This window comes from Labeo rohita, chromosome 12 (assembly GCF_022985175.1).
Source record: "Labeo rohita strain BAU-BD-2019 chromosome 12, IGBB_LRoh.1.0, whole genome shotgun sequence".
NCBI classification, from domain to species: Eukaryota; Metazoa; Chordata; class Actinopteri; order Cypriniformes; family Cyprinidae; genus Labeo; species Labeo rohita.
This window is the reverse complement of record NC_066880.1, coordinates 4,208,966-4,280,654: the sequence shown is the minus strand read 5'-3', so window position 1 is coordinate 4,280,654 and position 71,689 is coordinate 4,208,966. Positions and strand designations below refer to the sequence as shown.

The 71,689-nt window shown below is 36.7% G+C and overlaps 4 protein-coding genes and 1 long non-coding RNA gene across 20 annotated transcripts in view; 2 read left to right on the top strand and 3 right to left on the bottom strand.

The window, feature by feature from the left end:
- Window positions 1-14,012: 14,012 nt before the first annotated feature.
- zgc:111868 (uncharacterized protein LOC556628 homolog) lies at window positions 14,013-17,994 on the bottom strand. The gene is made up of 3 exons (XM_051124859.1): window positions 17,861-17,994; window positions 17,720-17,775; window positions 14,013-17,645 (listed from the first exon to the last, which is right to left on the bottom strand). The coding sequence occupies exons 1-3, from the start codon at window positions 17,893-17,895 to the stop codon at window positions 14,122-14,124; spliced, it is 3,615 nt and encodes a 1,204-aa protein (XP_050980816.1). The 5' UTR covers window positions 17,896-17,994; the 3' UTR covers window positions 14,013-14,121.
- Window positions 17,995-19,343: 1,349 nt separating this feature from the next.
- glrx3 (glutaredoxin 3) lies at window positions 19,344-36,697 on the bottom strand. The gene is made up of 11 exons (XM_051124901.1): window positions 36,591-36,697; window positions 35,618-35,726; window positions 33,763-33,837; window positions 31,963-32,164; window positions 26,380-26,552; window positions 25,841-25,902; window positions 25,705-25,762; window positions 23,300-23,352; window positions 23,107-23,146; window positions 22,778-22,870; window positions 19,344-20,179 (listed from the first exon to the last, which is right to left on the bottom strand). Exons 1-11 carry the CDS (start codon window positions 36,653-36,655, stop codon window positions 20,129-20,131), a joined length of 981 nt encoding a protein of 326 aa, XP_050980858.1. The 5' UTR covers window positions 36,656-36,697; the 3' UTR covers window positions 19,344-20,128.
- A 661-nt stretch (window positions 36,698-37,358) lies between these two features.
- Window positions 37,359-41,117, top strand: si:ch211-221j21.3 (uncharacterized protein C10orf143). 2 transcript variants are annotated; one of them, XM_051123698.1, is made up of 4 exons: window positions 37,359-37,709; window positions 38,039-38,155; window positions 39,929-39,991; window positions 40,420-41,117. In XM_051123698.1, exons 1-4 carry the CDS (start codon window positions 37,638-37,640, stop codon window positions 40,447-40,449), a joined length of 282 nt encoding a protein of 93 aa, XP_050979655.1. In that variant the 5' UTR covers window positions 37,359-37,637; the 3' UTR covers window positions 40,450-41,117. The 2 variants fall into 2 exon arrangements, with proteins under 2 accessions (XP_050979655.1, XP_050979654.1); XM_051123697.1 differs by having other exon boundaries at window positions 39,926-39,991.
- A 7,187-nt stretch (window positions 41,118-48,304) lies between these two features.
- Window positions 48,305-57,591, bottom strand: LOC127173728 (uncharacterized). Its single transcript, XR_007828794.1, has 2 exons — window positions 56,879-57,591; window positions 48,305-48,646 (listed from the first exon to the last, which is right to left on the bottom strand). It is a non-coding gene; the product is annotated as an uncharacterized LOC127173728 (long non-coding RNA).
- Window positions 57,592-57,715: 124 nt separating this feature from the next.
- The window catches only part of ebf3a (EBF transcription factor 3a), a 104,545-nt gene continuing 90,571 nt past the window's right edge, over window positions 57,716-71,689 (top strand). For 8 of the 15 annotated variants that reach the window (XM_051123657.1, XM_051123656.1, XM_051123663.1 and 5 more), the window contains exons 1-6: window positions 57,717-58,771; window positions 59,023-59,179; window positions 59,509-59,572; window positions 59,852-59,907; window positions 62,381-62,454; window positions 63,956-64,024. In XM_051123657.1, coding sequence (XP_050979614.1) covers window positions 58,638-58,771; window positions 59,023-59,179; window positions 59,509-59,572; window positions 59,852-59,907; window positions 62,381-62,454; window positions 63,956-64,024 — 554 coding nt within the window. In that variant the 5' untranslated portion in view covers window positions 57,717-58,637. Of the gene's footprint in view, window positions 58,772-59,022; window positions 59,180-59,508; window positions 59,573-59,851; window positions 59,908-62,380; window positions 62,455-63,955; window positions 64,025-71,689 lie in introns of all 15 variants that reach the window. The other 7 variants (XM_051123665.1, XM_051123660.1, XM_051123664.1 and 4 more) reach the window with 2 other exon arrangements.

The window sequence follows — 71,689 nt, the reverse complement described above, 5'->3', positions numbered from 1 at the left end:
TAGTATTCATTTGCTTGTTTAACCTGTTTTCCACAGTGGCATTATATCGCCATATGGTTGTTTGCCCAGGTGGCGTTATTTAACTGACCTACTGTATGTCTGATCCTCACACATTTGTTTTTCAGCCTTGATGATGCGAACAGTCCACATATGTGTTGCTACATGGAGTTCTGCAGGGACAAAAACAGTATTATTAGTCATATTATAAAAATATCCAATCGCTATCCAATGAATCAGTAGTAATTTCTGCCTTCAAACGCTATGAAATGTCTTCCTCCATCCACTTCCACGCTTATGTCAAGTCCTCTCATTATCAATGTAAGTGTGAACAGAGATCAGCTCATTCCTGATGATTTCTTCTCTTGACAATATGACATCATGGATTTAATGGTCTATAAGGGAATAATAAGATTAAATCTAATGAACAGCGCCAATCCTAATTTTCTAATTATCAAATCCCCCCATTGATAACCATGTGGACAGAATCCCTATTACTGTGATGATAAGCTTAGTTAAAAACTATAATGAAAAAATGTAATAAGGCAAATGGACTTTGGACTTAAGAGCTGGAACTGAGCACTTTGACTTAAAGAGTCTAATAGATCACAGGCTGTTATTCATCTCGTTGTACCAGCGGTTAACCGGGCGTGATCCCGCTCAAGACACGCTATTTCTTAAAAAACTACAAGCACTTATATCCCAAGAGTTGATTTTTATTAAAAAAAAACTCACAGATTTTAGCTTTCTTGTTTTAGATAAGTCATATTAAAGCTATCTAACTTTTTAAAATGCCTTTATTTTATTTTTTTATATACTATTCAGACTTTTATAAATTTACACAGCAAATGTGTTATCCTTGACTTTTATTTTTTTTAAATGAAAATCCATCATAAAAATACAAATTGTTACATTTTAAAATTGTGGCTACCTCCATAAATAAATAAAATTGGTGTTTACCTCCATAAATAAATAAATATCCATACTGACTGTGTGAAGCAATTTAAAAATAATAATAATAATTATTATTATTATTATTTTTGTATCTGTACTTGATTGTCAAGGAGACAGTATCAATAAAATCAATACAAGTGTGAATGTTTTAAAATGCCTTTATCTATTGTATACTGTTCAGACTTTTATAAATTTACACAGCAAATGTGTTATCCTTGACTTTTATTTAAAAAAATTAAAATTTAAAATTATTTTTAAATTTTTAAATTTAAAAAAAAAATAATAATAAATTTAAATTTAAAAATATTATTATTATTATTATTATTATTATTATTATTATTGTATCTGTACTTAATTGCCAAGGAGACAGTATCAATAAAATCAATAAAAGTGTGAATGTTATCTATTTTATACTGTTCAGACTTTTATACATTTACACAGCAAATGTGTTATCCTTGACTTTTATTTTTAAAAATAAAAATCCATCATAAAAATACAAATTATTACATTTTAAAATTGTGGCTACCTCCATAAATAAATAAATAAAACTGTGGTTAGCTCCATAAATCAATCAATAAATAAATAGATAGATAAACAGACAAATATCTATATTGACTGTGTGAAGCAAATTTAAAAATAATAATAATTATTATTATTATTTTTGTATCCGTACTTGATTGCCAAGGAAACAGTATCAATCAATAAAAGTGTGAATGTTTTAAAATGCCTTTATCTATTTTATACTGTTCAGATTTTATAAATTTACACAGTAAATGTTTTATCCATGACTTTCATTTTTAAAAATGAAAATCCATCATAAAAATATGAATTCTTATATGAATACATTTTGAAACTGCGGTTACCTCCATGAACTCATCAAAAATAACTAAGTAAATAAATAAATACATAACGAAATTAATAAAGAAAGAAAGAAAAAAAAAAAAAAAAAAAAAATATATATATATATATATATATATATATATATATATACTGACTGTATAAAGCATTTAAATCAATTAAAAAAAAAAAAAAAGTTTTTTTTTTTTTTGGAACTGTACTTGATTGCCAACGAGACAACAGAAAACATTATCAATCAATATAAGTGTGAATGTTTAAAAATGCCTTTATTTTATTCTGTTCAGACCATTATAAAACCATCATAAAAATCAGAATTTTTATACAAATTTAATTATTTAATTATATTAATTTATTTATTGTTTTTTCTTTTTTGTATCTGTGCCTCCCAAGGAGACAACAGAAAACAGTATCAATCAATATAAGTGCAAATGTTTTAAAATGCTAATTTTAAAATAAAAATCCGAATTTTTATATGAATACATTTTAAAATTGTGGCTACCTCCATGAATTCATAATAAATAAATAAATAAATCAAATATATTGACTATGTGAAGCATTTAAATCAATTTGAAAAATTAATTTAGTTTTCTTTCTTTTTGTATCTGTACTTGAATGCCAAGGAGACAACAGAAAACAGTATCAATCAATAGATGTGTGAATGTTTTAAAATGCCTTTATTTTTTTATACTGTTCAGACTTTTATGAATTTGCACAGTAAATGTTTTATCCCTGACTTTCATTTTTAAAAATGAAAATCCATCATAAAAATCCGATTTTTTTCTACAAATTAAAATTGTGGTTACCTGCATGAATTAATAAAAATAAATAAATAAATAAATAAATAGACCGTGTGAAGCATTTAAATGAATTAAAAAAAAAAAAAAACACCTTTCTTTTTTTGAATCTTTACTTGATTGCATTTTGCATTTGCATTCACAATTCATTTGAATGACCTGAGATATTTAATGGCTTAGTAACACTGCAAGACAAGGGATGAACTCCTCTAGTCTTCAGTCAAGGCTGAATATGAGTCAATCTGCTACTGTCACTAGCGTCCAAGAAATCATTGTGCTCCTGTATTCCCAAATGTATGGTTGTGTCTTATCTCCGTACAGCAGCATTGCCCTCGTTTCTTATAAGCGAAACCAGTTTTAGAATGTTATTGTAAGACAGCTTTGAGTCATAAATGAAACCATTACTTCACTAAGCCTACAAACTCAATGGGATCTGTGATGTCATGTGCCTTTCACTCCAGTGGAAACCAACAGGATACAAATAAAACATCTCCCATGTTCACAGCTATTGAACATACAGTAGCTGTTTTCAAAAACCTTCCTACACAGCTTTGTGAAGCATTATATGCACTCCTGAAATGAAAACATATTTCATTTTGTCCAAATACGAAGGTGGCACTGCATGCATTCATCAGGGAGAAGGCATTTTAAATAATCAAAAAAATAATCATTATATTTTTTGCATAAGTTTGCTTGATCACATGCACACAAACATTTGTAGCTGACTCAATAAAACAAGCATGTAAGCACTAAATAATAATTCCACGACTAGTACTCACCTACCAACATCTGCTGTTGAGCAAATCAAGGAAACGTCACATAATGTAATCAATATTCATGACCAAAGTCGCGCCTGGCACAGCTTGTGTGCTGAGCTGCTGACAGAAAGTAAACTTCCTGTGGCGAGAAGACAAACATAACAGAAGAACATAAAAGACACCTTTGACAAAAACATGCATCTTTATATTCATGTTGCAACAGGTTTCAGGCATAATTATTAAACTTTTCTAACAACAACAACAACAAGTTCAGTAAAGTTTTTTTTTGTTTGTTTTTTTCCGTGCTAAAAACGTATCAATAAATACAGTTTAAAAAATAATATTTTGCCCTTTTCAACATGTTTTAACTGTATGCGTACACTATCACTTATTCAACATTTAATTGATCAAAACAACAGATAAAATTTACTTACCTTCAGGTTTTCCAACATTTAGCTGAGTTTGCTTCTTTATTTGAACAGACTTCGAGAAATTTAGCATTACTTGCTCACCAAAGGATCCTTTGGAGAGAATGGGTGCCGTCAGAATGTACGGCATGAATGAGTTATATATATATATATATATATATTTAACTTAAAGCAGTTGCATCCAGGCAAAAATACATATTTTCAATACATAATATTGTGGAAAAATGAAAAAGGACTACAATTTTCCAGTAAAAAAGTGATCTCGTCTGAATCAGGGGAGAAATATGCACAGATTAAGCACTATTTACAAGCAAAAACAGTCCCAAACAATCTGTCATTATTTACTTAGCCTCATTGTTTCAAGCCTGCAGAACATGAAAGCAGATTTTAATAAAAAATAAAATAAAATAAAATAAAATAAAAACACTTAGACATTTTTCAAAACCTCTTTTCTGTTTTTCAGAAAGAAGAAAGTCATACAGGTTTGGAATGACATGAGGGTGAACTTTCTTTGAATTTTGTATTTTCTTTAAAAAATAGATAAATAAATAAATAAAAGTTACCACAAAAATATTAGGCAGCAAAACTGCTTTCAGAATTGATAATAATAAGGAATATTTCTTGAGCAACAAATTTAGCATATTATAATAATTTCTGAAGGATTACTGGAGTAATGTTTCTAAAAATTCAGCTTTGCATCACAGAAAGAAAATACATTTTTAAACATTTTAAAACAGAAAATAGTTATTTTAAAGGAAAATATTATTTCATTATTTCTGTATTTTTATCAAATAAATACTGCCTTGGTGAGTATGGTGACTTTTTTCAAAAACATCAAAAACAAAAAAAACAAACAAACAAAAAAACCAATATTAATAATAAAAAGTGTCTAAATCATCACTTCCTATGTAAACAGTAGATACCAAGTCTGCTGGTTCTAGAACAGAGCTTGCAAACGTTGAATTACTATTATCTTTAAATCTCTCGCTGTAAAGTAACCGAAATTGATAACAAGCCCCTCAAATCATGCAAGCACCAGAAACAGCAGGGGAAGCAGCAGGGGTTTTCAAAGATGCCACAGTTGCTTCGACTTGCAGCATACACAGTAATTACATTTTAATAATGATTTATGAATCAAAATCTAAGAAGGCCGAAGGCTGGAACAAAATAAAGCAAAAATTGTTGGAGGCCACCAATAAAGGACTGCTCGTGATTAGATTTCATTGTGCGTGGACATGATTGTCTGTTTTTTTAAATTCCTTTAAACTCTTTTCTTTAAAAAGCCAAATTTTTATTCACTTTTCATATTTAATAGGTAACAATGAGCTGCCAACAATGGCTTTCTGCTCCTTTCATACACTGCAAATATGATTCACCCAGGTTCTCGCTTTTGGATTTAGTAGCTGCTGAACTTCCACTGAACCTTCAAATGAAGATGAAACAAAAAAGCCTGGAGAAAAGTTTTCGGTGTTTTACTGAGGAAGAACAGCATGAAATAGTAAAAGAACCAGAGCTCAGCTCACCATGCCATCTCAAGGATTTGCTAGTATTTCAACTGCTTTTGAACACTTGGCTAATTTGAATGCAAATCTGTAGTCAGTCCTGAGAAGGAGACTGACAGCACCATAATTAAACATCTTTACAGTAGGTCCTGCAGGTAGCCCTGTCCGTCACGATTACGTTGACTGGGAAATTCACTAAGAATGAATCATGCCCAGTGATATTAATTTGCATGTGCTGTCTGTTGTAGTTTTAGCACCTGATTCAATTAAAACCACAGTTCACAAAAAAAAAAAAAAAAAAAAAAAAAAAAACTGTCATTATTTAATCAGACTAATTGTTTCAAGTCTGCAGAACATGAAAGCAGATATTTAATTAAAAAATAAATAAATAAATAAATAAAATAAAAACACTAATTTTTCAAAACCTCTTTTCTGTTTTGCAGAAAAAAGAAATTCATACAGGTTTCGAATGAAGACAGAAATTTCATTTTGGGGTATAATAATATACATATTTTCCCCTGCAAATTTACTCACCTTCAGGTTTTCCAACATTTAACTGTTTGTTTCTTTATTTGAGCAGACTTTGAAAATTTTAGGACTATTTGCAGTGAATGGGTGCCGTCAGAATGAATGGCATGAATGAGTTTAAACAGCTGATATAAACAACTTAAACAAACTTAAAGCAGTTGCATCCAGGCAAAAATACATATTTTCAATACATAATATTGTGGAAAAATGAAAAAGGACTGCGATTTTCCAGTAAAAAAAGTGGTCTCATCTGAATCAGGGGAGAAATATGCACAGATTAAGCACTATTTACAAGCAAAAACAGTCCCAAACATTTTAAAACAAATAAGTTGGTGGATTTTAATGTGAGAAGACAACATGTGATGAACTTTTTTCGCTGGAGCAAGCATTATTATGGATTATAGATTATATTTTGGCCAAAAGTGATGGTTTAAAGTTAATATATCTTAATGGTGGATTTGTTTGTTACAAAGCCAAGCTTTTCACTTCACAAGATGTTAACTGATGGACTGGAGTGGTGTGGATTACTGTGATGTCTTTATGAGCTGTTTGGACTCTCATTCTGACGGCACCCATTCACTGCAGAGGATTGGTGAGCAAGTGATGTAATGCTCAATTTCTCCAAATCTGCTGAAGAAACAATCTCATCTACCTCTTGGATTGTCAGAGGGTGAGTATATATTCAGCAAGCTTTCATTTTTAGTTGAACTATCCCTGTACGGAATAGCAATTGGTTGTGAAAAGTACCAAGTACCGTCATTTTTTTTGCACTGACATAGCATGTGTTAAAATGGCTCAGCTGTTTACTGAGCATTCAAGAAGCTTTAAAATTGCTCTTTAAAAGGGTGGCTGCTAATAAAATCACCATTAATGACTTCTGTTAATCAACACCTTCAATCCCTGACACATCTAGGACTTCCATCTTCTCTTGTGCAATCAGACTGATGAGTTTTTCAACCCGCACTTCTGCATGCCTCCTTCCCAGCATTCCTGAGATCTCGACTCTGCATTCTGAGCAACAACACGGTTCTTTGAAGCCCTTTTGCATCTCCATGGTCCATCGCACCCGAAACCTTGCCGTCCACTCCCCTTCCCCGCCGGGAGCACGTTAGTTCAAGGAGAAGACGTTTCAAAGAGGCTTCTATAGGAAGTGCATGGGAGCAGAACATTAATTGATTTGTTGGTGGCTAAACATTCTTTCCCCAGCTCTCCCGTTGACATCATTGTGCTCTCCATCAGCCGCTCATGTGTCATACAAGGCGTACAGGGATCCGAGTGGAGGAGGAGGGGGACGGGGACTCGGACTCTTCTCTGGAAAGCTTTGAATTCTCAGTAGGTGTCTGCACAGTAAAGATGTGTGGTGAATTCCCACTGGCAATGGAGGAGCACGATCTATGGTTATTTTCTATTCAATGACATGCTGCTGTACCGCCGGCGTGGAACCTCGTGAGCACCGCGTGCTCTGAAAAAACAATATGAGGTAAAGCTCTCAGGAAATGCTCTGAAAATGCAACCCATACAAAAGTGAAAATGCATTAAACAGCAAATATCAGCCCCAGAATAAATTGCTGGATAAAAATGCATTGGGGCATCGATCAGGCAAAAATTACAATTCTGTCATTATTTACTCACCGTTTCATGCCGTTCCCATGTTTTTCCCTTCGTCTGTGCAACACAAAAAGGAGAATGTTTTGAAAACTATTCAAGCTGCTTATTTCTATACAACAAAGATGTGAAAAAAGGTTACTGAGGTACAAAATTGCATCATAAAAGCAAAAGATTCAAGTTTGTGGTAAGATTTGTTAATGGTTTATATACTGTCTTTTGCTCACCAAGGCTACATGTACAAGATCAAGATTTTTAATGTTTTTAAAGAAGACTTTTCTGCTCATCAAGGCTGCGTTTATTTAATTAAAAACACAGAAAAAAACTGTAATACTGTGATATATTATTGCAGTTTAAAATTGTGGTTTTCTATTTTAATATACTTTAAAATATAATTTATTCCTGTGATGAAAAATTTTCAGCAACATTACTTCATTCATCAGTGTCAAATGATCTTTCAGAAATCATTTTAATATGCTGATTTATTATCAAAGTTAGAAACCGTTGTGCTGCTTAATTTTTTATTTATTTATTTTATTTTTTACAATTTTTTTGGGAAACTGTGATACTTTTTTCAGGATTCTTTGATGAGTATAACATTAAAAAGAACAGCACTTATTTAAAACAGAAATACACTACCGTTCAAAGTTTGGTGTTTCTTTCTTTCTTTCTTTGAAATAAATTAATACTTTTATTCAGCAAGGATGTGTTAAATTGTTAAAAAGTTAAAGACTCACATTTTAACTTTTTACTCACCAAGGAATCCTGAAAAAATTATCACAGGTTCCAAAAAAATATTAAGCAGCACAACTGTTTCCAACACTGATAATAAATCAGCATATTAGAATGATTTCTGAAGGATCATGTGACACTTTTGACTGGAGTAATGGCTGATGAAAATTCAGCTTTGCATCACAGAAATAAATTAGATTTTAAAGTATAATAAAATTTAAAATTATTAAATTGCAATAATATTTCATAATATGTGACCCCGGACCACAAAACCAGTCATAAGGGTTAATTTTTCAAAATTGAGATTTATACATTATCTGAAACCTGAATAAATAAGCTTTCCATCGATGGTTTATTAGGATAGGACAATATTTGAGATACAGCTATCAAAATCAAGATACAACGAGAAAATCTGGATTCTGAGGGTGCAAAAAAATCTAAATATTAAGAAACTCACCTTTAAAGTTGTCTAAATTAAGTTCTGAGCAATGCATATTACAAATCAAAAATTAGGTTTTGAGATATTTATGGTAAGAAATTGACAAAATATCTTACTGGAACCTGATCTTTAATTTCTTTTTTCTTTTTTTTTTTTTTTTGATTAAATAAAGGGAACTTTGATGAGCATAAAAAACATTAAAAATCTGACCGATCCCAAACTTTTGAATTGCATTGTACACAGTAAAAAAAAAATAAAAAATTCTGTTGTAAAATATAATTACAACAGAATAACTGTTGTCTATCTGTCACATGATCTTTCAGAAATCATTCTAATATCATGATTTGGTGCTGAAGACACATTTTGTATTATAAACAATGCTGGAAACAGTTGTGCTTCTTAATATTTTTGTGGAAACCTTCCATTCAACTTTAAAATTTAAAATGTAATTTAAATTTGAATTTTTAAAATTCAATTGTGATTTGAAATTGAATATAAGTGTAAAAAATTGATTAAAAATGTAAAGAAATTAAAATATATAACTGTAATTTAGAAGTTTTTCAAGATAAACATTGAATGTTGGAATTACAAAGATTGTTTGAAAGTTCTTTTAAAAAGTTTTAAACACATGTTTTAAACACATTTTTGTAGGTTTATAGGCCAGACAGATAGATAGATAGACAGACAGACAGACAGATAGATACTTGATATTGTGGATTCATTTCTTGCAGTACTACTACCCTGCTAATTAGATACAAATGAAAACATTTAAATGTTCAAACAGGGAAAAGAACACACTGAGAAACAAACACACCTCAGGCAGGGAAAGCCTTGCCTCCATTTTCACACTCCTCTCACGAACAGTACGATTAAAATATATGAGTTTAACACCAGCTTATTAGATGCCACATTTAAGTACAAGAAAAGCAAGATGTTTTATAACAGTTATAGCATTCTCTATTTTTATTTATAGAAGGACTCACTTTACATCTTTTTTTACTGTTATACAACCTCCAATCTCTTGAAATCCACTTACTTACCTAACAACTCCCCATGCCAATATACTATAGCAAATATTAATCTTTCCATATATTTCTGATATTTTTATTACATCACCATCCATTTATGCAGTTATTAAGACGTGCTATTGTCAAACTGAATGATTTTATTGAATACTAAAGTGCTGATTCAGATTTCAAATCAGAAGACCCTTGATACAAGAACATTTGTTCCACAAAATCTCTTATGCTGCGTAGGTTATTCAGAGTACACTTTTACGTTAGTCAAGATCTCCTTGACAAAGTGCACCTAGAATGCCTTATACATAATGAAGAGGGGTCACTCTTGAAAGTAAGGTACATTAGTTTGCTTTTAACTCAATGATGTTCTCTGAGAGATTTTTGTAGAGTAAAAATCAAGGATGTGGATTTATTTGCATTAGAACAAGGAAGGGGTATGTAGCTTTGAAGACTGTGAGCGTTTTACACTTTCAAGGACTTAGAAAGGACTTTCTTTTATGATTGTGATGTCTTATTAAAACAGACAAAGTCTCTTATAAAACTTTGTTAGCTGCGGAAAATATAGTCAAAATTGCAAGCATCATTAGATACAAACAAATGCAGAAGATTGTTGGTTTTTCCCACCTTTTATAAACAGCAATAAATAGGAAACAAGATTGAAATTCTCCCATATGAAGTTTGTAAGACATTTCATGATGGTGGATCATTACAGATGATGTTGGACTCTTTCTGTATTGAGGGTTAATAAACAACATATCAGATACACAACTTAAAACTACATGTAATTATGACACAATGCTAAATGCTAATTTAGCTCAACTATATGTTTAGGCTTAATTAGGAGTGAAATAGGCTTCCTCGACCTAAATCGTTTGTTGTTGACTTCAAAAGACCATGTATTTAAACAATGTTTTGGTCTCCATTTCACTCTTTAACTTGGTCATTTGGATGCGGAGAGGTTGCATTACATGCTTAAAAACCATGACCAAAACTTAAGAAGATAAGGACGACACAATAGACTACAATATCTAGGACAGCATCACATCCTTACCTGTGTATCACCAACTGTGACAAAAAAGCAAAACCAGTGACAGCTCCTATACAGTGAAAAATCCAATGCCTCTACTCCCCTCTTCAGGTCAGCTGTGGTACTACAGATGACTTGCTGCACAGTCTCTGGCGCCATACTGTGGTAAGAAAAAAATGGAACAACAGTAAATGATTCACTTTTTACTTCAGGACCTAGAGAAAACAAAGCTGTTTTTATTTACTCTTTTTCTCCAGCGGGTTTCTCCGCTTTCAGTTTGATTTCTGCTAAACGGTTGCTTAACACTATAGAGAAAAATCCATCTCTCATCTGAAAAGCAATTTTAGCATTCTCCAAAGACAAAACTAAAAGCAGGAAGATGATTGAAATGTTAAGAGGAGAGTCTCCGTTGAGGTTATTCTGTGTTTTGAGGGCCGCCGATGAAACAAATTACAAAAAAAACTCTTGAGTGTTAAATAAAACTTTGATTATCAGCTTAAAGCAAACAGATCTGCCTTTGCATATTAATGCAAAATCATAGTTGTTATCATAAAACCAGGTCTGAAGAGGTTTATTTTGCAAAAATGACAGGGTTATTGCATTACATCCTTAAATACACAGCTACTTATCAAAATATATACTTATACATAAATATTATAGTTTTTATACTATGACAAGAAAGTGACAGTTTAGATGTCATAATGAAATATTTCTCTCATAAAGCCAATGACTGCATAATCAAGCCTTATTATATATATATATATATATATATATATATTTGTGCAAATATATAGTTTATATTCATAATTAACAAGTTATTTTTATATTGTACTGTTGTTATTGGTTTAAGTCATTGGCAATGCTTAATGGTTTTTATTACCTTCGATTTAAAGCTAAATATTATATGCATACTACAAAAAGACAGTTATTAAAGTTATGATTCATCTCAGAGCTTTGTTTTTCACCCCTAAATCTCTGTGAAGAAAATAAATGTGGAAAACTACTTATGAAACAAGGCTGCTGAAAATATCAGCTGTTACTATAAAGGCTTGGAATGTTAGGTGATTTTTATATTGTAAACATCATTCAGCAATTTGCATTCTAATAGCTGTTTTTGGACTTTCGCACGTAATCATATTTCACCAAAACCAAGCAATCTCTTCTATCATAAAAATTACAGGTAATATATCTAGTCCTCTGAACACTGACATTAATCAAAACCATTTTGTTCAGAGCAGATTAACTTCATTTTGAGAAACGATGTCGGGTTCTGTCCCATTTTCCACATGATTATAATAAACCATGGACCCACATTCAGCAATCCAGACCTCCAAGGCTGTCTCTCATCTCAAATGATGCTACAAATTGAGCAACAAAATTCATAGAGTCGTTTCCTTTCACCATGAAACACATGAAAGGATCTTCAGGGAGTCAGGTATCATTGTAGTAGTGTGTCCAACATTGGTCACATCTTTACTTCCTCTAAAGATCAAAGTCACCGCATTGCTGATTGGTTTGTGGAGCTCATTACATGCTTCACTCCATGAATCCATGAATATAAGTCAATCACCTGACTACATTCTAGTCACTCGAATCTGCTCTGTCAGACCCAGGGGCTGCTAGTTTCTCCACGGTCATGGAGCTAAATGCTGAATTGTATTGCTTCAAGGTAATCCAATCAAAATGAGATGGTACACCTTGAGTGGAATTTGTTGCTGTTATTTGAGATAATGAAAGGGGACCAAGCATCTCCGGTAAGGAGATAAAAATGCATTTTAGTGCCTTCTTTAACAAGTAGAAAATGGAAGTATTGATCTGTTCTGCCCCTGTGATTTCTGCTGTTGAGTGTTTGAACAGTGATATTTATGCAGGTGGTCCCAAAGACCCACTGGCTGTGCAAGGTTGGAGAGAGAAAGAAAAAAAAGAAAAAGACGCAGCATAAACTGTTCCAACTGCAGCTTATTCTGGCCAACTACTGCTAAAGTAGTAGGCCTGCCTGACCCTAAAAGGTCAATAATTCTGGAGAAAAGTATCCTATCAAATTTTCTCCCCCAAAAAGTATGCGATTTGTAATCTGAAAGAAAAAAAAAAACAAAACAAAAAAACTGAAGTGTTGGTCCGCATCCTAAAGAACTTAGTCAGAACGGTCCATCCAAAGTAAATACAGATTAGTTTACAAGCATGACTTAAACACTAAGCAGAATTTATAGTTCTGTTACTTGAGTTCCTCAAATAAAACTCGATTTTTTTTTTTTTTGCAGCTAACCTTGGCAAATCCAGTTGTTAGGTCAGTGAACAGATGTCTGAATCTGAGACTAGTGACCGTATGACCTTGCCACAGTAATAACATTCATACTATTTGGATAACACTTTTACAATCCTAGATGATCAATACAGATAAAATACATGACAGGAAAAGGCTATGAAGCAAAATATCTGCTCAATTATTGCACAATTATTTTAAAGCATTTTTTCTTATTTTTGCAATATTTTACAGATAAAATATTTTGCAAATATTTTACAGTAACACCTAAGCAATAAATATTTCCTCATGCCAAAAAAAAAAAAAAAAACACTAAACTGAATTTGTGTGAGAGAGAAAGACGACAGCAAAGGAAAAAGGGCTTGGCACTCATTTGTGGACTGACTGCCCTCTTTTGGCCTCTCTAACAGAAGAATATTAAACTGCAGTCCATCTTCTCATGGCTTTAATGAGGCTCACTAAAGATGCTCAGAGCAAAGACAGGGCAAGGTCATAGCCACCCGAAATGCTTGCTCTTCAACAAAAACCCACTTATCTCTCCTCTATCAGCATAAAGACCCCCTGGCCTAAAGACCTGCCCTCCAGATCCCTTAAGCATTTAATTTTGGAACCCTCTAAAACAAAATGATAGTATAAATTAAATGCTGGAGGCAGTTTAAATAGATTGACACCACACAATAAAAACCCCTTCAAATTCCATAATTTAAATATAGTAATTAACATTTGAAGTGGATCAAAACCTTTCAGAGTTGTCCTAAGACCAAAACAACAGCCACTGTCTTAGGGCAGCTTTGAACTTTTGTTTTTGGACCCACTCAACATGTACTGTAGTCATTTTAAATAGGTAGCAAGTGTATAACTTCAAACCAGGCCACACCGAAACCAATCATACATTGACTAACCTGTGATAAGTCATGTTACTTGCACCTACTGTAGCAAGACATTTAAGCAATTAGGTATAACCAAGTTACCCCACATGTTAAGCAAATATTAGGGATCCCTACATATTGATATAGGCAACCTTTTTAAACATTGAGGGGAAAAAAAAACAAAAAAAAAAAAAAAAAAAAAAAAAAAAAAAAAAAACAAAAAACACACAGAAACAGCATTTCCATTAAATGCAATTTATTGCTTCAAAAATCACATTATAAAAAAGCACCGATTTATACAATTCAGCACTGACATTAGCTCACACTACAAGTGTACGTGGCAGTGCCTTAGCCCTTGACAGATGAGTATCGTCCTGTAGCAGAGGAGCCCTGAGAAGATCTGGAAAAGCCTGAAGCACTCTGGCCATAGTCGGAACCATAGCTACTCGAGATAACTGATGTTGAGTCACTGGACTGACCAGAGAATGTACCTTGTGAAGCTCCTTGGACACTTGAGCCTAGAGATGAAGTCATGGAGTCAGCAGACAGAGCAGGAGACAGTTGGCTACTGATTGTGGAGCCAGAAGCAGCCTGAGCCGTGAGCTTAGAAGGTCTGAGTCCTACACCAAAGAAGCTGGTGGTCTTCCGAGAACTAGAGCTAGAACTTTGGGCCAGAGAATCCACAGAAGGGCTCAGGGCTGGCAGGAAGGAAGACCCACTGGAAGTCTGAGAGCTTTGGGGGGGTACGGCTGCACCAGAGGCCTGAAATCCTTGGCTCCAAGTAGAGGCTGAAGTCTGCCATTTTCCAGATGAGCCAGTCAAGGAGGATCCACTTGGAGAAGCCTGAGTGTATTGACTGGACACAGAAGGGGCATACTGGTTAGAGGTACCTTGAAACTGGAAAGATGATCCCCCAGTAAGCTTGCTTCCTGTCTGAAGAGGCACATAACGACTAGAACCTGCCAGCTGAGTTCCAGATGCATACAGGCCAGAGGAGCTTTGATCACTTGTAGATTGGCTAGAAACAGTAAGGGAAGAACCACGCTTGGCATATGCAAGAGAACCAGAGCCATACTGACTTGAGGTACCTTGAGACAGGCTAGACAAGCCACCATATCTACCACTTCCTTCTTGTGTGGAGGCAAATTGCCCAGGACTTGGTGCAGAGCTAAGGGTAGGGAACCTACTGGGAGTCTTGGAGGCTTGAGATAGAGAGCCACTCTGTGATGCGACTGTATCAGAGGTCTGAAAACCTTGTGACCACCTAGAGGAAGTCTGCCATTGAGCTGGTTGGCTTGGAGACAATGAGGGTCCACTTGGAGCAGCTGGACTGTACACTTTTGCACTTGACAGTGAAGGGGCATACTGGCTTGACGTACCTTGCATCTGCAGAGATGAGCCATCAGTAGAGGTGCCTCCCCTCTGGATGGGTGCATAGGGACTAGAGCCTGCCAGCTGAGGGACAGCTCTGCTCTGGGAACTTGATGTATACTGGCTGTAAGAGCTCGGCCCACTGGTTGACTGACTAACACCTAGGGGTAAGGGAGCAGGCTTGGCATATCCAGATGACCAAGGACTATACTGACTTGAGGTACTTTGAGACTGTATGGACAAGTCACTGTATCTAGCAGTTCCTTCCTGTGTGGGGACAAGTTGACCAGGACTTGGTGCAGAGCTAAGGGTAGGGAACCTACTGGGAGCCTTGGAGGCTTGAGATAGAGAGCCACTCTGTGATGCGACTGTATCAGAGGTCTGAAAACCTGGTGACCACCTAGAGGAAGTCTGCCATTGAGATGGTTGGCTTGGAGACAATGAGAGTCCACTTGGAGCAGCCAGACTATACACTTTTGCACTTGAAAGCGAAGGGGCATACTGGCTAAAGGTACCTTGCATCTGCAGAGATGAGCCATCAGTAGAGGTGCCTCCCCTCCGGATGGGTGCATAGGGACTAGAGCCTGCCAGCTGAGGGTCAGCTCTGCTCTGGGAACTTGATGTATACTGGCTGTAAGAGCTCAGCCCACTGGTTGACTGACTAACACCTAGGGGTGAAGGAGCAGGCTTGGCATATCCAGATGACAAAGGACTATACGGACTTGAGGTACCTTGTATAGACAAGCCACTATATCTAACACTTCCTTCCTGCGTGGAGGCAAACTGGCTTGGACTTGCTACTGAGGCAAGGGCAGAAAACCTACTGGGAGCCTTAGAACCTTGAGAGGGAGAGCTACTTTGTGATGCCACAGTTCCAGAGGTTCCAGTTCCTTGGGACCACCTAGAAGTAGATTTCTGGCTCAAAGCAGAAGACCCACTTGAGGCAGCTTGGCTATACACAGGCACTTTTGCATCCAAAGCAGCAAGTGCATATCGGCTAGAGGTAGAGCCATCAGTAAACGTACTTCCTGTTTGCATGGGTGCAAAGCGACTAACGCCTGCCAGCGGAGTGCCAGCTCTGGTCTGGGAGCTTGATGTATACTGGCTGTATGAGCTTTGTCCACTGGTCGACTGACCAACACCCTGTGGTGAGGCAGCAAGCTTGGCATATGCAGAGGGTCCAGGACTGTACAGACTTGAGGTACTTTGAGACTGTACAGACAATCCACTATATCTACCACTACCTTCCTGGGTGGAGGCAAACTGACTAGGACTTCCTAGTGAGGTAGAGAACCTACTGGGAGCCTTAATTCCGTGAGATGGAGAGCTACTCTGTGATGCCACTGCACCAGAAGTCTGGAAACTTTGTGAGCTAGAGACAGAAGACTGCCATTGAGATGGCTGGCTCAGAGACAAAGAGGGTCCACTTGGAGCAGCTTGACTGTACACAGGCACTTTTGGACCAAAAGGAGATAGGGCATTCTGGTTAGAGGTACCTTGAGACTGTACAGAAGAGCCATCAGCAGAGCTGAAAGAACCTCCTGCAGAGGACAGTGATGAGAACCTACTGGGAGCATACTGGCTAGTGGTACCTTGAGGCTGGACAGACAAACCATAACCACTCCCCTGCCCAGGTTGATACTGAGGGGAAGCTGCTACCCGAGTGCCAACCCTGCTCTGGGAGCTTGATGTATACTGGCTGTAAGAGCTTTGACCACTACTAGACTGGCTAAAACCAAGGGGTGAGGCAGCAAGCTTGGCATACGAGGATCCAGAGGTACGCTGACTTTCAGTACTTGGAGACAGGGCGAGCAATCCACTTGTAGAAGTGAGCTGGCTGGAACCTCCTGCCAGTTGTGGCCCAGAGCTGCCCTGAGAAGAAAACAAACGGCGGGAACTTTCTGAGGATCCTGTTGAAGAGCTACTCTGTGTAGAAAGCAGACTAGAGGTTCCCCCCAACTGAAGGCCAGAGTTGCTCTGAGAGCTTGCTGTAAACATGTTCGAAGAGCTTTGATCACTGGTGGGCAGGCCAGAAATAGCAAGAGGTGAGACACTAAGCTTTGACAAAGAGCCAGGGGTAAACAGACTAGGGGAGCTTTGAGACAGGATGGGAAGCCCACTGGAACTACCACCTTGTGCTGGTGTGGAAGCAAGTTGAGCAGAAACTCCTTGCAGTCCAGAGACATCCTGAGAAGAGAGAGCAGACCAGCTGTAGGAACCCGGTCTACTAGCAGACTGGCTGACTACATTCTGGGCATTTTGACTAGGGGAACCCTGGAGACGTAGCAATGATGAATCGCTGTCCGAAACACTTGGCGCACTTTGAATAGGAGACACAGGTTCATAACTGCTGGAAAAGCCTCCTTTCACAGATTGACGTGAAAGGGAAAACCGAGACCTGCTGGGATTCAGGCTTCCACTCACTGGAGCCTCCAGCATAGAAGACCGGACTCGCCTAAGGGGCCAATTCTGTTGAGGCTGAACATTCGGAGAACGCCAACCTAAACAAATACAAATAAGACTGTAGGAGCAAAGTAAAGAAATATTTAAGTCATTTTGTTTAAATAATACTCACCTTCATGTCCAACAGCATGTTTCAAGAAAATCAAGATGACAACTAAGAGGTGGATCCTAAAGAAAGAAAGAAAATTAGATAAAACTCTGCTTAATACATGTAACTGAAAACACAGAACAAAGATCTTAAATTTTAACTAACCTTTTCCACCCCAGATCCATGGCAGAAAAAGACATTAACAAAGCTGCTTTGTTGAGAAGTGCCTTTGTTACACCAAACCAGACCTGCTACAACCAAAAGAACTACAAATCTATGTATACAAACAAAAGCAGGCATTCTTCTTTTATAAGCCTGATTGTCCAATCAGCTGACATGTCTAATTACATAAAATACTGTTCACCTGTGAACACTTAGCTGGATATTTGATGTCTAAATTTGCCAATAAGTAAATACAATCACCTGTATCATCCATTACACACCCCATAAGGCCTGCACTACAACACATTTTTGTAGCTACCTGAAAATGTAATATATGTATGTATATATATATATATATATATATATATATATATATCTCAAATGTTTTGACAGGCATTAGTGCAAAAAATTGCACTCTTTGCAGAAAACATGCTAATTAGGTCACCAGACTAAGTCTACCCACACTCAAGACTAGGCCTATTTTATGTAACAGCTTCATATACTTGCACTACTACTAATGATATACATTATTATATACATTATTTATTTAGACCACCCTGGCAGATAGATTTGAAATGTACATTTGTACACAAAATTCTTTATTGCATGTTTCATGGGGTCTTTAAAATATTGCCCTTTATACTCAGACAATGCAAATACTTAAAAGCAGGGGTGCAGCTTTCTCAGAAGATTCCTTGAAGGCATTTTACCAGAGCTTACATATCTATACATTGTATGAAGGTTTAAGAAAATAAATGCATAACCCACAGTACATAAAAGAAAAAGCTAACTTTTATACAAACTATATACAGTGGTATCTAATTATTTATTCTACAATATGAAGTGTCTGACTTCATTTTAAACACTTAAAAACTAAAATGGACTTACTATGTGTAACACCACTAGTTTTAACACCACTGGAGACTTACTACTGTTATTAATCAACCCTAATGCTATGCTAAAGTGAACCTTCACAATGTGTTCCTGCTCTTTAAGGCAGTGTGTTTGTTTACCTGCAGTGATAATTCATGACTATGACCAGTGGTTGCCATATGTTTCAGTTCATGCATCAATAAATATTTGAGTGTGCTATTGTGGGGATGTGTTGAAATGTTTAAAAGGTTTCCTCAGTATAACCATCAGGCTATCATGGGAGTGCTGCAATTACCCAGAACCACAGGTGTGAGTGTGTGTGAGAGAGAGGAACATAATGGCCACTCTACACTTTCGGCTCAAAGCCAGATGAGGTGTGGGTCGACTTCCCTCCAACCAACGTCTGCTGATTAATATTTATGGACCTTTAATCACAATAAGAGAGTTCTTCCTGTCCCCAAGAGTTTGGCAGAGTCACTCTGTCTGAAAAGCTTGAGGATTAATTAAAGTGAATGGACGTGATCGTGAATGGTACATCCATCATTCCAGTGCTCATTAAAGAGGTCGCATATCCAGGATAAAAACTCACATAAAGGCGACAAAACTGCCCTAATCTAACAACCTGCAATTAAAAGCAATTGGATGAGCTCTTTAATGAGGGCACAGATTCACACAGAATGGTTTTACATGCCAAATCACTGGTTTTGACTAATGGAGATATTAAAGAAAAACAGGACTTACATTAAGGCCAAGTTTACATGATCTGACCTGGGATATCCAATCACATGTGGATGGCACTAAATATTGGTTTAAAAAAAAGTTGACTCAAACCACATCGAAATATAGTCAAAAAGCCATTTTAAACAAAGATAAATGCATATGGAAGCATCCCAGAAAACAGTAAAGGATCGCCTACCCAACAAACAGTAAAAAGAAAATGCCCATATATATATTTATACATGCATAAGTCTTGGATTTTGCCCAATGCCTCTTTTATTGAAACTGGTTGCAATTGGATGGACATTCTCATTCTAAAAGTATTTGATTGGGCAAAAATTTGTGGTCACAGCAGACATATTTAAAACATGTCAACACCTGGCGGTGTACATTTTAAATCTCTGTTAACCACTTGTAATCAGATCACCAGAGATGTAAACGTAAATACCAGGTATAAACAAGATCTAAAATATGTCAGTGCAACAAAAACAGATTACAGAATAGGCTTTATTGGATTTACAGCAAAGGATCAACATTGTTTTTTGAAAATTAGTAGTTTTCTAATAAAACGCTAAATTGGATGGAATAAGTCTAATCCAGGTCCTCCATTCCTGAGGTTAACTGTGCAGGTTACAGGTATATCAGCAATGTGATCCACATGTTCTTCAGTGCTGGAGTAGTTTAGTTTTCTCCTTTCAACACAGATACCAGCTCACCGTTCTCTTTCAGCTCCTGTTTAACAATATAAACAGTTCCCATTTGTTATAAAACACCTTCACAGTTCATCAACCACAATTCATCTTGCATTGGTTCTCGTCATACTGCCTGCTAGAGCTTCATCTGCCCTCTGCTGGAGAAAAACACATACTGCAGGACACAGTATATCTCTACCTTTACACTACTATTCAAAAGTGTGAGGTCTGATTTTTTTGGAAGGACATTATTACTTTTACTCAGGAAGGATGCATTAGATTGATCAAAAGTGATAGTAAAGAGATGTTACAAAAGTTTTCTATTTCAAATAAATGATGTTCTAATGAACTTTACATTTATCAAAGAATCTTGTTTCACAGCTCACACAATATTAAAGGAGAACTCCACTTCCAGAACAATTTACTCACCTCCTTGTCATCCAAGATGTTCATGTCTTTCATTCTTCAGGCGCAAAGAAATTATGTTTTTTTAAGGAAAATATTTCACCATTTTTCTTCATGATATGATACCCAGATTTTGAACTTCCAAAAGGCAGTTTAAATACCAAACGCTCATCTTGGTTACTCTGCTTGGACTGTTTTTGTTCCGGTTCATGACAGTTAGAGTATGTCGAAAAACTCCCATCTCATGTTCTTCTAAATCATTCTATATCGCTGTTTTACCTTTTTTGTTGAGGGTGTTTGATCTTCTTTGCATGTTCACTTTGCAAAGACTGTGTCGGTACTTTTGCAGCGATGTAGGATGATTCTGAAATGATTTTTGAAGTTGAGAGAGAAAATACGATTGGAGTTTTTCAACATACCCTAACTGTCTTGAGTCAGAATGTTTAAGTTGTTTTTTTTTTTTTTTTAATGAAAATTACAGATCGGTTCGCTAGATAAGACCCTTCTTCCTCGGCTGGGATCGTTTGAAGCCACATTTAAAATGGATTTTGGAAGTTCAAAATCATGGCACCATATCAGTCTATTATATGGAGAAAAATGCTAAAATGTTTTCCTCCAAAAACATAATTTCTTTACGACTGAAGAAAGAAAGACATGAACATCTTAGATGACAAGGGGGTGAGTACTTCATATGTGAATTTTTGATTTGGAAGCAGACTTCTCCTTTAAGCACAAAATATTAAGCAGTTTTTAACATTTTTAAACCCTGGTTGCTGAAAATATGGCTTTGCCATCAGAGGAATAAATTTACATTTTAATAAATATTCAAATAGAAAACAGTTATTTTTAATTCCAATAATATTTCCCAATATGTATTTATGATCAAATAAATGCAATCTTGTGAATTTCTTTCAAAAACATAAAAAATGGAACAGCCACTAATATATCAAATTTAGTTTTTCTCTTCAAACCTGTATACCTGTTTATAGCAATCTGAAAAAAACTTTTATCACTCTATATTTTACATATATTTACATTCATTATAAATGAAGCATTATAAATGCATTGCCGTTTGTAGTTCCTAATATTAAATTTATCTTTATCATCTCAGTAGGTACACTCTACAAAAATGCTGGGTTATTTTTTTAACCCAAATGCTGGGTTCAACTTTTCGGGTCATTTTATTGGATTATTTTTCATATTTTTTTACCCAGGTGCTGGGAAGTTGTTCTGTAACTAAGTTGCTGGGTCATTTTTAACACTGGTTGTTTTTTTTCTACCCAACCGCTGGATTAAGCCTGTCTCTGACAAAACAACCCAGCTGCTGAGTTACAGTCAGTCAGAGCGCTGGCTTTTTAAGTCCTCTACAGGAGAGAGTGGTTCTCAGTGCGGCCGATTTGCACTTCTTCAGTGCAATAAAGGTTTGTATACATTTTATTTCATTTATAAAGTCTTTACTGTGCTCTAAATTGTATTGTTTTTTACGCAAAGAAACATAAGGACGAGATGTCAATCAGCGGTTGTTTTGCAGGATGGATATGTCTTTCGCCTTGGATTTTATGGATTTTATTCATTATTGTACTGAGTTTGATTTTAAAATATGTTCTCTAAATATGTTAACGGGCAGGTTTTGGAGTCAGTCATCTTTCAGCTATGAGTGAAACGCAAGGCCGCGGTCTGAAGTTCGCAGTTAACCCGGCGAACAGCTGCCCATCAACGGATCAGCTTTCAGCGACACACCAGCGCTGAAAATTAGCGCTATTTCGGTAAAAAGAGATTGCGGTTGAATACACTAAAATTACATTTCTGCTTTTAAATGTTACGTTTTTTATGTCTAAAATGCTTGTTAAACAAGTTTAATTGCATGTAATTTTGAAAACTATGCTGTATTCACCCAAATCAATTAAATTTGTCTTGCATTTTGTCCATGTGTTCTTGCTTAATAATAAATGTTCATCTTGTGATTATTGCTGTTGCCTCTAGTAATTCTGTGTTTTTATAAGTTCCAGTCCATTTTAAACCAGAAATATAATAATTTTTAAACAATAGTTGACTTAAATAAAATAACCTAGCATGTTTGGTAAAACCATTTAACCCAACCTGCTGGGTAAAAATAACCCAGCATGTGTTCTGTCCAATGTTTACCCAGCGCTTGGCTGCCAAATAACCCAAGTTGGGTTGTTTTTAACCCAGCATTTTGTGGATTCATGTTAAACACTTATTTGCATTTCACCTTGATTATGTCCACTCCTCCAATCAAGTCCCCTTTAACATACAGCTGTGGGTACGTCGGCCAATTGGAGTATGTCTTAAGTCCTTGTCTAACCTGTGGAAACAATTAAAAGTGCATGTTTTGGCTAAAAACACAATAAACAGACATTTAATTTAGGGATATTTATATAGTACACACAAAATCATATTCTAAACATAACTTCTTAATTCTTAATTCATTGTTCAGTTTTCAGTATATAAGGAGCTCACACAGTCTTTCCTGTAGTTGCTTTGGCAAGAGAACATTTGCCAAGAATAGAAACATAAACTTAAAACTGAAGGAACTCTCACCTCTTCATCTTGTAATATGTCAAACGTATCGTATTCGACCCTGAAATGTTAATAAAAACATTTTTTACTTTAACAACATACGTTTAGTCTTTCAGTAATTATTCATGTTAAGAACATTATCTAAAAAGAGCTTCCAGTCTTAGTTAAATGACACTATATGTGTAGATTGTGGAATTGTAAAAAAGTGTCTCACCCCGTGCTGTTCATTATTTCAAGTATCTGACGGCTGAATCCACATTTGGCAGCCTGAGTATTCACAAAGACACGAGTTAAGAGGGTGAAAACGCTAGAACATCTTTCACATCATGAAAGGCTGCAGTGAAGCGAAACCCTGCGCTTGAAAGCCAATCAGAGGAAGCAAGTTTTTAACTCCACCAAAACACACGCAGAAGCTCAAAGAACAGAGTACATAAGATACGAGTGGCTCCTCTGGGCCCAAACCAGCCACAGAACCAAACTTTCATTTAGAAACTTACAACTACAACCACCTACAAAAGATATTCTGAAGTGCGTCTCAATAACTAGGGGAGAAAGAAGAGGTAATAGAACAAGAGAGACAGAGAGAGAAGCCAGTCAGACGAGAGAAGAGAGAGGTCTCATGGGGAAAGACTTTAAACTACTGCAAAGAATGTCTTTCATGTGTGAGTGTTAAAGATCAATACGGTTATGAGGAGAGAGGTGAGGGGTCTTTCTCCTCCATTAAAGAAAGAGAACGCAGCTCTATCAGTGCCGGAGCCGCCTGACATCGATTTCCAGCGCATGGTTTCTTTTACTGTACGTTAAAGGAAAAATTCACCCAAAAAAGATCTTTCTGTAATTATTTACTCACCGTTATGTCATTTCATGACTCTTTCTTATAAAAACTAATAAAAAAATTTAACTAAAAATAAAATGAAAACTGGACATAAAAATCAAAGCTAATCCAAAAAAATGAATAAAAACTATAAAAGTATATAAAACTAAAATAATATATAATAGCAGAATTTTTTGCAGCAATAATAATGTTCTAAAATAATATTATAAAATTATTTCTCTTCTACTATTTAAAATGTATTTTAATTTATAATTAAATTACAATTATTATTATACAATGAAAATATTATTATTTGATTTTTTCAAAAGAAGAAATTCGCAGAATATCAATGCAGTTACTTTATAATGGTTTAAAAAGTTTTATATCAATTATTAAGATTATTTGTAAATTATCTAATATACACCTATGTGAAATGAAATATATATTATATATATATATTTTTTTCATTCATAAAAATTAAGGTGAAGTACTAAAAATCAGTAACTACAATAAAACCAAAAATTAAAATACAACACAAAACAAAAAAAAAACTAATCCAAAATTGACCTAAAATTAAAATTAAAGCTAAAGATAAAAAATAAAAGCTAATCCAAAAGATTAATTAAAAAAAAAATAAATAAATAAACATACATAAGACTAAAACAACACTGAATAATAATAATAATAATAATAATAATAATAATAATAATAATGGATATAATATTTGCTCAATAAAAGCAAATAAAATAAATGATTAGTGCATTTATGTAATTTTCTTCTTCAGTGGAACACAAAGGAAGAAATTTAGCAGAATTTTTCACAGCAATATTACTTTATAATGTTCTAAAATAATATTATAAAAAAAATTACTTATTATTTTAAAGTGTATTTTAATTCCTAATAATTATAATAACAATAATAATAATTTATTAATACATCTACTAACACAAAGGAATAAATTTAGCAGAATGTTCACGCAGTCTTACTTTATAATTTTATAATTTAAAATTAAAATTAAAAACTGAAATTATTTTAATAATAACTGATGTTATTGTGGGCTAAAACAAATTAGTAAAACACCTTTGTTAAATGAAATAAAGCTGAAATATAAATTTAAATATATTAATAAACCTTGGCAAATAGGTAAATTACTAAAAATCACTAAATACAATAAAACAAACTAATATAAACAAAAGTTAAATGAAATTGAACATAAAAAATAAAATAATCCAAAATATTAATAAAATCTATACAGAAAATAAGTACAGAAAATTCAAATAACACTGAAGAATAATAATAACAATAATAATGTATATGCTATTTGCAAAATAAATGCAAATAAAATAAATGTTTAGTTTGGTTTAAAATACTGTTATTTTTGGACGCCTTTCAAAGAAAGAAAGCTTTTTGGCTGCTGAAAGGTGTAGTTAAGACAACTACCTGCTAGTTGGCCCATACTAACTATCCACTGGTGAATCCTAAAAGACGAACTACTTTGATTAACGGAAACAAAAAATCAAGTTCTTAAAACTGGGTCTATTCTTCACACAAAGCTGACTTGAAATAGTGTTATTTCTGTATGTTTGGAGCATAAGAGACATGATCACTGTGAAGTTGATGTATGAAGACGTGCTCCGTTAGAAAAAATAAAAGCATATGGATTTGTAATAACATAAGTTTGCATAAATAAGAGATTTTTTGGGGTGATTTATCCCTTTAACAGCCCCTACTTTCTCCTCACTCTTTTAAACTGTTTCAGGAGAAAGAAAAGACGTGAGAGAAAAAGAGTATTTAAGTTCACTCACCTCTTTATTGCCTTTCATGAAGAGCATGACAGGTGATTTATTGATTAGAGATTTCAGCCTGTCAGAAGAGAGAATGTTTAAACAAGTCCAGTCGCAGAGAGGGAGGGCGTTTGAGCGAGCGTGTATCTGTCTTTACCTGTTTTCCAGTGAGACGGTCTTGGGGAAAGTATTCTCAAGTTCACCAGACTCGATCAGCTCCTGTGGAGGATATAAAATATCTCTGAATCCAAACTCCCTTTCAACTCGACGCACATACGCACTCTCCTTTCATAACTAACAGCTCCCTGCTGAGATATTTTACCTCTGTAAAGGTAAATTCACTATCTTAATGAGGAAGGGCCTTTAGGACTCTTGAGAGAAGAGAGAGAGGGGAAAGAGGATGGATGCTGGCTAATCTAGCCCTCCTCTCTCAGCAGGAGCGCTCTGCTTGCTTTAAGCAGTATGAGCTCGCTGGGAATGTAGAGCAACATACAGCTAATAACAGCTAGCCGAGAACACACACGCCGTCAAAAGTCCTGAAACTCGAACACTTAAGATAATACGCATGGGATAAAACGCACAACATCAAGCGATGAAGAAATTCGTTTTGGGAAAAACAGAGAAATATCTAAAATACACTGCTATGCACTGCTTTTCATTGAAAGCAATCAGCATTGTTAAAAGTTTTTCCCGTACCTTTATGATGTCCAGTCCTCCGATGAGTTCTCCGTTGACGTAGACTTGTGGATAAGTGGGCCAGTTGGAGTACGTCTTGAGTCCCTGTCTGACCTCTTCATCCGAGAGGATGTCAAAACTGCTGTACTGAACATTGTGGTCCTTCAAAATCTGAACAATCTGACGACTAAAACCTGCAAACAACGCAACAAATAAACAAAAATGCATTAAAGGTTAAAAAGAATATTATTACAGCAGTTGACACTGTTAAGTGTGTTTGTGTGCTTTTTACTAGCCTGCACTTATTTAAAGGCTTTGGAAATTTTAAAAATTATTTTATAAAAGTAAACTATTCATATAATTTAATGTCACTACAATGATAAATGTTTTCATTTTAATTTATTTTATTGTTTAAAATATTACTAAATTATTTATTAAGTTCACTTTTTAGTTTGCTTGTTTGTTTTTTACTAGCCTGCACTTATTTAAAGGCTTTGAAGATATTAAAAATTATTTTATAAAAGCAAACTATTTATATAATAATTTAATATCACTACAATGTTAAATGTTTTTATTTTAATTTATTTAAAATTAATTTATTTTATTGTTAAACTATCATTAAATTATTTATTAAGTTCACCGTTTAGCCTGCTTTTGTGTTTTTTACTAGCCTGCACTTACTTAAAGGTTTTAAAGATATTAAAATTAGTTTATAAAAGTAAACTATTTATATCATAATTTAACGTCAATTAACTACAATGATAAATATTTTTTCAATAAATATACTTTATTTTATTATTGAATGAGCAAATTATTAAAATTATTTATTAAGTTCACTGTTTAGTTTGCTTGTGTGCTTTTTACTACCCTGCACTTATTTAAAGGCTTTGGAAATATTAAAAATTATTTTATAAAAGTAAACTATTCATATAATTTAATGTCACTAAAATGATAAATGTTTTAATTTTAATTTATTTTATTGTTAAACTATTATTAAATTATTTAAATTATTTATTAAGTTCACTGTTTAGTGCTTATGTGCTTTTTACTAGCCTGCACTTATTTAAAGGCTCTGAAGATATTAAAAATTAATTTATAAAAGTAAACTATTTATATAATAATTTAATGTCACTACAAAGATAAACGTTTTCATTATAATTTAAATTAATTTATTTTATTGTTAAACTATCAAACTTACTAAAATTACATTTACTGTTTAGTTTGTGTGTTTTACTAGACTGTACTTTAAGGCTCTGAAGTTGTAAAAAAAATAGTTTAAAAAAGTAAACTATTCATATAATAAATTAATGTCACTACAATGAGAAATATTTTCATTTTATATTATTCATATTTTTAATGTCACTACAATAACAAAAGTTGTCATTTATGATTGTAATTTCTTTTTTCTTTTTTTAAAGTCTACTTTGGATTGACCATGTACATTTTACTGGCTTGCATTTCAAGTCTGGAGGAACTAAACTTTTTTTTTTTTTTTAAGCAAAGAAACAAATGTATTAATTTAAATATTTTATGTCACTACAATGCACTTTCCATATTTTCCATTTTTATTTTAATATCGGTTAACGTTTGGGCAATTCTGCTGTTGCTTTTTGTCCATTTTATTAGTTTACTGAGTTTTTATTAGTTTGTTTTTCTGTTTAGATTTTATTAATTTTATTATATTATTTTTATTTATTTAATTTTAATTATATAGTTTTTATTTATTATTATTATTATTATTATTTTAATAGTACATCATGGTAAACTAAATTACTCTGGGACATTTTGCTTTTGCAACTAGTTGAAATTAGAGCTTAGATGTTTTTATTTTATTTCAGTCAATGTTTTTTTTTTTTAAGTAACATTTTTTGATGGTTTAGTTTTAGTTTAATAACTGCTGCACTGACAACAAAAGTAGTTTTTTTTTTTTTTTTGTAAATTTTTAATCACACAATGAGTAAAATTACATGTAAAAGCTGCAATCATAATTACCCATTTGTCCGTTTTTAGATACTACGCAATATTGGGCAACACAACTGAAAGTGGGAGCACAGAGTTGCTGAAAAAAATGTTCTGATTTCTGAATTTTAAATAGCAGTTCTGTACATACGAGATGACTACAAGCCAAAAATGAGAGAGGATAAAAGAGAGAGAGCGTGATATTAGATGGGAGGAGACAAAGAGAACAAGAAGCAAGAGAAACGGCGCACAAGGAGGAGGAGTGAGTGAGAGAAAGGAACAAGATCAGGAGAGAAAGAGAGAGAAAGATGTGCAAGGTGATGTGTAGAGTCTGTGTAGCCCCTGCAGTAAAACACCCATTTTCATCTTGTGTGGCTCATGAGGGAATTCATTATAAAACAGCTCCAGGCGCCTCACTTGTGCTTATGCATTTGCTGGTATATTAGCTCGACTCTATCAGAGCGGGCAAACAGGCGGGCAGCTGCTTTCTCTGGCTCCGGGCGAACTCCACCAGACATGCTGCATTGATTGCCGAGTTCTTTCCCCCTCTATGCCTGCACCTACAGGGGCCGAAGACCGTTCGCTTTGGCCGACTCCGCTCCAGGAGAGGGGCGATGGTACAGCCTCGCTCCTCTTTTGAAGGACAACCCACTCAGAGCGAGAAAGGCTGAGAGATCTGAATTGACACACAGACCCTTAACCTTTTAATTTGACATGCATAACTGCTTTAGAGTTAGCGTTAGCCAAGCACTTGATCATTTGGCTCTACGCTCATATTGGAACGAAAGAGCGTGTTTACGTTCAGAACCCAATGCACGCCACCGACAGGCATGGCTCGCTCTCTGTGCATTATTTCTCGATTTGGACATCAGCCAAGCGAATGAGAACATCAATACGTTTCAGCATTATAATATCTCCAAGCCGGACCGACCCACTGACACCTAGCGCGGCTTCAAATAACATCAACGGCGCCAGCAACAGGTTTCGGGCTCAGAGACGAAGCGGCGTAAACTCTGAGGATCTTCTATTAATAAAGCAGAGCTGGAGGAGCTGGCAGCCGTTGAAAGCCCAACATCACGTTTGAGATTAGAGTTCAATATCGTTTTTATTTTGATCTCGGGATGGCAAACGCCAGCCTTCCCCCAGACCTTCCTCTTTACACAGCCAAAACGTCAAGCGCTAAACTGCGCCTCAGTCCATGACGAAATATGCACTTTGAACTATCAAAAGTATTTTGTTTTCAATGGGTGAAATTAATACGAGGATGCTTTCCAATGCTGAACCGCACATATTTGACATGAGGAGGAAGTGTTAGTCGGAAGAAAAAAGCATGCCAGAAAATCAGCGGATCAAACAGAAATAAACAAGATCAAGTTGACAGCCTTAAGTTAAACAAACTAAAGACCGAAAAGCTATTAAGTGATTAAGCTGTCACTGTGAGGATTTATTAAGTATTACTTTGACTTACAAAAGCAGAACATGTTCCTTTTCAGAGTGACTGCATGTCGACAAATGTTTGATTAACAAAAGTGGTTGTTCACCCTTTTGTCCGCTTTGAAATCTACCAGTCAACAGAATGTCTCTTTTCAATTTCAGTGAATTTTAAGTACATAGACACCCTTTTTACAGACTGTGATGATGCGTTTCCAGTTATTAACATCCTAAATCAAGCAAAGTTTTGTATATTTTCATTTAAAAATAAATGAATGCACATTTATAACACTACACTCAGAGCTCTACAGTGCGACCATTAAAAAACAAACTACTGCATGCGACTATTAAAAAATATTTAGAAGCGCCAGTGCGACTGACCCAATTGCTTTTCCAATGTTGAGTAATGTATCACAGGCATATCTCACGAATCCTTTCATAAACAGCGTAGAGAGAGCGTAAATAAGAGATTCATTGTGCAGCGTGCAGAGCTTTGTAAGATTGCGATGAAGTAAAATGAGTGACGGCTTTTAATGATTTTTAAGTAAAATGAGATATTGAGTTAATACAATAGCTAAATAAACAAGAAGTTAATATTAAGTGACTTACATTGTCTGACTATAACACTATTGCCTGATTTTGCTCTATTTCGTCGTAAAAAAAAGAGTTTGAAACAAGTCACTGATCCGCTGTGCATCTCCATTTAAACACAGCGTTGTTTCATTTACAAACGAACGTGCATTTTTAAACAAATCTAGTGAGTCAATGATTCAATTTCCCATTCATAAAGAGTCACTTGCTTTATTCCTAAATGAATCAGCCGTTCGAACGAATTAAATGAATGAATGACTCAATAATAAATCAGTGACTTGCCGCCACCTACTGGCAGTTTTAGTATCATTTTTAAAGTACCTTTTCGGTTATTTAATACATTTAATATTTCTGTATTCAAAAGGTTATATTTAAAACATTAATCTCAACATGAATTTATTAATTTGATTGCACTCATGCCATCTCTGAGACACATTAAACATGAAAATACACCTACAAGCCACTTTTGTGTTCTGTGCCACATCTGTAGTACAAATTAATTTTGTTAATACTGATTAATTTGATTGATAACTTCTTATTCTACTTGTTCTTATTCTGTTGTTTTAATTAGAATTTTAAAGGCTTATAACATATTTTTTTTAAATGTTACATAAAAGATGACTTTTAATAAAGTTAGAAAAATGCAATTACAAAGCTAAAAACAAAATTACTCTGTAAATCACTTTGAGGAGTCAAATATCACCTCATAATGGGAAGGCTAATTTTTTATCAGATTTTTTGATTATTGATTAGAAGGGGTTTCTAATGCAACGGCTGAATTATTTTTTTGCTATTAGAGTGAATGGTAGCAATTAAATTTGTTGTTGTTTCCATTCACCACTATAGAAGTTTGGTTGCTTAAAAGCTAATAATTAAATTATATATAAATAAAAAAAAGATTAAAAAAAAAATCCCAGGGAATGAATGAACTCATCAAATGTATACCCTGAATGCAATGCAAGTCACTTTGGATAGAAAGCATTAAAGTAAATTAAATTTAAATTTAATTTAATGACCATTAAATGACATCAGAGAACCATGGACATGCAAATGTGTTGTCAAACTATTAAAATATTATGTAATGCATTAAATCCTGGACACAGAGCAAGATGAGCATTTGTGGTTAAAAAGTAAATAATTTTTTTTTATTTTTAGAAAATGATCATTTCATTTAAGACCCTTTTGAATGTTTTCTTTAAAAACCTTAATTTATTTTTACTTAAGAAAGAAAGACATGAACATCTTGATGACACAAGGGTGAGTAAAATGCATAAAGTTGTCAAAATAGCTATGCAACATGACAACAATGTAACTGAACGCACAGCGCATTGTGCTGCACCATTTTGTAGACTGTAATCAGAGCTATTTATCAACAGGTGTTTTTTTAATCAGTAGGAACTTTGGGTCAAACTAAGCCAGACTGGCTTTTGGTGGAAAAATGTACCTGGAGTACAGTGACACTTCATACAGACGTCCTTCGCACTTAAGAAAGACGTAATGCACTTCTCTCAACGTCCCGTTCATGCAGCCTTGATTTGTCTCGCTCCATCGCCAACGGTTGCTCTAACTAACCCACTGACCCAGTGTTAATTTATGCGAGCGAGCGCATACGTGTTTGCTTACCACAGCGAGGCTCCTGGGGCGATCCCTTCATGAAGAGCATGCAGGGTGCGGCGTTGATCAGCCTCTTCAGTCTCTCGTTGAGATCCTCTTTAGGGACGTCCCCCGCCCTGGCAGCCCCGCCCCCACCGGACCCCAGCCGCTGCACCTTATTGGTCAGCTCAGGGGCATGCGCACCATCCAACCTGTCAATCTTCTCACCGCCCTAAGGGTTGTCGGTAAACAAATAAATAAATAAAAAACACTCAAGAGTGAGTAGTGATAGATTGAGAGGGAGGAAAAAAAACAGCATTAATTTTTTAGGATGCTTGCCAGTTTGTTTAGATTGTTTGCAGGGAGAGAGAGAAAACAGGCCGCAGGCTCTCCTGGTTCTTTGACATGTTACGCCAAGAGAGGGAAAGTCTTGCCAAGCCGTGTGTTTGTTTAACCTCCGATTATTTCTCAGTTGCTTGATTCTAACACGCGGAGATTTTGCAGCTCACATTACTTGATCGTTAAACTCAACCTTCCCAACAGGCTCCGTTTTTCTAACCTCGTCTCCCTCTGCTAAATAAACACAAAATACTATCGCAGTACACCTAACATAAATAAAAGCCGTGTGTACAGAAAAACGCAATCTGGCATAGATCAGCATGCTTTATGAAACATAAAGAACACAGTGTAGTAGTGAACTTCTTGCTGCATGAAAAATCGAAAGAAAAACTTAAAACGAACTTTCTTAAATTTATTCTGCATGCTTCTTAAGTGCATGTTTTTCTAACATAAAATAAGTGTTTGTTTCTTATATCTTTTATCCAAATGTTTTAACTTTCTCTGCCTCTGAAACAACTTTTCTGCTGATGTAATTAAGGCTGTGTGGGCGAGGAAACCAATACTAACCAATAACATCACAGCCTAACATCCAATCAAATTCAAATGATAATAAATGAATTTTTCAATTGTAAATAAGTCACTTTGGATGTTTTGTGAAAGCCATTGCATGTTTTAAGTTGGTATAAAATGCTATTAGCAGTTTTACTTCTGTAACCTGGTGTATTTCTGAGTAATAGCAAAACAGTAAAAAGTTCAAATAAATAAAAAAAAAAAAACAGATGAACAAATAAAAGTTTAACTGAATAATTCATGCTAAAATAGCTAAAATATGCTTCACATTTCTGTTCATAAAACCTCAGAGAGTCAAATGATTTTTTGTGGTAATTAAAATTATGCCACTAATGCAGTAGACAGTTTAACATCTATTGAATGTAACATTCTGCAAGGAAATCAGAGCAAGAAAATGAAATTAGCCAAGGAAAACTATACACTGTCATTCAAATTAATAGTTTTATTCAGGAAACATGCATTAAATTGATCAAAAGACTTAAGCTTCAGAGCTGTTATTTTGAACTTTCTACTCGACAAAAAAATCCTGCTGTTTTCAACACTGATAATATTAAGAAATGTTTCTGAGCAGAAAATCAGCATATTAGAATGATTTCTGAAGGATCATGTGACACTGAAGACTGAAGTAATGATGCTTTTGCATCAAATGAATAAATTACATTTCAACATATAATTATATAGAAAATTAGAGAAAAAAGTTCTTTTAAATTGTAGTAATATTTCACAATATTACAGTTTCACTGTATTTCTGAGCAAATAAATGCAGTCTTTTAAAATGTTTAAATCTTATATGATTATTTTTCCTATTTGTGGCTGAACTAACCTACTCCTACTCTCTAAAAAACAAAAATAAATAAACAAATTAAAAAAAAAATTTCAGGAAAATTTGAGCACAGCTTAAGTCAAACGTAGAAGTTTTACCTTGAAGAAGAGGAAGGTGGGAACTGAAGCGATCTCATACTTCTCAGAAACCTCCGGGACTGCCTCTGCCTCCAGCTAAAGAGAGAGAGAGAGAACTACTGTACTAATGACTCTTTATAATTCACATTAATAAAACATCACACACATCAACATGTCAAACACAACACACGCGCTGACAGTTTATCTGGCTGTAAAAACCCCATTTAAGACAGAAAAACACTGAAAAACATTTCACAAATTGAAAACTAACAAATCTAAACTCCACTGCCTCAGCTATAACATGCAAAATGATGATGACAGCCAATGCTGACAGTTAAACGTTTCGACACACTTCATGTTAAATTTGCTACTGATGCTGACTGAATGATTAAAATTACTTTTGTGGACACTGTACCTAATTTTTTTTTTTTTAAAAAGACAAATGATCCAATTCTGAACCTATTCTAAGGAATTCAACATAATTTATTCTACATACATTATAAAAGGGCAGTTTTTGCTTGAAGAACTCTTCTGCTCTGCTGACTGCATGATGAAAGGCAGTATTAACCCTTAACAGAAGGAAAAATTTCTCTCTGCCAGTTTAAGGCCATGAGGAAGGTAAAGTCATTCAGAGCCTGAGGCATTTCAATGCGCTCCACTGGGAGTTGGAGAGCAGAGGGAGGAGAGCAGCTGGATCTGTGTTACTGGAGCTAGAGCCATTTCACCATTTAGAGACCAGTGAACACTGAAACATTTGCAAGAATAACGGCCATTTTCAAACAGGTATCTCAAACACAACATGCCATCTGGAAATGGTCAAACAAACAGAGTTCCATGCCACTGGTTAAGCCATTACTGGTATGTCAGCTGGTTTAGATGCTCAAACAAACAACAAAATTTTGACTGTGCCACAGTATCGTACACTTTTTAGGAATGGTTTACACATTGTTATTTCACTACATTAATTTGGGATAAGAGAATGCATGTAATAAAATAAATAAAATCATATTTTTAAAATCGTATAAGAATGAAATACCAAATAACCACAGACACACAACCACAAATTTCTGGAAAACAAACAAACAAACAAAAAGGCAACGGCAAAGGCTTTTTACAAATTTACGACATATATCCCAGTAAAACAGTTTCTGAAACAGGAAAAACAAATGCAGGGTGAGACTTGATTTTGTCCATCTATAATTTATTGGATCACTGGATTGGAAATAATTTATAATAAACACTGCAATATTCCATAAAAAGATGACTTTAAATAAAAATGTTAAAAAATCTTGACTTTTCACAATTTTAAATGGAAATCCAATGCAGTTTATTTTTTCATTATTATTTAATTATAATAATTTATCCATGCACTAAGTCATAGGTGACCATAAAAATATAATAAATAATATAATAAATTAGTTCTATTTGTTACTTACATTTATAAAGCTATATATATATATATATATATATATAATAAAAAAATTAAATAATATATTGTATGTATTTCCATTATAATTTCATTCAAAAAGTTGTCATTTGGCTTTCTGCAAAAAAAAAAAAAAAAAAAAAAGACTGCAATGAGAAACAAAATGCATGAAACAACATGGCATATTCAAAACAGAGCTATGTTGGTTTTAGCAGTCAGATTTCTGCCCAGATTTCTATATTTCTGAGCAGCCATTGTTGTGATTTGGGGCTAGAAATCATTGTGTCTTTGGGAAACTATTCTGGAACCAATTTCTTTTTAACCAGTTCTCCTAATGATACAGAAACTACACTTCACATTGGCATATAATCGCATTTTGCAAAAACTGAGCATCAATGTTATCAATGACACGATTCCCAGTATTGCTGTGAGGGTCAGTGGTCCACCTACCTTCACAAACATGGTGTGTTTGTGCTCTTTGGCTAATTCTGCCATCACGTCGTTCATCTGCGAACACTGCGGAGCCCATGGCGCATGGAAATGGACAACAGTGAGGGACCTGAAAGGAACAGAGTAGGAATGAAAATGTGCTTTCAAGAAACCTGGATTACAGACTATGAGATATAAAGCAGATCCATGAACAAAAAAAATTATGACAGAAGCAATGACCAATCAAAGAAATCATGTCTACTTACATAACAACTTATAAATTATCTTTCAGCTTATGCTTATATCCAAAGTGCCTTAAAGCAGGATTATTAGGAGCACACAAGGATGACAGTTCGTGAACGCTGATATCAGCCCAGATCATGAACACTAGGCTGCATTACCTCAAACACTCAATCATTTGATTATTAATTATCTGTTTATAATGCTCCTCAGCAATGATACCAGATAAACAGGATCTGTCAGTATTCAATGAACAACCAAACTGAAAGTGTGGATGCAGACTGGGGTCGTTTTGTTGATGCAAACCAGTTAAAGGCATAACAAGGTCTGTTAGTATAAATCCATTGCTGTAAAAAAGGTCAAATACCTATAACAATTCAGTTTTGACATAGGCACATTGACTTCTGTTTATAATAATAATAATAGCAGACTTCGAGTGCAACAAGGATATGTAAACATCCCGGATTTCTAAAATGCTCATAAAAAAAAACAAATAGACACATATTAAAGACAGCTGAAAATAAATGCAATATTAAAACAATCCATCCAAAGACCATATTAATCGATTAATACAGATTTACATCACATTTATTTGAGTTTATCTGAACAGGCCATCGGTTATTTCATTCTGTTCGACCAAAACGGCCACTACGAACGTTTTATCGCCGTCCACATGTGTTAAATCAGCTAAATACCTGTTTGAAATTAAATATATATCATGACAGACTTGGCAAAGGATGAAATATTCACTTACTTGCTGTTATTTTTTAATAATTCCCCAAACTGCTGCAGGGATGTCGCGTCCGTGAAGTTCGCCATGCTGCCAGACAATACTAAGCGATCATCGAGCACTCCATCAGGACGCGGCACTGACGTAAGACATTACTAAACAATTTACTATATCACTAACATCGAACACATACGGTTATGGGAGAAAGATGAAGTTGAATATTAATACGTTGGTTAAATATATAAGGATTTGAATTATATACACAACATATTACGTTTTAAGTCACATTTTCTGCTTTCTTCAATCTTTCAGAGGTGAAATTTACAGCGTGTGGCTATCCCACTGTGTCTTCCATTTGATATTATTCTTATTATTTCAGACTTGATACAGAGCATTAATTAAACACGGACTATTCTTATGACAGTTTTGTATAATTTTGTAACTTTGTTTCACTTTAATTAAAGATGAATGTTAACCGAAGGTTTACAAATGTACATTATAAAAGTATTAAGAATTTGAAATATGCAACAAGATAACAGAAGAGTTATGAATAACGCTGGGTTAACAATTTCACGTGTGGAAAAAAGTACAATAAGGGTGAGACTGAGCAGATTATACATTTCTATTTTGAGGTGTGCTGTTCCTTTAAATTGCATTGGCTGGCTCATTCGCGCTCAGTGCTCTCTCGTCGAATAACAATGCTTTATTTGACGTAGCCCCGCCTCCGTTACCCCGTACTGGTTAGTGATTGGTTGGCGCAACTGTATGTCACTCATCTTGAACGATACAGGAACCTCTAATACAGAATAATAGCAGGGAATGAAGAGTCGCACGGGAATACTACGGCTTTGTTTTGTTTTTTAAAACGTGCATGTTTAGAATTACTGTCTTTTTATTTTATTTTTTATAATACTTCTACAGATTCTTCAATGGTCTACGAATAATGCTCAATACAGTGACTTTTTGACTTTGCATATTGATCCTTATGGGTTTTTGGGGCGGATTGTATGAATTCATCAAGTGTTTGAATTAAAGCTAAACTCTGCGGGCTTTAGTACTGTAAAACAATCAATGGACTGCATACGTACTATGCAGAATAAGAGAAGACATAGTGGAGAGCTGGAACAGTGGCAAAACCAGACGGTAAATTGACCTAATCTTATTTGCTAAATCTTGATTCATGCTTTAAACATGTTTAATATACATCAATGTACTTGTTTTTGATAGTGTTTGTTTGACCTTCAGTGGCATTTGTACAGTCTGTTGACCTTTACAAAAAGAGTTAGGAGTTATTATTAGTGTATATATATATATATATATATAAACCCAGCTGATCATCACTGAAAATAGCTGTTATGATTTATAGAAATAGTGCACCATGTCATGACAGCCACATTTGCTTCCATTGGCATCTTGTTGCATAATCAAGCTAGAAATAGATTAATGCATGTTAATCTTTTTGAACTTCACAGAAAAGACAGTGTAATGGACTGGGAGGCTGTGGCCAGGTGATGGACACTCCAATGGACACGTGGGATGCCCAAAATCACAGCCCTCAAAATGGACACAACACCAGCGTCCCCGGCATGGTATACCATGATCTCTGCCTAGTCCAAAATCCTAAAGAATCCTAATGGAAATTTATTTTTTCTTACAGAATTCCAAATGCACATAAAATGGTTCTTTAAAGAATGTTTCTGACATATTTTCCAACTAGGTATGGATATGTCAAGGAATTTCTAGAAACAGAGCCACCACCAAACTTTAGGATTGGTTTCAATTTATGATTTATTTATTTGACAAAGGCTTACTCTGTCTCTCTTCTTTTTGTCTCTCTTGTTTAAAGTGTTGTAATGAACAAGTATATTGCTCTTATCTGATGTTTTTGTGTTTATGGTGCACGAGGAATGCAGGGGTTAAAGGTCACGGTCTATTAGGCGGTCTGTTTTATTGCACTGCCTCTGCCCATAGTTTTTTGCTTTTATTGAACTGATTAAAAACATTTCAAGGAGCCATGTCAGGACAATCAAATAGCAATAACAAGAAGATATATATACATGGAAGATACATATATAATGTAGGTTACAAAAATATATGTACATATAATACGAATAATACAGTTATGTGTACAAAAAAGGCAAAATAAATAAAATGTGACCCTTGACTATAAAACCAGTCTTAAGTATAACAGGTATATATATAAGTATAACAGGTATATTTGTAGCAGTAGCCAAAAATGCATTGTATAAGTCAAAATTATGGATAAGTAAAGATCATATTCCATTTCCTATCATAAATATATCAAAACATAATTTATTAGTTAGTAATATGCATCTCTAAGGACTTCATTTGGACAACTTTAAAGGTAATTTTCTGAGTATTTTTTTTTTTTTTTCACCCTCATATTCCAGATTTTCAAAAGGTTGTATCTCTGGCCAAATATTGTCCTATCATAACAAACCATACATCAATGGAAAGCTTATTTATTTATTTGTTTATATGTATAAATCTCGATTTCAAAAATTTGACCCTTATGACTGGTTTTGTAGTCCAGGGTCACAAATAAATGTTATCTTGTGGGACCCAAAATACTGGTATTGAACAAACTTTTAAAGTCCTTTGAAGTACTTAAGCTATTAAGCTATTAGCTATTAAGTGTCATTTTTTCTGTAAATTCTGTAAATCCACCTTTTCACAAATTAAGGTCTTAAAAGGTCTTAAACCGGAGCGGAAAATCTATATTAATAGCATTAAATGTTCCACGTGCTGCAAACAAATTTATATCTTCCTCAGTATTTTTTTTGTATTTGAATACAAATGTCTAAACATACTTAAGTTTAATAATTAACAAAATTAAGTGAGTTTATGCTTAAAACAAGAACAAACACCTGTCATTGTGGAATTAAAACTTTTTTCTTGTTGAATTAAGTAGATTTTTTTGACCCCATTGGCAAATATTTGATTATGTTTTAATCATGATCTCACTAAATTTTGAAACTGTAATGACAAAAAAATAATATTTTTATTTAGTTAGTTATTTAAATGAATTCAAGTAATGCAGACATGTTTGAAGTTGTATTTTCAAACTTTTAAGCATTGCTAACACTTACGTTTTGTGACTATACTGATGTATTGTGCTCTATCCAATTTATTCATTTTCTTTACTTGGCCTTTAAAAGGTTAAAAAGTCTTACATTTACCATCATAAAACCTGCAGAAACCCTTAAAACAACACTGTTTTGTTTAGAACTGATCCCTACTGAAAGTACAGTTTATAGTCATCATGTTCTAGCATGTTCATTTAATGATATCTATTTACAAATCATTATTTAAATCTCTGATGTGTTTGGGTTTGTCAGCAGGTGTTACCTGCCCCAGGACGCGGTGCAGGACAGCATTGCCCCAGGTGTATGGCGGGTGAACCTGTGAGTAATATTTGTTATTTTTCTGTGTGGGTTACACCTTACAAATAATATTCCCCTCTTCTTTTATGTCAAAAATGTGTGTGGATAACATGCCACTTTTCATAATATGACACATTCATCAATTTTTACACACACACACACACTCTCAACGGAGAGGCGTTGATAGAAGCAATATGATTGCCTTTGGAAATTTTGTACTTCCTGCAAATCAATATTTATTCATGACGAAAAAGAAATGCACATTTTGAACGGTTTTCCCGCAGGCCAGAATAGCTAGCAGCTGATCTAACCACTACGACACGGGAACAGTCAGCATATATGAATATCAATTTGCGTAGGGTTAATGAACATTATACATACAATGCATTGAGTGTTGAGTGAAGTTGACCTGTGTCACATCAATGTTTCTCTCTCTCTGTCTCCGACAGGGCCATATAAGCCACATCATGAGATATTGATCAGCATTGCCGATGACTCCTGGAGAAAATGAATCGACTGAATAAACGGCCAGTGCAGAGAAGCAATCTGCAGTTTATCCATACCATGTGGGTTTTTCCCACATATTTTGTGCCTTCCATGCATTTTCCAACTCACCTAGTACTGTTTTACCTACAGTAGTACCTAATATTGCTTTGTAGCAGTGAGATTTACATTACCAAGACCACTCCGGTGAGGCGATGAATGATGGTATAGATCACACCTTTAGTAAAGTGTGTTGAGATTTTTGCACTGTACATTTTTTTAGTGTTGCATGGTCTTGATTTTCAAGCAGGAATAAATGCTGGAAATGCAATGTAAGCAAAGTAAATGAAACTAAATGCATACTTAATATTTTTTTAGACTATTTTTCTAAAAATTGAAATTGAAGAATTTTTCACAATTAAATGTTATTTCACTTGTACTTTTTTTTTTAAATTTTTAAAGTATGTTCATTGTTTAACATGTCAGTTTCGTTTAACCTGGTCAGTGAATGTCTAGAAATGTATGTCAGCTTAATTTGAAGGGAATTTTTGTTTAAATGTTGTCACTGTTGTTCTTATCTCAGTAGATTTGTTTTTAGCTTTCCTTGATTTAACCTATTTGTATCCTTTTTAAACCAATCCAGAATATTTTGCATAAAGTCTAATTTGATTAAAGCTTTTGTGTTTTGTGTGTTCTTAACAATCAATACGTGCTCTTCCCAAAAGTGCACACAAGATGGCAGTGTCCCATTCCGTTTCTCTTTCAGAGGGACTTAAGAAGTCACTAGTGTTTAAAATTCAGATTTTAAATATTTGATACCACCGTACATCTGCTTTTGCATCGAATTCATTTGAAACAACCCCTGGCGTTTTATTGAAATCAAAACATTACGTTTTACAATACACGCTCTGTTTTTATTGGTCCACTTCATCATTCTGCACCGCGTGCATATGTAACCCGCCTTCAACATGCTTGTAATGAAGTTTTATCTTCTCAATAATGACTCCGATTAATATGAAGAACACCTGCACCACATGTTGATGCTTTTTCCATGAGGAGCAAAGACTTGTATCAGCTATTCCCTTCAGACAGCAAGTTTTAATACTCATTTTGACATGAGCGAGTCTTCTCGCAGATATGACTTCCTCAAGCTGTGGCCCAGCTCATAAAACAAGCTTCTCCTACAAGAGACTTATAAGAGTGGCCGTGTATTCATAAGTCATAGTTTCTGCTCCTGTAAGTTATAAAGGAATTACCTCAGCTCAGGAGGAGCCGTGGGGACGGGTCGAAGTTTGTGCTAAGTCAACCAAGATGGATTTAAGTATATTACCAGCTCAATCTTCCTCACCCTCCCTCAGTGTTAGCTTTTGTCGGTGGAGAAATGAGAGGCAGCGTTCAGACAAAGCTTGACCTCTTGGGGCCGGCTCTCAGAGCCTAGATTTTCAATAATGTAGGACAATAAAGCTTAGTCCTATAACCTACTGCAATATGCTACAAGTGTAAAGAGCTTAGCTGCTAATAAAGGAGGCCGAGGAGTGAGAGCGCGAGTGGGAAAAAAAGGGAAAACAACAACTCATCTTCAGAACTCATATTTGGAGATCAAGTGCGGCCCATAAGAGCTTTTCATAAGGACAGTAATGAGATGCTGAGGATGGAAGACGAGGAGATCAGACCGGTCAAGCCTGACAACTGCTATCTGACACAGTGGATATGAACATGCTAGTCCCTCCGAGCACTTGTGACAGGTGCACATATATGTTTGTTTAGATGTTGGTGCTTTCGGCCTCATAGATGAGTTATTATTTTCCTCTCCAGCCCCCTCCGCTCTCGCCATGACCTGACGCTGCGTGGACCTGCTCCTGGTTTCCCGTAAGTGGCCCAGGTTGCCGGTGTGTTCTCCTTGGGGAGACAAAGGGCTATTATGGGTTTATTGTACAGATCAGCGGGGTCAGGGTACACCGTGTGCACATGCAGGGGAAATTTCTGGTTCGCTTTCGTTGTCAGCAGGGAGGAGGAAAACCAATCGAGCGTTCTAACGTGCTGACTAGTTGCTTTCTTGAATATATATGCGTGTTAATGATGAAAGTAATGTCAGCTACACTCTTACAAACAAAGGTTCAATATTGGCATTGATGCTTCCATGAAGAACCTTTAACATCAATGGAAACATTCCAAATATTCTTAATAATGGAAAAAGGTTCTTTAGTGGTTGACACTCTAAGGGAAAAAAAAATGATAATTGAAAGGCTCTCTGAACCCAACATGGATCTTTCAAGGTTTCACCTTTTAAAGAGTGTATGTTCGCAATGTACACCTTTAAAATAAATCTTCAAAAATGGGTTTTCACAACAATGCCATTGAAGAACCATTTTTGGTTCCACAAAGAACCTTTCACTATTAAAAATAAAGGTTTTTCATAGGCGTTCCATTAATAACTTTTAACATCCATGAAACCTTTCCATTGCACAAAAGGTACTTTATGGTTAATAATGTTCTTTAGATTATTAAAATGTGACCCTGGACCACAAAACCAGCCTTAAAACCAATATAGCCAACAATACATTGTATGGGTCAAAATTATAAATGTTTCTTTTATGCCCTAAATCATTAGGATATTAAGTAAAGATCATGTTCCATGAAGATATTTAGTAAATTTCCTACCATAAATATATCAAAATAATTTTTGATTAGTAATATGCATTGCTAAGAACTTCATTTGGACAACTTTAAAGATGATTTTTTTGCACCCTCTCAGCCAAATATTATCTTATCCTAACAAACCATACATCAGTGGAAAACTTATTTATTCAGCTTTCAGATGGTGTATAAATCTCAGTTTAAAAAAAATGACCCTTATGACTGGTTTTGCGGTCCAGGGTCACTAATGTTCGTCACAATAAATAAAAAAATTGATTCTTTTAAAAAATGTTTACTGAAAGGTTCTTTGGAGTAGTAAAAATGGTTCTGCTATTGCATCACTGCAAAAACTCTCTTTTGGAACCTTTATTTTTAGTGTAGTATACTACGTCCTTTTTTAAAAAGCTAAAATGCTAAAAAGTCAGTGTGAGTGGTGGCAGCTTGTGTAAAACAGAGATGTTAAAAATAATGGCAATAATTAATTCCCCATTCATCCATTACATTGGAATTGAAAGGTCAATTTAGGCACATTGCATTGTGGGATACATTATTCCACACAGTGGAACTTCAAACAGTAGTATACTACACTGCTGTCACATGACTTTATCATGTTGTGTAAAAATGCTGTTCAATTACCAGTTTAAAAATAAAAATAAAATATGTTATATGCATACATTTTCAGTGTAATTTGTGTAAAAAAGTGACTTTTTGGCATTTCATTCAAATAATTAAAAAAGAAGAGAGATCCTAAAAATCAAGGCATGGCCTTTGATATCAAAAACAAAGGAGGGAAGCATTTTCTCCTCCCTTTTAAATAATAAAAAGACTGTTATATTGCTGTCCTAGTTGGATTTTACTATTTCCCTGCTCTACCAATTTTTGGCTGCAACCCACTGGTTGAGAAGCACTGCTTTATGCATTGAAAATGTGCACGTTGTGCAAATTACACCTTTATTTACTCTAGAAATAGTAAGAGTAAAATACTTGTATAGTTTCTCCAAACACAGCTATTATCTGGTCATTAAAACTGAATAAAAAGGAGCTTTTGTTGTACGCAGGCCCTTCTTTAGACTCAAGATTCTCGTAAAAGCTGGATTTTTCTCTATTGCTCAATGGGAGATCTCAGTTAAAGAGTCTAAAGGCCGAAAGGCAGCAGTGACAAAATTTCCGTCTTTCCTCTGCCTCTTCCTGAAGTTTAGGCCCGTCTCTTTCATGGCTGTGTTCTTTTCTGGATCTCATATACTCTTACACCATTTCCACCTACTTTGTTTATGAGGCTTTGATCCACAATATTCTAGGCTAAGTTACACCCATGCTCTGCAAGGTGAACCTGTCGGCATTGTTCCCAACGGGAACCCAATACTCGTGGAGTCTTTCCTCTCTCCTCTCAAAAAACTGCTCTCTTTAGTAACAGAATTCTCCAAAGATGCTGAACAAAAGGTCATGCACAAAGACACAATTTTATGCTCCTTTAATGAGTCAAATTTGCTACCTCTGCACTCACTTAAAGATACTTTGCTAGATAACGGCGCATTATCAAAACCCTCGTCAATAAAGGGCGTAACTCGTTGAATGCGCTTAAAGGGAGCGCAAAGTGTAAATGCACCACGCGGGTGACCTGTGTATATATGACCATTTTGCACTGTTGAGATATCTACATCTTTCGGCCTAATCTTTTGATGTTTCCTGTTTATGAATGGACTGAAAGCTGCGCATTGTGGGAAAGAATAAAGACCGGTGGAGGTGTCTGCATTATATCTGTTAAAGAGAGTCTCAGAGACATGAATGTGGGGCACTGATTCATTGTGTCCTCACGGTTGCCTCATTCAGACTTTCATGGAAGCCTTTTGTCCTAAACCTTAAGATCCGTCCATTTAAAATCATATCTTACAATGCTCTCATAGACGGTTAATATGCATTTGTGGACTGGTGGGGTGGCTTTTGTTAAATTGCTTTTATAAATGGATGATTTGGAAGAGATTGGCTGGATTGTTTATTTATTTCATTTTTGTAGAATCAATATCCCATTGCAGAGAGATATTGTAATGTGTAACCTTTACCCAATATGTTTTATTCATCTTCAAAGAAAAACGTGGGATGCCTGAACGTCCTGAAACGTAATAATCAAACAACACAAATTAGTCCGGCGGCAAACAGTATTGAAACCTCTTAATTATCATTAAATTAAATAACAAGAATCGTTGCAATGTTTTAAAATGATGTGAGAAACTATTAACAAGGTTTTCTTTTGTTCCACATTGGGAACTGAACATAATCATATAAAGGTGTCTAGGACATCTTTATCAAATATTAATGCCTCATAGTATGATGTCAAGGTCGCTGGATGATAAAACAGCTAGAGATGAAAGGTTATTATTGTGGATCTCACAAAAACATTTCTGGTCATATTTTAAAATGTTTCTTAAGGAAAACGATGGCTTATGTTCTTAAAAGAATTATCTTTATAGTCATACATTTGAATTCATGCAGATCATATTCAGGATTGTGTGTATTTTTATTTTCTTTGTGTTTTTTCCCACAGGTGACAGGTTTCGAAACAATGCCATCATATTTGTTTTGGATTTACTGAATTATCTATTGTGTGTGATGATTTGTCACCAACCATGTGCAAATTTGTAGCTTGTGCTTTGAAAGAAACACACATCAAGTCATGTAAAAATGTGCTTTTATTTTGCGGAAGCCACATCTCTTAGCATCGCTCGCTCTCCTGGGAGTGAAGACCTCAGCGAGACCCCTTTCCCTTCAGTGAAAAAACAATAGCACAACTGATGCTGGTGTATTTTAAGGTTTTTTACTTAGCCTCGATCACCTCTGTGGCTCTTAGTGAGCCTTGACAGTGCTCGAAGCTCTCTAGGCGCTCAAAGCATTCCCCACAGACCCACACAACATACATGATGCCATGAAAGCATGTAGAGTAGCGCTGCCGTGTCGACCTGTCAGTCAGGAGTCAGACGCCGCTAACAGTTGAAATGCTGGAAGTGTTCGAGCACGCACACACACACATAAAAACAGGCCTCTCTCGCTCTGTTTAACGCCAGGCTGCGTGTCAGAAGAGACTGAAGTGAACAAAAGGATGCAAAGCCCACGTGTGTCATGCAGGAAGGGAGCAAAAGCAGCTAATGCGCGCGTTTTATCTCCTCACACCCTCCTGATAAAGAAAATAAAGCATAATCTAGATTAATAATGCATGCCGAGTTCACAGCCCCCCTGTCTTGTTTGTATCTACGCAGCAGTCGTGGTAAATACATCGGAAGATGTTTACAGAGCAAGCCGCGCACCTGGCTTTAAAGGTTAAATCAAATCCGAGTCAAAGAGGGGCGAACTTGCAGCCTGTCCCCTGAGGAAGCGCACAAAGGTAAAGAGAATTAAGACGCATGCTGTTCTGCTGGGGAGGAAACTTTGCGGTTCCTGGCAATGACAGGCCTGTCGATTCACACTCGCGCAGATTCAGTTCACATCTTTCTACTCACCTCCGGCAGCCAAATAGGATAAACATGCTGCTGGCTGTTCGCTGATTAGCTTGAAATATAAATTTGAGCCAGCGTACAATGCTGGAAAACACCTGCAAGTGATAGCGTTTAGCTTCTTTCAAAATATCTGCTGCGTTGACAGTTTTTTGTAATGATTTTTGTCTGTCTGCCTGTCTGAATGAATGAATATATAAATACAGTGCAAAACAAAGAGACAGGAAGTCAGATGTGCAGAATGCCCTATGGGTGTGGTGTTTTTAGCATGTTATATTTTTGAAGTATACTTAAAATTTGTATGTATTTTTCCCACCTAAATTTTGTATTTATATATTTATATATGTGAACCAGGATCACAAAACCAACCTCTAGGGTCAGTTTTTTGAAAGTGAGATTTATACATCAGCTGAAAGCTGAATAAATACAACCATTTAAAAAATCTGGAATCTGAGGGTGCAAAAAAATCTAAATATTGAGAAAATCACCTTTAAAGTTGTCCAAATGCAATGCATGTCGCTAATCAAAAATTAGGTTTTGATATATTTACAGTAGGAAATGTACAAAATATCTTAATGGATCATGATCTTAATATCCTAATGATTTTTGGCATAGAAGAAAGATCGATAATTTTGACCCATATGATGTATTGTTGGCTATTATTGCTACAAAAACCCGTGCTACTTAAGACTGGTTTCGTGTACTAACTTTTAATTTGTTAAGAAACTATTATGAATCAATTCAGTTGTTTTCTTAGAATTTGAGACTAAACTAAACATGTTTTCTTAGGAATATTTCAAGTGATAATCAATTTATAGGTATTTCTTGTGTCCTTTATATCACTTGTCCTTCTAAAATGTCTTCTGTAAAATCTTTTTTAAATTACAAACTCGCTATGAATATCATCATCATCCAGGGCAGGAAGTGACATCACTTTGGAGGGAAAACAACAGTAGAAATATTAGTGAGTAAAAGAGATGGATTTGTTGATTTCTGTGTTGTTTTGGGGCATTAGATGGTTTGACTGATTCTAGAACATATCGTTCTGTTTGATGAAAAATGTTTGGTTACTAAAATTGGTTTGGTTGTATAAATTACGGTTAAATTATACAAGTATCCACCTTTTTCTAAACGTGGAAGTTTCGCCTGACTGGAGCGATGCTTTACATTTTCGGTCTCTGGTGTAACAAATTTTCCAAGCCGATAATATAACGTTAAATCTGCGCACATTTTCATGTTTAGTTATATTGAAAAAGTTTTGTTTTAACATTGATTTCTTATGGAGATCAGAACACAAAAGAACCCAACAGAAGTTAGAATCCTTCATGGCGCCGCTCAACGGTTACTCAGGAAAAAGGTGGATAAGCTAACAAGTTGTCCAAGTTTGATCACTGAAAGTCTGTGGGATCCTTTAAGAGAAACATTTTTTGTGAAGGTATATTTATTTAATCTGCATAGCTGCAGAGTTGAAATTGTATTTCTGCTCAAGTTGAAGTTGGCAAATGTTAAATGAACTGAGCAGTTTAGTTTGTTTATAATCCAAATTGTTGTGTGAAATGAGGTTTCAGTGTTTGAAATATTCATTCTAGTTGACTGTTCTGTAAAAAGTCCTTAAAATGAAGCACATTCTGAGAACAGAAGTCTTTTACTGCCCGTATTTCACATTCAAAACCATTTCACACTGAGTTATGAGTTTATTTTCTGCTCCAAACAGGAAATAACAAGTACACACGAGTGCATCATTTTTATTTATTGCATATTTAGCCCATGCTACAGCTCAATGAACAAAATCATCATAAACAATAAACACATTTCTTTGCACGGTCTCTGTGATCAAAGCTTTGGCAGCCTAATCTAACCAATTAATCCATTTATCAGCGGCGCACTAACAAACATGCCCTCCATATGCTGTTTCCAACACACCCTCTTCCTCGCAGAGCAGCTCAGGAAACTAGGGCGGCTCTTCGGCAAGGCGATGTGTTCACCACAATCACGTCGTTGTTCGTTCCTTTAGATTTTTAAATCAGTGGAAATAGTTGAGTATTTCAATACCTACAATCTTTTAAAACTTCTGCACATACATAGACACACACACACACACACATAAAAAAGAGAGAAAACAATACATGTGAAATTGGGGGTAAAAGGTTTTTGAACGCAGATGTTGCATTTCACTGTTTAATTTAAAGCTCTGTGAATTTTTTCACAGTTTTTTTCACCTCTGTGGTCCCGGTACACAGTGCCGAGCTGACAGCACTTATTTTAAGCATTTACTTGGTGTTTTTTTTTTTTTTTCACGGCTGCATCTTCATCTTTCTGTCTGTTAATAATGTAGAGTTCACACATCAGAATGATCTTCACGTTCTCCATCTGAGCAGGTTTCCTTTCTTACTTTCTCTGCCTTTTTCTTTCTCTTTGCAGCTCTTAGATTCCCTGACAGCATCTGTGAAAACCTACTGCACACGGCTTTACAAAAACACAAACATCTAGTAAAAAACCTTTAATTTGAAAACCACACAAGTGAATTTGATGGTTAAGCCATTTTGTGTTCCATTATAGGAATTCAACTATAAGTTTGGAAATTGTTTTGATTGTGCTACTGTTTAGTGGGATCCAAAACTCTTTTTTAATTACAGTTTTAGAACAATTTGAAACAAAGATACATTAACACTGAAATTTGGCGCTGTTTCTAGGTCACTAATCGAATTAGAGACTCTAGAAAATGGTCAGATTTTTCTTTAGAACATTTTATGTCACACACACTTTTTAATATTAAATGAAGATCCGCCGCTATGCTCTTCATACAGTAGTCAAGTATCTCTTAAACATATTTGTGACTGTGGACCACAAAACGAGTCATAAGGGTAAATTTTTAAAAACTGAGAGTTATACATCATCTTAAAGCTGAATAAATAAGCTTTCCACAGATTTGGCCGAGATACAACTATTTAAAATTCTGGAATCTGAGGGTGCAAAAAAATAAAATTGCCTTTAAAGTTGTCCAAATGAAAGTCTTAGTAATGCATATTACTAATGAAAAATTAGGTTTCGATATATTTACAGTAGGAAATTTATTTACTTTAAAATATCTTAATGGAACATGATCTTTACTTAATATTCTAATTATTTTTGTCATAAAAGAAAAATTGGTAATTGTGACCAATACAATGTATTTTTGGCTATTGCTACAAATATACCAGAGCTACGTAAGGTTTTGTGGTCCAGGGTCACATATTTTATTAAACTGTGCTGGCTTACTATAACTGTATTAGTACAAAACACCTTTGAAGAAATTTTTAACAAAGCCAACCTAAATGCTTTTATGTAAAGCAAACTGCTAAAAAAAAAAAAAAAAAAAAAACTTGATATGGGTTTGCTCTTTTATACTATTTCAACTTGTTACTAGCCATCAAAATAGCCAAGAAATCTGGCATGCCGTTAAAATGCCATGCGACACGAATCGTGCTGGAGATCATAATCATCAGGTTTTGTTTTGCGTTTTTGTCAGCATGTGTGCTGCCATGATTAAAGCAAATGGATGACACTAAATATTAAGACATTCTGAAATTCATAAAATTGTCATTCCACTTTTTAAAATTTTGCACTAAATTAGCAAATCCCCAGCCTTTTGGACCCCACTGTATATCTCACCCAATATCTTTCACAGTTTGGAGTGGCACTGTTCCACTAAAGTTCCTCTTAGATACGTGAGAGTAATGCATCCCAAAAGCAGTCGCCTGGTAATTTCGAGGAATCCACATCTGATGTTTTGTGTTGCACTTAAAAATGCATAAAATGCTGCTTTTAGGAAATAAATAATTCCAGCAGCTGTTTTCATCTCCATCTTTTGAGGAACATCATTAAAGAGGCTGTTTGTTTGCTTCCTCTGTGTGATTAAAGGTTCAGTTATGCACGTGGGCGGCGTCGAGCATCTTTAGAATGAAACTGTGCGAATCTGTTCAGGGCAGAGATACAGTAGAAACCACAGAAGACGCCGTTATCCCCACATGGTGTAAAACACACACACATACATTTAGACTGGCTTTCCAGCCGTGGGACTTGTCACTACTTTAGTCTGTTTCTAGACAAAGCCATTCGTTCACCATCCAGACTGATTTCTTAGATTTTTAATTCTGAAGTCATTTGTGAGATTAAAAATGGCCCTTTTGGGTGTGAAATTGTTTTTCAAAGCAACGGTATTGAAACAATTCAGGCTTGATATGACATCAAAACAACAGACGACAAGAAAGAATTAACTATCAATATTAAGGCTACTCAATTAAAAATTTATGGGCTAATAATGCACCTGGATACAATCTGACCTGCCATTATGTGGATGTAAGACACGTCTCTAAGTGAGTGTGCGCCTCCACTCTTACGCCGGTGCCACTGGGAATTTAAACTGCAACGTAACACAGCAATAAGGGGCTGTGTGAACTTTGACCTGTTGACCCTCCCTATTAGAGCTGGCAGCTGGGGAATTTCATTTTGATACAGCAAGGCAGTCACTAACAGTCCCGCTTCGTGCTACGAGTTGTCATTTCTCACATTTTCAATTTCTTTCCTCCGTAGTTTTCATTTCATAGCGTTGACCTTTTTGACTCTGTCATGTGAAGTGTTTGGGTGATGTGCTCTCAGGAAATAGCAGGAAGTTCCGAATGATAAATTGTGGACTACATTTAGTAGTCTCGTTGCATCACAATAATGTGCAATTGAGTGAGAATTAGTTTTGTTTGGCAGGTTAATCTGAAAGTAAAATTTTATGTTTCCCAAAGAAGGCTTTAACTATCAGCACCACCTTTCCATAATGACAGCGTTGAAAATGTTTTTGACCCAACACACAATTTGCAAACGTGACTTTTGTCTCTGAACCATTCTGCCATGCAAAGATGAAATTGAGTATATATGCACATTTTGTCAACTGGATTATGACTAAAACGTTTTTTTTTAACTATGATATGTCCTTTGAGAGACATGCTTTGTTCAGGTATGTTAAAAAATTATACGAAAATAAAAATCTGGATGACAAAAATGTATAGTTATAGTTACCACATTTTACCTAGATAGGAAAGCCATTCCTAAATAGTTTAACGAATAGGTAAATAAAACAAAAAGATTAGTAAATGGCAAATTATCTAAGTGAAAAATAGAAAGATTGTAATGGCTTTAAACAATGTGTAAGCATTTACTTTTTTACACTTAAATGTTTGCATGGCAGAAAGTAATATTTATTGTAATTGCATTATTGAAAGGGATTTGAATAATAGTTATTTTTTCAAAGTTGTAAATAAAACAAGAAAACAGTCAGTCTTTCTACCTAAGAATTTTACACTTAATTCAAGGTGCTACGTGCTAATTCTTTGTAATTATTTGTAAAAATTGCTTAGCTATTTCTGAGCCAAAATGGCTGTAAATGTAAATAACTTATTTTAGAGAAAATAAAATTACACATGCAGCAAGCACAGATAATGAATTTATTATGTTCTGTTTTGTTCTGTCGTTTAAATATTTTAATCATATTCTATTCTATTCTATTCTTGCCCTAACCTCAGGCTCCGACTACAGGGTCTTTTTTTTTTTTTTTACCCCTCAGGCCTGTAGGTGGGGCAATGGCACCACATAATGGTCCTTTCCGTGCCAGAAAAGCCTGAGATCGTCTCACCTACAGGGGCAGAAGTGACTGAACGCCTATAGAAAGGCCTGAATAGACAGACCGGTGGCTCTTCCTCTCGGTTACCAGATGTTCGAGCTCCCAACGAGCGTCTGATTTGTGAAAATAACTAGGAGAAAGTAGGTCAATCACGTCTCATGAAGGACGTGCTGCTGGTGACAAACTCATCGCAGGGTGAGCTGTTTAAAACCGAGACTTGAGATCTGTGTCTCTGTCACTGGTGGTGTATGTCTGCGTGTGCGCGTAGGGGCCCCGAGCGCAGGTGCAGCTGACGGCCCCGCGCCGTTAATTACTCCGGTAAACTTTGTAATCACGAGAGTTTACGGGATCTGCCGAAATGAGGTGTAGCTGACCCGCTCCGTCTCTTTTCAGAGCCCATTTCCACTGGATATTTTACATGTTAATTGTGTAGAATGGCTCTTCGCTCCTTTCTTTCTATAGGTGCTGCCTGGAGCTGCGCCTCGGGCTCTTTCTCTCTCTCCCTCTTCATTTCAGCAGCAGAATGAAAATGCTAATTATTATATGGCAACCTCGACATAACCAGCCCATTTCACATGTTCTGCTGTTTTCATTTAAAATCAGCTGTGAATCACGATCTTTGTTACACTGACACACAAAGAAAGAACTTTAGGGGTAAAAAACGACAACTATGATTAGTATTATTATTAGTTGTCGTTGTTGTTGAATCATTAACATAATTGCTTTATAGATTTATAAATTATATGCTTTATATTATAATTTTAACGTTAAATGTTATTGTTAATGCTTTTTAATACATTTCATTTTTATTTTAATAACAAATGCAATTTAAACAAAGCTAATAATAATGCGTTATTTATACATGCAAATACTATAAGGCAAATTATAGACAAGTTGGTCTCATGCAGTGTGTATTTTAAATGTTACGTTCAAAACAAGAAATTTTAATAGCTGTATCGAATAAAGATATATGTGAAATACATACGTAGCTAGTTTAAAATAAATACTACTTATGACTGAACTAACTAAATGTATGTGGAACATACAGAAATATGGTGACCTGTTTAATGTCGTCAGGCAGCATATAAGGTTTGAAGTTATTTCCAGCCAACTATAGAGCTGAAGTTTGTAATTGTCACTGGAGTTGTATTGGGACATCTGCTCGACTGTATCAAAGCCGACACGAGAGTCCCAGCGGCTGAGCAAAAATCTGAGTTAATTAGCGCGATACATGTTTAATTAAAGCCAATTACAATATCTAAAATTACCTAATCGAAACCTGTTTTCACAGTGAAGGTGCCCTCAGCACGATCTGTTTCACACAGAAATAACACATGCATTTTGCAGCACATGCACTTTGTGCTTTTGCACGATACAGATGCTGCTGGATATGGAGATTTTTTTGTCTGCAAATAAAAGCATCAGCAGATATTGGACACGACGGCGCGTCACACGATACAATACTTATATTGGAGTTTTTATTGTTTTCTGCCTTGTTGTATATATTTGTTTAATGCGTGTATTTATGTGTAGCCTATTTAATTTATGTTGGACACTTTAAACTGCAAAATAAGATTTATAATTTGTTCCTTAACATTTGATGATCACATAGTTCGCCTTTTGTTTTTTAAGTCTTTACTGTTGTCTTTTTTTTTTTTTTAACTATTTGATGTTTGCAGGCATATCCAATGCACGACAGCTGTGAAGTGATAAGTTCTTACGTTCTTTAAAAGAAAATCAAAAACTGATTGGCTCATGCTTAATCGATATTAGACTATTGATTAGAGAGCTCTTCCCCGTTTAATTGTGCTGTGATCTCAAACGCTGTTTCGCATATGCGTCGAAAGGAGGCGCTCTTCATCAAATTTCTCTTAAAGATTAAAAGCTGCTCCGCCAAAAGCTCCCGCAGTTTCCTCCGGAAAATGAATTAATATATTTTCACGTTTTATTCATTTAGGCTGATGCTCAAATTCATCTTTGAGGGAGAGAATGAGATTGAGATTTGTCATATTGTTAATGATATTTTAGTCGAAGTAAATAATTAAGCATATTGTTTGTCTATTTTTCTGCTGTTAATGTATTATTTATTCACATGTTGTATTATTTATGCATTTTATTATTTAACGCTATTTGTTTTTAAGCTTTATTTCAGCCCGCTACGAATCCACAATTGAAAAATATATTAATTTTAACTTGTTTCCTTATAAAGCATATTTAATAAAACGGCCAGTATAATTTTATGCAATATCTGCGCTTGTTCTAAGCGCAACTTTATATAATAGCGCCAGAAACAACAATAAACTGTTAGAAAAATGATGACTTGACTGTAATGGCAGCGCACATAATTCATCAAGATTTTATTTGCCCTCATTTTTCCCTTTTCTGATCATTAACGATGTAATTAGTTGTCATGATTAAGGCGAAGAGAACATATGCAACAGTTTAAAAATGCAAAGACGAATGATTGATTCACCCTGTTTGTCATGCACTGACGTTTACGCATCTTTGATTTCCATCTCTCTCCCTCTCTCCTTCTCTCTCGGATTCTCTTTTAGATAAACCCACTACAAATGTAAAAATTATTTTGGAGTCTTAATATAAGAGGAGTTGATTTTTAAAGCATGCAAATATGAAACTTAACAGTTGAAATTTTGATTCTCGTTCGTTTCCAGATATTTTTGATGTTCCGAAAACGCCATAGTGTGAAGAACTGTGACGTTTGGAGCTGGCAGATCCGCTTTAAACATAGGAACTTGAACGCTTGGATTGATATTCCGAAGGTAAATCATCTTTTAGCATCTCTACATGAGTTATGATGAGCTGGTTCACGCCTTTCACTACATGACGTGCTCTCTGAGTGGTCAGTTGTCCGATTTTACGCACCCAGAATCTCAGCACTGCTAATTTAATTTCATGTCTCAATGCCAATACCAGCCCGAACGCACATGTCAACGCTTTTCTGTGATGTTGGAGACGGACAGGCCCTCACTCTCTCCAAGCAATTTTATTAGTGCCATGCCTCACCTATAGAGCTTCTCTAGAGTTTTGCAGGTGTCATTTCTGCTCCAGACCTTTAAGATTAAAAGTGGGCTTTGGATGATCTGGCCGTGCGCAGAGATGCAAATAGGAAAGTCGTGGTGCGCTGGTATGATGCGTGGAGGGGACATCTGGGCACTGGCCATCTGACTGACTTTGCCTTGACATCTGGGAAAGCCACTGGTGTGTGGCACGCGAATCGGTTGATGTCGCTATTTAAATGCAAATTTGTTGGGGATCATTGGAGCCTCACCCCGTAAATTCACACAAAAGGAACACTTCACACACAATAAGGAGGAGGGTCGTTTCTTCGGGAGGTCTTGGCAACGCCGAACAAATCTTATTCAAACCCACACACACCTTCTGCATGACTAACTTTTCCTTTGTCCTGCGCTCTCGGTTAGTACATCTCCCCAAATAAGATCTAACATGGCCAGACAGAATAGAGCTCAATCCGCAGCGTTCACTTTTTAAAAAAAAAAAATATAAACGTCCAGTTAAAGCAAAAAGCTTTTACGTGTCATAGCAGGAAATGTGGTTTACTAAAAAAGAAGCCATCAACCAAAACACTGATCTGAATAACCTATAATTTAGCAAGGTTTTATTATCATCAATAATTAAAGATAAATGTCTAAATCAATTATTTTTTTCAAAGTGTTATTATTATTATTATGTTTGCAAATGTATAAGCCTTTTTGAAAATTTTGCATGCGGTAGATATTTTAGCTGCGCCTTTAATTTTTTTTTTTTTGCATAACAAAAACTGACACATCTGACACTCTCGAAATGTAAAACGCAATTAAAGCGGTTATCACAATAAACACGCCGGATTTTGTTGTGTCATAAATTTGTCCCGCACTTTATTTTCAAACATCGAGGAGCGAAAGTGAAAGTTGGTGAATTAAAGAGCGCATTTTGCACGCTTTGGCTCCGGGCTCCAGATGAGCCTCAGAAATGAGCCGAGATGGATTCAGGCGAGCAGCTGATTCTCCAGTCTCCGGCCAGATGGCTTCTGAACACAGATTTGCATTCATTTTCGCCTAATATCTTCCAAAATAGAGGGGCAGCTGCATTTGTTGTCAAATAAGGTTTAAAACTCCTTTTTAGGACGGGATCGTTACCTACGCGATGGGATTGTTGAACTTCTCTAGTCAACAGTATCAGATTTAAAGGGATTTAGACTAAAACCCTAATTTGGTAATCAGATTGAAATCGCTTTGGTGTGTAATCTGTATTAGAGATACTGTAGATTAGGCCTAGGGTTAGCAAACCTGAAATATTTATCGTGGTAAATTAAAATAAAATAATTCTAATTTAAAAAACTCAAGTCAAAAGATAGCACATTCCAAATAGGTCTTCGGAAACTTTAGGTTTATTTGTTAGCACACACGTAATTTTATTAGAATTTCTGACAACAGTAATTATAAGAACATTTCACGTGAAACACAGAACAACCGTTTCGTGATGAAGACAAATAATATTAATCATCATTTGCTGCCTAGAGTGCCATTTAACATTAAAGTTCACACAGTGTATGCATGGATCAAAGTCACTGCGAATTAAAGGCAAAAAGCATATCAATCTTAAATTGTCGTAAAATATAATTTTATTACTTACGTATTTAATTAGACGACGATGCAATGTGATGGATTTTGAGTCGAGGCAAGAGCAACAGCTTTGATAATTCACTTATCTTTGGCAATAGTCATTAACCCCCAACACTAGCAGAATAGATTGCTGTGTAAAACACATCTCTCTTCTCCTCTCTCCGTCCATCCATCCATCCCTCCCTCCAGCGCACAGGGTCCCCAGATAACCAACATCGGACTTCCATTTTCGCCCATTAATTCAAATATTAACATACATGCAGAGTCTGCCAATATCGGAGGCATGAGCACCTTACGAAATGAAAGGCAAAAAATGACCCTTATTGTCCTGATAAATGATTATATTTTTATTACAAAAGACATCCTACTTCTTGCGCATAGAAGGAGAGGGTGGACGCAATGTTTCCCCCGAGTCCTTTCACAGTTTCAGATGTAATTCTGCAATAATTTACAAAATTAAGCGTGTACGCGCTAGGACTAGGAGTTTGACATCGCCTCGGCTCGCTCCACGTACGCACACGAGCAAACTGGCTTTTTAGATTCGAGCAGTGTCAACGTTGCCATAATTTAAGACGCGCATTACGCCATTATGCAGATGCCCAGGGTGTTTATTATAAGGAGCATCTAGTAGTCTTAAAATGCCAGTGCGCCTTCCTGACTTGAGAGCAATCAAAGTGAATCGATTTGGATAGGCTCGCGTCCGGGACGTTTGGCACTGCTGTCATTGTGATGATGGCAGAGTAAGAATTTTTATTTTTTTGTACAAAAAGAAAAAAAAAAAAAAAAAAAAACGAAACCAAAAAAAAATCTGGAACCCAATCGCAAGCGGATGGGTGGTCAGTCAGTGCTCTTTTGCACTCTATAAACTTGCACGGCAGTTTTTGAGGATATATAGTTCCCGCGCGCCGCGCTTTATTCGCGGGCTTTCATTATCATTCATTTTTGTTCCTCTCTGATGATTACTTGACACGAGATGTTCGCTGGAAAAGCAGCAGCGGCAGCGACTCTAGTCGCGTATGTACTCACGGTCCAAGCTTAAAGCCCAGCGACAGGAAGCGTCAATCCTCTCCATGTATGGGCAAAGCCACGCCCCCGTGCGCGTCATCCTCTGACAGCGTGGATCCCGTGGGTCTGGAGTTTTTGGCTCCCGGGAAAGGTTCCAGTCCTGGGGGATAGAGGGTTGAGTTTTGTATGCTTCCATCCATTCTGCAAAGACGCGCTAAAGGCCCCTCATCATCCTCTCCCGTGTCCGGGAACACCTCCACGGTGATCATTTACGCGTTTATTTGTCTTTTGGAGCCAGAAGTGGTGGATTCAGCAGTGTCCCGAAGCCTTTTTTGATGCTGTTGTTATAGGATGCCACCAAGCTAAGAGCATCATCACCATCATCATCATCATCATCAACAACAACAACAACAACAGAAAGTTGCAAGAAATGTTTAACTGAATTAAAACAAGTCTTAATATCCCCGCTATTTGCGCGACTTGCTTCGCTTCTTCTTGCACGGGAGGATCTCCATCTATCCAAACAAGCTGCTTGGAGAGGCTTGAGAATCTCTTTACGCACTGAATCGTTCATGTGGTGCCAACGCAGGACGGACTGAAGAAGGAGTCGGGACTGCTTTTTCTTTTCTTCTTCTTCTCTTTTCGACAAATCCCAAACAAACTCTTGCGGCTATCCGAAGGGGCTCTTGGAGAGACGACGCGCCCTCGCTCACACTCTCATTTCATCTCTTTGGCTGGAAGTGGGTTGCACGCGAACTGTTTTAATGTTTGGGATTCAGGAAAATATACCGAGAGGGGGGACCACTATGAAAGAGGAACCGCTGGGCAGTGGCATGAATCCGGTCCGATCGTGGATGCACACGGCTGGGGTGGTGGATGCGAACACGGCCGCCCAGAGGTACGTTTGCCAAATCATCCGATTTTTTAATGCATTTCTCAGATCGACCCCTAAATCCCCAATATGCCATGTATCAATTACACTCTCCCCATGCACCTCTTCGCCGCTTTCCCCTGTTCATTACATCATATTACAGTTTAAGTGACAAATCAAGAATTCTCCCATGTTTTCATTCTATCTACATCTATCTATATCTCAAGTGGTACGCCTGTTGTTTTAACCCACACTGGTGTCTTGTTTTTTCCCCGCAGTGGAGTTGGTCTGGCACGGGCGCACTATGAGAAGCAACCGCCATCCAACCTCAGAAAATCCAATTTTTTCCACTTCGTCCTGGCGCTTTATGACAGACAGGGACAGCCAGTGGAGATCGAAAGGACAGCTTTTGTGGACTTTGTGGAAAAGGAGAAAGTAAGCGCCACTCTGGAATACTGCTTTGAATTTTCACCTTAAAACTTCCACACTTCTAGATCTTTGGAAACACGTGTGCGCCATTAAACCGTTTTGACGGATATCACAGAAAAACAGAAAATAGATTTGCATTATACACATTATTGCCAGGAATTTACCAAAATACAACCTTGAAATAGAGTTGCTGGATAAAAGCTTAAATATGAGAGAACATGCATACAGACAAAAAGCAAAAACAAAAAAATGCATGCGTTTAAGAAATATACTAAAATAAAATTCTCGACAACCCAATAATGCCAATCTGACCCCAAACAAATGCTTATTTTCAGGAACCAAACAGTGAAAAAACTAACAATGGGATACATTACAAACTACAACTATTGTACAGCAACGGTAAGTGTAAATTTCTCTATTCAGCAAGGATAGATTTACAAGTGTTTTATTCGCTCAATGGAGCCGTATTAACTTACGTTTAGTTTCCTAAAATGTAGTTCAGTTTATTCCACAAATGTAATTCTAGTAGATGGAAAACCATCGATGATGTTTTTCTTTTTTTATTAGTGAATTTGAAGAATTCTTTCAGATTTTTTTTTTCTCCCGTGGAAACTTTATGTAGTTTTTTTTACACCAGACTTTTTTTCCACATTGAAAAACAAAAATAATTTCCCACAGGCGTCAGAACAGAACAGGATCTTTATGTTCGGTTAATCGATTCCATGACAAAACAGGTAAGAACTTTTCCTTCTTTTTTTCTTGCGTGTGTGTGTGTGTTTGTATTTATAATCTCTGTAATATTTTGTTGCACGTGTTTCGGTCACACTTTACATTACAGTTACCATAAGTAAATACAGAATAAGCAAATGCATGTATTAAATTATTGGAGATGCAGAATATTTTATTGCTATTGCTGCTGTTATGTTCACGTGTACTGTGAACACTGTAATGTAAAGCCGTGGCTGTATTTTGGGTTGCTCTGATTAATGGGGGAGGTTATTTGGCAGATTTAATTTAATATGAATCACATTACCACGTTTTTCTTCTCGTGTAGCTGCTTGATAATTTATTGCGAATTAATGAAATGGTGGAGGGCACAAAAGATGTGTATAGACACTTTTAAATCGCGCATTTAAAATAAAACATTTACTGAGGATAAAGGGAAAATAACCTAAGGTGATGATAATTTTCTTTATAATTTACGCGGATTAGTTTCTTAAGAGCCACATTATAGCCTTACTCTCGCATATGGAGCATAATGTTCAAACCTAATATTTCTGTATTGCGCTCAATTAGGCTGTTTTTTGTTTTTTAGTTAATCTTGTTTTTAATCTGAGACATTATATAGCTCGTGTGCGTGTACCTGTGAATCACAAAAAATACCATTTTATAATGTATGAGTATTATTTTCTTAAAAGAATCTTATAGTTGCTTCGTATGTTATATACATTTTTGTAAAAATTAAATAGCTTTTTTTTTTTTTTTTTTTTTTTTTTTAATTATTGGGCAGTGCAATATTTTTTTTTAACAGCCATTCGGTTTACATATTTTAGTATGTCATTTCTATCGCACTGCCGGCACGTGAAAACTCACTTTTGTTGTGCTGTAATCAGATCTGGTTAAAGGCATAAAAATAAAGCTCCAGGCGTGAGACAGACACTTGAGTTCATATTGTACTCTGATGTTCTCTGAAATCACTCTCTGTTCATTTCCATTGTCCATTTCTGCCTCTCATAGTAAAGAACAGGGGGGATCTTTAGCTTGATTTTGAGGCTCTTGTTATCTGTCGTTTATCCATCGTTTGGCTTCACAGGAGAGAAAATATGAAGGTTTTATCTGAGGCGCCTCTGAATGGAGCTGAACATGATCAAAGAGTCAATGGCGCTGAACAGCCACTTTATGGTTTTCCGTATATTTTCAGTGAGAGGCAGGAAAATAAATAAGGACACACAAAATAATGCCTGATAATAGTGATAATTTAGCAAATTGTAGATTTGGGATAACCGTTTTAATTTTATCTTTGTTAGGTAATTCTTAACAGAATTGATTGATAGAATTAATTTAATCATAATTACAAACCAACCGTTGCATTCAGCATGCAACTGGCAAATTAAAATTCTAAAGTGACCTAATTGTTACTATACTTTATTAGAAGCTCATATATTTAAAGCAATTTATTTTTGCACCGTGTGTTTATTTACGCACATTACGCATGCGTTTTTTTCTTCCCAGTTTTATGTGTATACAACAGTGCTTGGATTTTCATACATTTATATGTACCAATAATAGGCCTACTGCGTATTTATATAAAAGTGACTGTTTTTGTGCAATGATGTATTGTGCAAGAGCGCACTCCAACGCGTCCTTCCGTGGGATCCGTGGGGCGCGTTGGAGTGCGCTCTTGCACAGTACATCATAACGGGAGCAGGGCAAACAGGGAGGGAGGGAGAGAGAGAAAGAGAGAGAGAGAAAGACAGAGTGAGACAGACAGAACGCGCAAAAAGCACCAAGGCCCGTGCGCACCTACAGCTCCAAACGCCATCTGTTAAAGCCAATGCTCAAAAATTACTCAAGCGTACCCCCCGACACCGCTTTTTATCTAAAGAAAAATCATTGTTAGCGGCTCAAAATAAACAACAGATTGCCCATTAGCACTCTACCCCTAAATATCTGCAGATTATAACCGCGTTGATGTGTACGGTTATGGGTATTATTTACCGCGGCCATCTGCGTCTGAAAAGCGACATCTATGTGATTTCTATTATCATTCCCCAAATAAATAGCGCGAAGATCTAAACAGAAGCATATGCGACTCTTCATTTCTAAAGTGATATGCATGTGGTATAATTTGTCATCGCAATGACCGGCCAAGTGTTGATATTCATTTCAAACATCATATTTATTTATGCAAATTAATAACACAAAGGTTATCTCTATCTAGAATGTGGGCATGTGTGTTGGTTTACAGATAAAACATTGTTTAACAATGTATGTGGGCTAAATGAATTTTATTCACGCACCTTCTCTTGTCGATTTTTAATTGATGAACTTGAACTTTAAAACCACGTTTTATTATTTTAGCTTTAAATTCAATTTTTTTTTTTTTTTTTTTTTTTTTTTTGCGGATTTATATTTAATATTTAAAATGGTTTATTTTATGTGTTATCCACTTGTTTAAAATGTCTAAACTGTGACTTTTATTTCAAGGCTATTATTTATGAAGGGCAAGACAAAAACCCAGAAATGTGCCGAGTTCTTCTCACACACGAAATTATGTGCAGGTAAGATTTTAATTTTCAGATAATTACAAACTATCACATTTGACTGCGTAATTGAATTTTATCAGCCATAATGTCTTGTCATGTTTTCATAAATGCGTAACGCACATGATGTAGGCCTATCCAGGCCTCCGAGCATCAGCCTTACAGAAAATCAATGAATCCCTGAATAGATCTGCCTGGATACGCTGAAAAGAATCCAAATGTTCAGAATTGTCAGGCGGCTTATGCGTAATGATTTACGCTTCGCTTTGCGCCCAGCTCTGCGAGTTTCAGAAGTTCTACTTCAAAAGCGCAAATTTGACCGGATCATTTGGTGACATCGGACTTATGAATGATTTCACTGGACTTTTAGCACTAAGGAGGATGAATTGAAATTCACACACACACACACACACACACAGCGGTCGGCTCAAATGCAGACGCGTGTGTGCGCACTCCGGCCTTTTTTTGGAAAGTGGCTTTTCATCCTCAGCATTTTAATCGTGCGCCACTCTGTCTGTTATGATTTTTTACGCACTCGCCACGGAGAAATCCTTATCCTATGGTTATTTTTAAAAGTAGAAAAACGAGGATAAATAAAATAACTGCACAAACCTAGAACCCGACGCTTATTGGAAGCAAGCACTCAATTTTCCAGCAAATGGGAAAGGAGTCAGAACAGTGCGCAAAGGTCAAGCCACGTCCTTCTGCGCGCAAGCTAATATCGCTTCAAACTTTTAAGAGCTTACGCATCGCACTCTGTTGCTTGCGTCAAAACCTCACAGATGCGTTTCCGAGTCCCAAGCAGAGGTCCATAGGCATACCTTAATCACTTTAGCTGTCAGCTTTAAGGAGCTTTACGTGTTTTCCATACCATATGGTGTTAATTTAGCTCACTTAGACATGTAACCATTATACAAGTGGGCTTCTTTAAATTCAAGAGGCATAACATTTTTTTCCTCTGTAATTTCAACATTAATTAAAGAAAGCATAATGGAAGCATCTTCAGGGCCTCAAAATGGAGGCATTGGCACATTGTAGGAGACTGATGGAGGCTTTTTGAGCTGGTAATTAATAAGTGCCCCACAGAAATCCTGGTTGAAGGTGGCATCTTGCATCCTCTCCAGACACAACAGCTTGACAATTAGAGGTAAACAAAAGCTGGGGCTGAGAGAGAGCTTTCCCCCCTCCCAGCCTCCTGGCACCCCCTCTCCTCCTCTCAGCACTAAGACAAACACCAAAAACATGCTGTTTTCCCTCCTTCAGCCACAGCGCCGGGCTCCGTGTTTACCCGCCGCCCGCATCTGCGAGAACCGCAGCCACCAACACCATCAGGCTCAGCCAGAACCTACGCCAAACACCTCGGCGGTTAGCTAGAAAAGAGGACGAGAGAGAGCGTGTCAGATGAATAAATCTAAACACACGGTGCTCGGAGACGAAAGACACATGCAAGCTGTTTGCTGATTCTCTCATGTCTCATCTCATGTCTCGTTTTCTCTCTCCCTGTGCTCTTCTCCCCAAGTCGGTGTTGTGACAAAAAAAGCTGCGGGAACAGGAACGAAACGCCCTCGGACCCCGTGATCATCGACAGGTAAGACTATCTGTCTGCTTCCCGTCTCTGGTCTGTGAGCGCAGGGCGCTGCGGCCCAGCGTCCTCGCCCGGGTTGGCCCCCGTGTTGCTGCGCGGCGTGCCGCGCAGGTGGGTTGACGTGGGGTGTCTTTAGGGACTGTGTAATTGCTGGTGAGTTGTCAGGGAAGTGCTTTCCTCCAGACTTGCAAGCATCTCGAGAGCGTTTGGCTTTAAATTCACAACTCTTTCATCGTAATTTGTTAACAACTGCTCTGCTTATCTTCTCTGTAAACAGCACACTGCCTCTCGCCGGCTTCATGGCACGACTGCGTGTGCCGCAGCAGAGCAGTAACGTTGCATCTCCAAACGTGCGTGTTCGAGGCAAAAAGGCGTCTTTACGTTGCGCTCTGTAGTGCTGCCGGTGGGAAATGAGTAATGTTTCTGGGCTGGCTGTTGGCGGTTGCATGTTGATCACATTAGGGAAAGCGTGTTCAAACACACCGGCTCCCGCCGAGTGGGTAATTGACGTTCTTTCTTTTTTTTTCTGCAGCTTATGTTTCTCTTTGTGAGTCTGGCTCAAGGTTACACTTACTCGGCGAGACTTACACTTCTTCCTTTTTGTCCAATTATCCCTGTGGTGGCAGCACGTTCGTGGATTACGCCAGGGCAGGTCTTGGACTCGCGGCTGAAACGGTAAATGTGACAGGGAGCGCTGGCTGCTGGAGTCCGGGCCTCTTGGAGATTAGTGAGCTAGAACAAGCCTACCTTGCTCCATAAAGCCAGGAGTCTCTCTGTTTCCATCTGCTGTAAAGAGCCATGAATAACCAGCAAGCAGTGCCAGCAGCGAGAGTGTCTCTCTCTCTTGGTTTCTCGCCGTAGCTGTTGCAAAGTTATCTCCCGATCACGAACTTGCCTGTCCACTGAGTGGGAAATTAGATTGGAGGGTGAGATGATGGGTAAAGCCGGGAACGAAATACGCGCCACCAGTGGATAGCAATGCTAATGTTTGACTTGCTGAAATAGCTGTTTGCTTAGCGGGGAATGTTTGGTATCTGACAGAGGGAACATCTCTCTTATTAGTAATCAAATAGCAGTGACCAGTTGTCGCTGTCACTCACCGTGCACGAAGTGTGTGTGAAGCGTCGGAAAAAAGGACTCATGCCCCGCGTGTCCAAATCATGGCCGTGCTTGCGTGTTTGGAGGTGTCTGAGCGTTTCCCGCTCTCACGTCATGTGGTCGTAATGTGGAAACCCTGCCTTACTACACAATAATGTGAGTGAATTGGATCATGTGAAGAGAGGCCGTTTGATTTCTCTCTTTTGGAGCAGACATAAGTTTGTTTGGTTTATTTTATTCACATAGCTTATTCATTATCAATATCTGATTTAAATGAAGCTGTCTTGTTTTCTGCTTCCACTATATGCTGTACATGGTCAGCAACAGACAGCTCCATAGAGTTTAACATTAACATGTTGCTAAGCTAATTCCACAATGCTCTAATAAGGACTTCTGTGATTTTCTTGCCCATGAATACGCAGTTAGGCCAAAATATGGCACCAGAAATGCTAAATACTAGATTTTGGAACAGAGCCCTTATTTAACCTTTTTGAGGGGAATGTGAATTCCTTACATCTTCTTCTGTAAACACTCTCAAAGAGTGTGAATCAATCCCAGTAACCTTGGTTATCTTTGCATTAAATGATTAGCTTGTTTAAACAGACGTGCTGAAGAGCTCTGACAGTGTGCGAACAGTAATTAGTTACAGGACCGACATTCATGCACTCACTGTAACTCAACCGCAGGAGAAAGAAAAGCTAGTGGGGCGAGAGGAAAAAAAAAAAAAAAAAAGAGTCCCGGCGAGGAGGAGGAGGAGGAGGATTTGTTTTGGTTTTCTGAACAGAAGATAAAACACATATCACTTCCTCTTAGCAGATCCTGAAAAGAGTCTCAGGCAGTCAAGAGTCGATTCTCCCCACCGGCCGTGGCTTATACAATGTGTTTACCTTTAAAAGGAAAAAAAAACATGAACACTTTGCAACAGGGTTTCGCTGATATTTACCGCATTGACTCTTCCCATAAATTGCTGGGCTTTGTGTTGTGGCTAAATAGAGGTGGATGGATCGGATGTCTTGGCGCTTTGTGCTTCAATCTGGTGAACAATATGTGTAACACTAGTAAAAGAGGAAAAGGAGAACAGCGCAAAGAAGCTCTGATACTCGGCAAAAAGGAGGGATATTGTGGTAGGTTGAAACGGCGGATAAAAAAGCTCACATTTTGATTGTGAGGCGTCTGAAAGACTCGAGAGGATCGTTTTCATAGAGGGGCGATCCGTTCTGTCGGATCACAAAAGCAGATGTGCTTCATTAGCCGACTGCATTGTCTGCATATCACAACTGCGAACAGATGATTTTATCCAACGCTCAGAGAACAAGCCGGCCGGGAGAGCCCGGAACGCACGGAAACACGAACCTCAAATGACTGAAGCGTTCACGCAGGTGGGGTGTATGATATAAAGCTAATTTGTAATCACAAAACCAATCCTGTGGGGTAATGTCTTGTTAGGTCCGTCTTTTTTCCTGGTCTCTGAGGGAAAAAGTGGAACATTACAGTACACCAGGGAGTTTTGTGCATAGCTAAGATACATGCATGCTCATTCAAGCATTTGCGCGCACAGGAAGTAGCTCCAAAGTGCAACTGCGTGAGGGTCGATTGCATTGCAGTCAAAACATTTTACTGGGTTCAGACAGACAGACAGATAGAGGAAGAGAATGTTCTGCTAAACAGGGCTATGGTGACCAGAAGATCTGGTGATCCATTATCAATAACGTTTTCAGCCACATTCTCCCAGATGGCACATGGGCCAGGCATACTGCTCGTTGGCACAGGCTTGGACAATAACTGGCACCCGCTCGCTTCTGGCATTTTCAATGGAGTTTAGGAGACTTATCATTCCAAATGTGTCCTATTTTCCTGTAGTCAAGCCAGACATCTGTTTATACTATTTCTCTTGGACTTTGGTGCAGCTTTAGGTTCTTCACGAGGAGAAGAAGGAAAAAAAACAACGAGAAAAACTTGGTTGTATTTCACAGCTGTTACAAAATTTCAACCTCGACGGATCTTTAAATATTTCACAACCCGACCCTGCTTCGCCATAGATTATTCATTGGTATTTTTGAAAGATAGATTGAGCCTCAGAAATGAGGAGTTCTACAGCTAGACTCGAACTCTTGTAGGTGATGTCTTGAACGCACATGTCAAGCGCGAGCCGTTGGATCATTTACCGCCCCCGTATTGGCCCGAGAACTAATAATACCCCTCCGTCTCGAGAGCGATCAGGGTTTTCCTAGCCAACCGATCTCCCTTTCACTTCCTGTCAGAAAGGTCAAGACGTGCTGACCTCTGACAGCCAAACCCCCTCCCTCAACTGAATAATTCATGAGATTGACTTTTTTTGTCAGAGTACACAGTTGTGTAGCAGGACGGTTTATGTAGCTCATTTCGCTGAGGCTTCTGCACCTGTTCGGACTGCGTGGTATTTGGGTCCCGATGCTGATTTAGCTAAACATTCATTAATTTTTCGTACCAGAGGACCTTTCCAGAAGGGATTACGCTTGGTTATTAGCTAGGTCTTCCTGGAGCCATATGCCGCGGAAAAATTTGTGCTCGTGCTCCGCCTGTTGCAGGTTTTTTTTTTAATCTTTAAAAACCAACACAGATCGTTCCTCGTTTTTTTTGCCCTTTTGTTTGTATCTTCTCCGACCAGGCTACTTAAAAAGACCTCCTCCCTCTCATCCGCGCACAGGCCCGCTCTCAGAGCTGAGCAAATGCCAGCATTTAGAAGGTCAGAGCTTTTGTTGGAAAAGCGCTATGTAAATTAGCACCAGCAAAAGGGACATTAAACAAAATTCAATTCATTGTCTCCCTTAATGTCATTTACATTTTTGGCTCGGGCCCGTCCTGTCGAGGAGAATTTTGGAGATGATTTTAATTACATATCAGCGCTGGAACAGAGGGCTGTCTGGAGCGAGACACATTTGGATCACCTGTAAAGAGAGGTTTATTTACCAATGCACTTGAATGGCAGGTTTTCACAGGCGCGTGCGTGCCGTAATTAAGCCAGTGTTAAGTGTTAATTCCTCGGCCTGTCTTTTTCCCCAAAGAAAGGCCCGTTTTACCCACCGTGTGCGGATTTCTGTGGCTTTATTAGCTTTGAGACGTTCTATGCACTCCTAAACGTAGACAAAGTACTCTTAAAGAGTATCTTATTTACAACTAGAAGGTTCATAGTAGTACTTTAAGGTCCTATGCACCTTTGAGAAGTAGATAAAGGTACTAAGTTGTCTTTTTACGGGTACTCCCCCAGTGACAAGCTGCCCAAATTGTTGCCCAATCAGATGCTCTCTAGACTGAGAATGTCACATGACTCTGACTGGCATAGCAAGGAGCAAATCACGTTGTGACATAAATTAAGGAGCAATCCACCTGGTATGTCCCACCCAAACTTCCTGTTTAATAGGAAATAAAACATCCAGGATGTGTGAAACAGAGTGGTACGGTAGAGGGCACTTGAACTGCTGCTTTTGCCTCCAGCCACCAGAGTAATATTTTTATTTATTTATATCTTACCTTGTCCAGGTGACATTCAACAGACCGTGTATGTGTATGAATGTTTTATTCGAAAAGTCCTTGTATCTCCAGTAGGGCCACAGCAGTCTTGGAGGATGCGTATGCACGCATATGTGTGTTTATGTTCACAGAGACACACGTGTGAGAGGAGGAGAGCGCCGGAGCTCCATTAGACCTGATTAATGAGGTTGCAGACAGCAGATATATCTCTGGCCAGGTAACAGCCTCGCTGCTGCAGGTACACAGGTGTGCGCAGCAACTCCTTATTTATGAGACAGTCAGCAAACCCTCTGCTAGCATCAGAGAGAGAGAGAGTGCTTTTTCCTTCAATGAGCAAGTCCAGCAGTGGTCAAAGTGAAAGTAGAGTACAAAATAAGACGAGAATAGTGTTCATGCTGTCACAGTGCTATACTAGAATGTTTGCAAGTGTATTGCTTTGGTGTAGGTTGCGTAAAAGGTGTCTGGCACAAGTTTTAAGTGCATAATTGCTGGAGTTGCTTTGTCCTTTAGGACATTAAGGCGCAGTGTCATTTTTGTGCCACTTGAGGCAGTGGAGTGAATTGCAAAAATAATGACTGTATTCAAACAAGTTTTAAAGACTCCCCCTATCTGCCACAGATGGAAAAACACTCATGTGATTGGTTGACCCATTGTGGTCAAGTCTGGCCTACTTGAACAAACTGATTGCAATTTGAGTCTGGCACCGTTTATTCTTTCAGTTTATTTAAATATTAATAAATTAAGGATTTTGTTAAAAAAAAAAAAAAAACCTGGAAAGAAGAAAGGCAAGTGTTTTCTAGTATGCAAATGATTTATCATTAGCATACTTAAGGTTTTCCTTATGCCGGCTTGTTTGAAATGTAGACCAAAAATCTTTTGTAATTATTTGTTAATTGCTCTTTTGTCTCCTCGACATAATGATATACAAAAATGCCTTTGCGTGCAGTGTGGATGACACTGTCACCTTGAAACTCTTCAGAACCGACTACGCTTCTAAACTCCTCTGTTATGAACTAGTGACTTCTGTCTCACTAGAGGGATCAAGAGAGGGAGCGAGCGAGTGAGAACAGCTGGCTCTTTCTAACTGTGAATAACTGACAGTTGTCTGTAAGAGGTTTTAATGAAGATTGCCACCTTTTATGCGAGGAACTGAAGGGATGCCAGATCTACAGGAGGGGAGAAGCAGAGAGCTTAACCTGCCCTTGGCAGCTAGCACTCAACTCGCACTCACACAGAAAATGAGAAACAGCCTCTGCGGTCAAAAAGCCAAACCTTAGCGCTGCCACACATTGCTCACACGTAGAAGTGGGTCAAGGCCTAGCAGATGTCCGACAGAACACAACTCAAGAGCAGGCTTCTCCACAACAATGTCCTCTATGGACAGAGGTAAACACTCTCATATTTAAAAAATAGTCGTTGTTGCTTGCACACTTTTAAAAATAAGGATCCCAACTGGTTTTACAACCTTTTTTACATTTACATTTGGAAGATGTTTTTACCCAAAGTGATTTTATTAGTTTATATAATAAAACCCATGATCTTGGTGTTTTTTTTTAAGTCTCCTATAAACCCCTATAGAGAATTAATAAAAAAAAAAAAAACTTTTAATTTTAATTTTGAGTTTTTCCTATGATGTTGCACTTTTGCATTCAAGTTTGTTGACATAAGGCAAGCAAAAATTGTATTTATTGCATAGTTTTGTGATTTTTAACACCCAGCTCTGGTGTCTGAAAGGAGATCACTAGACGTTAAGAGTGAAACGGTCATCATTGGTCTTGATTTAGCTGTATGCTAACAGCACTGCCAATGTCAGTGTGTGCGTTCCCGTTTCATGCCATGTGGGTCTGTGTGTGAGAACTGAAGACGGAAGGGGGGGAAATGGCTCTAGCATGTGTAGACAGGAGGGAACCCTGTGCTGTGTTGTTGTAAGACATGTTGCATGGGCCCTGCAACCGGAAGACGCCGGCTCCGAGGAGTCTATAGTGACAGACGAAATCCACACACACTCTTAGCGGTGAGAAAGCTATCGTAGCGGAGAAATTTGAAAATGATAGTTTTACTACAACAACCAGCGTGTGTGCGTGTGTCTGGTGGAGATATTGAGAGTCTAATCAGGACTCCGCGGAGGGGACATATGTGCTTTAAAAAGCCCCTTTTATTTGATTGAGCGCACAAAGCAACGACACTCCCCTTTTGTTGGGCTATATGAAAACCCCCGCTGAGCGTGTCAACACGCACACACAAGCGTGGATTCACATGCAACAAATACTCACGTGCAAAAAGCATGATTACCGTCAGACATGTAAAAATGCGAAAAAACTCACCCCAGGCAGTTGGAGAGAGTGCACTGTCACACAATAGCCCGGCGCGGGTGCACGTTCCCTTTGAATAACAACCGGGAAAATTGAATCAGTTGTGGTTTATGAAGGACTGACTGGAATGCATGTCCGAAGTTCATGACGCTTCCCTCTGTGAATGTGGCCAACGTGTCCCGTTTCCACAGCACAACCTGTTTTGCTCCAACTTCACACCACGGATGGATTCAAAACAGATCTGCTTTATGCTCGCATAGCTAACAATGCTTTAAATCAAGTGTTTATTTTTATTTTGACTACTTCTGCGGTTGTTTCTAGTTCCCGGGCGCTGCGGCGCAGCAGAATGTTTTCGTGCTAAATTAAATTGACGTGTTTGGTTTTCTTTCAGCCGCATTGTCTATTTTACATGTGCGTGTTTATGGAGCGTCCTGTTTGATTCTGTCAACACTATGTCAGTGTGTGTTTTAGGCTGTAAAAGCATGATAACCGGCTTTTGGTTTGCGGTAGATGTTGGCTCCGTACGGTTCCCTTTCTCTTATTCGCAAATACACACCCACAACATTTGTTTGCCATTAGGAGCAGTTTGTAAATCAGATCAGGGTGTTGAGTGCGCGCCGTCTCTCTCTTGGAAGAAATATCCGTTCCTTGTCCCTCCGATCTCTCTCTCTTTTCAAAAAACACAAAGCTCCCATGTCTCTTTTTAAACCACCCCCTCCCAGCCAGCCACCCACCCACCCACCCAACC

What these genes read in the sequence shown, in the direction of transcription:
- zgc:111868 (XM_051124859.1), bottom strand. Translation starts at nt 17,895, where the DNA reads ATGTCTTTTTCTGCCATGGATCTGGGGTGGAAAAG. An exon ending in ATGGATCTGGGGTGGAAAAG is followed by an intron (nt 17,776 to 17,860) that starts GTTAGTTAAAAT and finishes TTCTTTCTTTAG; the next exon opens with GATCCACCTCTTAGTTGTCA. An exon ending in ACATGCTGTTGGACATGAAG is followed by an intron (nt 17,646 to 17,719) that starts GTGAGTATTATT and finishes GTATTTGTTTAG; the next exon opens with GTTGGCGTTCTCCGAATGTT.
- glrx3 (XM_051124901.1), bottom strand. Translation starts at nt 36,655, where the DNA reads ATGGCGAACTTCACGGACGCGACATCCCTGCAGCAGTTTGGGGAATTA. An exon ending in TTATTAAAAAATAACAGCAA is followed by an intron (nt 35,727 to 36,590) that starts GTAAGTGAATAT and finishes TGTTCCTTTCAG; the next exon opens with GTCCCTCACTGTTGTCCATT. An exon ending in ACCGTCTCACTGGAAAACAG is followed by an intron (nt 25,763 to 25,840) that starts GTAAAGACAGAT and finishes CTCTTCTGACAG; the next exon opens with GCTGAAATCTCTAATCAATA.
- si:ch211-221j21.3 (XM_051123697.1), top strand. Translation starts at nt 37,638, where the DNA reads ATGGACTGCATACGTACTATGCAGAATAAGAGAAGACATAGTGGAGAG. An exon ending in AACAGTGGCAAAACCAGACG is followed by an intron (nt 37,710 to 38,038) that starts GTAAATTGACCT and finishes TGAACTTCACAG; the next exon opens with AAAAGACAGTGTAATGGACT. An exon ending in GGTGTATGGCGGGTGAACCT is followed by an intron (nt 39,992 to 40,419) that starts GTGAGTAATATT and finishes TGTCTCCGACAG; the next exon opens with GGCCATATAAGCCACATCAT.